The sequence below is a fragment of the Eptesicus fuscus genome, chromosome 7 (genome assembly GCF_027574615.1).
Source record: "Eptesicus fuscus isolate TK198812 chromosome 7, DD_ASM_mEF_20220401, whole genome shotgun sequence".
Classification (NCBI taxonomy): domain Eukaryota; kingdom Metazoa; phylum Chordata; class Mammalia; order Chiroptera; family Vespertilionidae; genus Eptesicus; species Eptesicus fuscus.
The window spans coordinates 80,552,608-80,624,696 of record NC_072479.1 but is presented as its reverse complement, the minus strand read 5'-3'; the positions used below and the strand labels follow the sequence as shown (position 1 = coordinate 80,624,696).

General features: G+C 38.5%; 1 protein-coding gene across 2 annotated transcripts; it reads right to left on the bottom strand.

The window, feature by feature from the left end:
• Positions 1-14,580: 14,580 nt before the first annotated feature.
• Positions 14,581-68,361, bottom strand: LMO3 (LIM domain only 3). 2 transcript variants are annotated; one of them, XM_054718501.1, is made up of 5 exons: positions 68,310-68,361; positions 64,410-64,623; positions 28,102-28,227; positions 17,389-17,485; positions 14,581-14,796 (listed from the first exon to the last, which is right to left on the bottom strand). In XM_054718501.1, the coding sequence occupies exons 1-5, from the start codon at positions 68,332-68,334 to the stop codon at positions 14,791-14,793; spliced, it is 468 nt and encodes a 155-aa protein (XP_054574476.1). In that variant the 5' UTR covers positions 68,335-68,361; the 3' UTR covers positions 14,581-14,790. The 2 variants fall into 2 exon arrangements, with proteins under 2 accessions (XP_054574476.1, XP_008138680.1); XM_008140458.3 differs by lacking the exon at positions 14,581-14,796 and having other exon boundaries at positions 17,380-17,485.
• Between the last annotated feature and the right edge of the window lie 3,728 nt (positions 68,362-72,089).

The following is a 72,089-nucleotide window of genomic DNA, read 5'->3' as shown; positions in this document are numbered from 1 at the left end:
CATAGGGGTTTGCAAAAGTAGGTTTACAGTTGTGAGTACTCGAATCACAGACGAGCATGTCTTTTTCCGTATGAACAATTGTAATACTACTTTGTCCACCCCTATGTATAGACTTCTATCTGTAGTTTCAGGCATCCATTGGGGAACTTGGAAAGTACCCCCCCGCCCCAGATAAGATGGGACTACTATATTTTTAAAGCTCCATAGATTTGGAGACTACTATCCTGCAGGGCCCTTCACTAGATTTTAAACTATAACTCCTCTATAGGCCAATTGCAGTTCCTTTAAACCATTAGATTAGAATCTCTCATGCATTGAAGTCTTTGCACATGCCTGGATTAATTTTCCTTCCTCTCCCTAATCCCCTGGAAGCACTTCTACTTACCTCTCACGACTCAGAATGTATGGCTCATAGGCTCCAAATTAGACACTCCTTCCTCTCCGCTCCTAGAGTGTCCTGTCCATACGCCAATGACATGACATTACTATGAAGCTGCTTTTCTCTTGCTCCCCCAATAGACTGTGAGCTCCTTGGGGATAAAGAGTATGTCTTGTATATCTCGAAGCCTTTGCATCTCTTCCCTCCTCTCCATGCTTCTGAATGTTTATCACACAGTGATTGCTGTTTAGAAAGTACTGAATGAATGTTCCCTGTGTTCCCGGAAGCAAGGGGAAGAAGAAAAAACATGGAAGGAAATATGCTTGAGATGATGCCTTAGAAAATAGTGAACTATTAAGTTAACTTTTCTATATAGCACCGGAATCTAGACAGAGTGATGCATAAGATTAGGTTAAAACTGTGGTCGGCAAACTGCGGCTCATGAGCCACATGCGGCTCTTTGGCCCCTTGAGTGTGGCTCTTCCACAAAATACCACGGCCGGGGCGAGTCTATTTTGAAGAAGTAGTGTTAGAAGAAGTGGTTTAAGTTTAAAAAATTTGGCTCTCAAAAGAAATTTCAATCGTTGTACTGTTCATATTTGGCTCTGTGGACTAATGAGTTTGCCGACCACTGGGTTAAAAGGTAGCTATTAAATGCAGACTTTTTATTTGAGCGACTCATGGTTGAACCAGATTTTTAGACCCACAACCAAATAAAATAAAATGAAAAGATTTCACTCATTTGTGTGTGTGTGTATTTAAATAGGGAAAACAAAATGAAGTGGGTCACTGTTTATTTCTCCAATTTAGATAATGGAAAAAAACCCCATTATGTACTATCACCATGTTTTCATAAAGAAACAGCTATTTGTATATCCCCCCAAATGTAAATATCAAGTTAAAGAAGTGTTCTGAGTAAATATGGTTATGCAAAAGATTGTCTTTGTTTTTCTTTTTCTCTTCAGACAGGACAAAAAGTTCATAGATCAGAAATGATATTCAGACAGGATTTGGGGATAGGCAGAAAGACTTTCAAAACTTCCTTTACATCCAAAGCAGGGATCTGACATTATCTCCTCTAGGTGAAATAACCTTGAATGGACTGACATTTGCACAATGGCTTTCTTTTTGATCTGTCTGTAGTTCTAATTACTTGAAAATACCTTTGCTATTTCCCTGCATCCTTCTGCCTATATTATTTTATGACAGTCTAATAAGAACTCAGCCTTCCCTACTGACCATATGTAAAATTAGATAAATTGTAATATTTTAATGGAAATGCTAACTTTATGTCGTAAAGCCAGGGTAGAGTTTTCGGGTTGTGTAAGATCAGATAGAAAAATAAGACACACACACTAGAATCTCTACCTTCTTGCTTCCCTTGTTAGAGGATATGGCTTCTCCTGTGATAGGAAGGAGCTGAGTTGGAAGGACAAGAGAGAAAACCATAATGTTGGTTCTCATAAAATCAGTGAAAATTTCAGAATTTTCTGAACCAGGTTAAGGATTTCAGCCAATAACATTGAAGTACCAATAACATTATTGAAGTACCAATAACATTTTTCAAGTTTCTGCAAGCATGTATACCAGTTAGGAGTTGCTTTTGGACTGCATGCAATAGAAACCTAACCACAGTGACAAGAGGTAATCAAACCACCTGAGATGTTCAGAGGTAGGCTTCATAGTTCAAGTTCAAGTCTGCTCAAATCTGCTCTGCTACAGTGGCTCCACAATTTCATCAGTGCCCAGGCTCCTTTAGGTTTGCCTTTTCACCCTCCTGATCATCTATGCTTGATAGTTGGTCCAGCACAGGCTCCCAGTTGCATTCCAAGCAGGAAGAAGGAAACAATAAAAAAGAAGTGGTCCCTATATCAGGAAAGCCAAAAGCTGCCCAGAAGTCTTCCATTGACTCTTTCTTATATCCCATCATCCAGAACTGTGTCCAATGGCCACCCTCCTATGCAAAAGAAATGGCGAAACGAACAATTTTGCTTTGGCACATCTCTGCCCCATAGGCTGTTAGTGAGAATGAAAGGAAAAAGGGATATTGAGTGGAAACTAGCAAGGTCTGCCACTCCAACCTATAGTGTTTATTACGTTTCATTTTTTCCTTAAAAGCCCAAAGAATTTCTGAAGTAGGAATATAACTCTGCACCTTCATGTGAAACATAGTGTTCCTTACATCCAGTGAGTCATCAGAGATAATACACTTCTTCTTATTCCCTCTTTTTTTCTAGGTTTGGTTGCCACATTAACTCAAATGAAGTATAATAATTTAGGGTAAAAATCCTCAAATTTCAGAGTCATATGTAACCCTTCTCCATTGCGCCCCTCACATTTAGTCAAATGTCATATATGGTAAAAATCACCACTTTTCTATTGTTTTCCCCTCCCTCTTTTTATTCCTCAGTGCTATGAAGGTGCTTAACTCTTTCTTTTTTTTTTTTCTAAAGACCTCTTGACTGAACTCTCAACATCCCCTCTGACCACTCCCTGGTCCACCCTGTACATTTTACTTTGAGTCAATCTTCTTGAACATTTTTATGCTATATATCTTTTCCAAATTGTTGGTTATTTTCTATGGCCTGTCAGCTAGGTGAGTCACCATAAAACTAACTGCTTGGTGAACTTAAATTAAGGGTGGTTCCTGTAAAAACACCACCCTTCAACATTTCCCAATGGTTCTTCAAGACTGAATGTATTTGTCTATTGGAAAGCCTATTTCAGGTGTCCAGACAGAATAAATCACTTCTTCCTCAATAAGGTTAGGAGTTATTTGCAAGTTCAGGGACTACTCAATATATTCTTCAGGGGACATGGCAGAGAACCTGACATGCACTAAGTACCCAATAAATGCTTATATGATTGACCATATGGATATAGTGATTATTGAGTTCCTCTGGCTGAATATCAGAAATGCAGGCTGCTCCAGTATAAATGCTAGGCACACATATGGTAACACACACACGCGCACACACACACACACACACACACACACACACACACACACACACACACGGCCTAGATCCCCAACTTCATTTCCTCTCTGAATTTCAACATTTTGCTTAGAAGAAATTTTCCAGTTTGCTTGTTAAATGCTCATCTGTAATTATTATCCTTTGCCCATATCTGCCTAATGGGACATAAATCATGCCTGATGCTCACCGAGGTTGATTACCATTATCATGGCAAACAACACTTAAGAGGTTCTTAGAGGATTTGGGATTAATACAAATAATAAAAGTAATAATATTGTGAACACCATATATTAGGCATTGTGCTAAGTACTTGACATAGATTGCTTCATTTAATCTATCTATCTATATAAAGAGGTAATATGCAAATTAGGCCAGGACTCTGTAATGGGTCACGACCAGACAGGAGGAGGTTGCATGCGCAGGTGAGGCCTGGAGCAGAGACAAAGACAGAGGCAGGGGGGCCTGCCCAAGCTGACGTGGCAGCTCAGGCGGCCCCAAAGTGGACACAGGCAGGGGGGCTGGGGGACGCTGTGATTCAGGTGCTGATCTGGCCTCCCGTGGCACCCATCCAGCCTGACTCCCGCGGCGGCCTGTGCTGTGCAAGTCAGGTGCAGGTCCCAGCCCCCCGCAGGGTGCCTCCTTGCATGGCGGGAGGCAGGGTGCCTCCTCGCTGGATTTCAATCACATGCTGGGCCTCTAGTATATTTATAAAAGCCTAAGCAACCGGTCGACCAGTAGCTATGATGCACACTGACCACCAGGGGGCAGACACTCAACACACAGGCATGGAAACATGGAACAGACTGATAAATCTCAGAGGGAAGGGGGTGGGGGGGTGGGAAGAAATTAACCAAAGATCTTATATGCATACTAGAGGCCTGGTGCATGGATTCATGCACCAGTGGGGTCCCTCAGCCTGGCCTGCAGGGATCAGGCCGAATCCGTGCACCAGGCCTCCAACATCCCCCAAAGGGGTCCCAGATTGCGAGAGGGCACAGGCCAGGCCGAGGGACCCCACTGGTGCACAAATCTGTGCACTGGGCCTCTAGTCTTCATTAAAATCCTATGGAGTAAGTATTATCACCTCTATTTTACAGGTGAGAAAACTGATATCAATGGAGCTAAGTATTTTCTTTGGATCACTGTATTCCTGATGGCAAAGCTGATGCTGTAACCACCACCTTCATGGTTTAAGTGTGGAAAGGGGTTAATTGGGATCAAGAAAATTGTGTTTTGAAATAAATAATAACCATGTTTACCTAAAAAGTAATCAAGGTGTGCATAAACCTGATGATAACAGTGTAGCAGAAATACACTCTTGTCAAATATCCTTGGTGAAGGGAGTGGTATACTCTTGTAGATATGGGTGGTTAGGTCAGGGTCTCAGTTCTTCAGTTATTCTTCAGTTTATTCATTCTCTTCTTTTTAGTGTCCAACTAATGTTGTCCAATACTGACACCCTCCTTCTCAATGATTTCTGTTACTGTTGCTTTTCTACTGTGTTGTTTGGGCTTGGCAATTTTCAGGTTGAATACCTTTTTCTGGATCAGCTCACCTTTTGCTCACCATATTGTGCTACACCCTGATTTTTTTCTCTAGCCCTTTATTATGGGCTGTCTAGGTTCTAAGATAGTGTCTTACAAAACAAACTTTTTGATTGATACTTACAGTAAGAATTATACTCACACACACACACTACTTGAAACATAACCTACTACTAAATCCATCTGTAATGCATTTGAGTTTATAAAAACTATGGGTTTATGATTGTACTTAAAAGGGAAAAAGTTAATGGAAAGTATACAGAATAGTTATAATACATAAAAGCTAAATAAGGTGCCAATAGGCAAAATATATAAAAAACTAATATCACTCAATAGCAAAAAAACAACAATATTGATCTGATTTTAAAATACGCAGAAGATCTGAATAGACACTTTTCCCAAAGAAGACATACTGATGGCCAACAGGTACATGAAAAGATGCTCAACATCATTAATAATCAGAGATTTTGCAAATAAAAACCACAATGAGATGTCACCTCATGCCTGTTAGAATGGCTGTTATCAAGACAACAAATACATGTTGGCAAAGATGTGGAGAAAAGGGAACCCTTGTGCCATGTTGGTGGGAATGCAAATAGGTGCAGCCACTATGGAAAGCAGCATGGAGGTTCCTCAAAAAAATAAAAATAGAATTATCTTATGGTTCAGCAATTCCACTTCTGGGTATATATCTGAAGAAAATAAAAACACTAACTTGAAAAGGTATATGCACTCCATGTTCATTGCAGCATTCTATCTAATAAAAAGGAAATATGCTAATTAACCTTCATGCTATTGCAAAGATGGCGGCTCCCACAGCCAATAAGGAGGGAATATGCTAATTGACTGCCCCACCCTCAAAGATGGCTGCACCCACAGCCAATAAGGAGGGAATATGCTAATTGACTGCCCCACCCTCAAAGATCGCGGCACCCACAGCCAATAAGGAGGGAATATGCTAATTGACTGCCACACCTTCAAAGATGGCAGCGCCCACAGCCACAAGATGGTGACGCGCAATCCCCTCAGCCCTGCCTGCCTCCAGAGTCCCCCACTCCCCTCAGTCCCCCAGCTGCCCAGGGCCGGCCCGAGGTGCAGGCAAGCCTTGGATGGCAGCTGCCCAGGGCTGCCTGAGGCTCAGGTAACCAGGGCCAGCCGAGGCTTGTGCTGCTGGCAGTGCAGCAGCAGAGATGTGATGAGGCATCACCTTCCCCTGATCACTGGGTTGCCTTTTGCCCCTGAGGGCTCCCGGACTTTGAGAGGGGACAGGCCAGGCTGAGGGACCACCCCATCCAGTGCATGAATTTTCATGCACCAGGCCTCTAGTCCTATCTAATAAAAGAGTAATATGCAAATTGACTGTGCCTCTGCTATACCCACAAGCCATGCCCAACAGCCAATCAGGAGAGAATATGCAAATTAACCCAACCAAGATGGCTGCGGGCAGGGAGAGAGCAGAAGGTTTGGGTTTCCCTGGCAATGGAGGAAGCCAAGCTTTCTGCCTGCCCTGGCTTGCCTTGGCCTCCGCTTAAGGCTACAAAGTTTCAATTATAGAAGATAAATCCCAACAAAAATGGCAGGAGCCATGGAGCTGGAGAGAGTAGGAGGCTTGAGTTGCCCCTGGTGATGGAGGAAGCCAAGTTTCTGCAGCCTTGGCCTGCCATGGCTCTGCTCAAGGCTACAAAGTTTCAATTATAGAAGATAAATAAATCCCAGATACCAGGGCCTCTGCTTGGGTCACTGGGGGGCATGGCCAGCTTGCAAACCACCACAGGCCCCTCGCCCAGGCCATCCCATGCCCCAAGGGAACCCCCACCCTGATCTGGGATGCCCTTCAGGGAAAACCAGCCGTCCCCCACCCATGCACCAGGCCTCTATCCTATTTAATCCTATCTAATAAAAGAGTAATAAAAGTAGAAATTGACCATCACTCCAACACACAAGATGGCTGCCCCCATGTGGTCAAAGATGACTGCCCCCATGTGGACACAAGGTGGCTGCCACAAGATGGCCAGCAGGGGAGGGCAGTTGGGAGGGACCAGGCCTACAAGGGAGGGCAGTTGGGGGTGATCAAGCTTGCAGGGGAGGGCAGTTAAGGGTGACCAGGCTGGCAGAAGAGGGAAGTTGGGGGTGACCAAGCCTGCACAGAAGGGCAGTTGGGGGGATCCTGGCCTGCAGGGGAGGGCAGTTGGGGGGGACCAGGTCTCCAGGGGAGGGCAGTTAGGGGTGACCAGGCCTGCAGGGGAGGGTAATTAGGGGCAAAAAGGCTGGCAGGGGAGCAGTTAGGCATCAATCAGGCTGGCAGCGGAGTGGTTAGGGGGTGATCAGGCTGGCAGGCAGAAGCAGTTAGGGGCAATCAGGAAGGCAGGCAAGCGAGCAGGTGGGAGCCAGCAGTCCTGGATTGTGAGAGGGATGTCTGACTGGTGGTTACAGCATCAGCTTTGCCATCGGCAGTCGGACATCCCTCAACGGGTCCCAGATTGGAGAGGGTGCAGGCTGGGCTGAGGGACATACTCCCCTGTGCACGAATTTCATGCACCGGGCCTCTAGTTATTTATAATAGCCAAGTTATGAAAACAACCTAAGTACCCATCGATGGATGAATGGGTATGCACATATAATGGAATATTATCTCTCTATAAAAAAGGAATGAAATATTGCCATTTGCAGCAACCTGGACACACTTTAGGGCAATATTCTAAGTTAAATAAGCCAGACAGAGAAAGATGAATATCTTATGATGTCTCTAACATGTGGAATTAAACAAATACAAAAAGCTAATAGATATAGAGAACAGATTGGTGGTTGTCAGAGGCAGTGAGTTGGGTGGGAGAAATATATGAAGAGGGTTAAAAGATAAAAACAAACAAAAACAAAAATACACAAACAAATATAATGGTATATGTGTTCTGTTTCTTCTACTGAATGTATACTTATTTATTCAGTGTCAATGTGTATTCGTCTCTTTTTCTAAGTAGAGAAGATTAAATGTGGATAATTGTAAGTCAAATTACACCAAGAACACAAAGTGCTAATCAACACAGGTGGTATTGCATTATAATCAGTTCAAAAGAGAGTCCAATAATATGTGCAAGAAAGAGGATTAGTTGAATGTCCTAATAGGAAATTTAAATATAGATTATGATTTCTTATTTCTTGGGAGATAAAAATCTCTAAATGAGCCTGTAGCTTATAATAAGATATTTAATGACACATATAAGCTTATAATAATCCTAACACATCAATTTGGGAAAAAACATTGAGTTATGGGAAATTATAAACTATATGAAAGACTTACACTTAAAATTATTCTTTTGACGTAACAAGAAAGAATGGTTATTAAATTATTGGCTAAATTCATGTGTGCTGACTCAAATTTCGGTAATTTTGGACACAGTAGCTTATTCTCCTGCCCCAACTGAGGTTCATATAATCAACAACACAAATCCTGCAACCTCTGCTAGTTGAGATAATGTTTTGCAATTTTTAAAAAGAATAGTTTATTGATTTTTAGAGAGAGAGGAAGGGAGAGAAACATCAATGTGAGAGTGCAGCATCAACTGGCTGCCTCATGCATGCCCCTTATTGGGGATCAAGCCTGCAACCAGGGCATGTGCCCGGATCAGGAATTGAACCAGCAACATCTTGATGCACAGGATAATGCCCAACCAACTGAGCAACACTGGCCAGGGCTATTTTCTATTTTCAACATGGAATTTACTATTAACATAAACTTTGAAAAATATGAAGCAAATATTAATTTTAATTAATAATTTTTGTTCCAGATTTTTTTCTCCTAAATAAGTTTGGACATCATAAAAATTTCTGTCTGATTTTAAAGTACCTGAAGCATATTAGATGGGATTCTATTGAAATGTTTAGAAAAATTTGACTGAGATCCTAATCAATGTTTAAATGGTTGGATCTGATTTATTAAACTTGTAAGTTTTGGTTTATTAGCTGTTTAAATGGTGTACAGATGGTTAGAGCAACGTCATTTATTAGAGTTATATATTTAATAAATTGAGCATTAAACAAAGAATAAATAGCAGTGCACCTTATATTTCAAGTACCAAAGTCTCTCAGGCAAAAAAATAAAATAAAAAAATAAAATAAAATAAAATAAAATAAAATAAAATAAAATAAAACAAATATAGTGCCTACTATTGGCTACACACATGATAAGTCCTCAATGATTTTTTTTTTTTTACCATAAAGTTACCTGGCTCTCCTTTATTCCCTATTTTCTCCCATATTTTATTTTTCTCCCATTGTTTCCCTCCTGTACCAATAACTGTCTCAGATATGGTCTCTGTGTCTTCTCCTAGCTCTTGCTACTACTCACACTAAATTGAGTATATCTAAGAAGAGTACAGGGATAATTGGTCAAAGATAACCTAGCAGCTCCACCAAACTTGGGCTGTGAAAAACGGGGTGTTGTTAGGGATATTTCAGTGAGTCATGCTGTAATTAACCTAAGCAATTATACAACTAAAATTTGTGTGTGTGTGTGTGTGGGGGTGGGGGGGGTGGTGGTTTGCACTATGCCTTCTAGGCTCAGGACCAACACATTGTTTAGGCAACCCATTTGACCACGTTCTTCAGTGATTATCGCCGTTCTAAGCTCATGTTTCCAGAAGTCTCTTGTGTGGTGGAAGTCCCCACTCCCACTTAATCTGGAATGATTTAGATTTAAAAAGCCCCCAATGTATGGAAGTAGCTATGGTGATGGCAGCAATCAGACAAAGCAGGGGAAGGAAGAATGTCGTGAAGATTTTTGTGTGTGGTAATATCAGAATGGAATGGATCAAATTTTGCTCTGGACTACCTTAAGCATAACTGCTTTGCCCACTATTGCTTTAGCCTGGTTTACCATGGTAATTCTGAGACTAAAATGTTCCTTAGCTACTTGGCAGCTGACCAGGACTCAGCATCTGAATGTAGCTCGTGTATTTTAGACCAATGAATGCAAAGCTTGACACAGATTGCTGTTCTCCCATTAAGTTTGTTTTCATATCATCTTATGGAAGTAAGTTATGAAATATCAAAGACGGGTGACATACTAATTTTCTTATCTTGACTTCTGAGACTAGTCTAGCCTTACACCACAGCATGCTCTTTCTCATACAGAAAACTGCAGCTTTCTGCTCTGAGTTCCTCTCATCTGTTCTGACTACCTCTTGTTCTTGACACTGCTGTTCATACTAGGGATCCTCTAATCTTGGTATTCTGACTTTGCAGGCTCAAATAAATCCCTTTGTGGTGTGGTAGAAAAAAAGAATTTCTAAGTAGATTGTATCTAGGAAATTATAATCATTCTCATTCACAATTTTCATCGTTAAAGATGACATTAATTCTAAAATATTTGGGGTTTTTGCTCATGCACAGGTAACTTCTAGTTCTTGGCCAGAAAATAATGACTGTAATAATAATAATAATAATGACAATCCTCTAACAGTGACCACACCCTAGAGCCAGAAAGCCTATGTTTAAATCTCAGGTCTACTATTTACTAACTGTATGACCTAGGGCCAGTTAGATAACCTCTCTGAGCTTTTATTTAAGATCTGTAAAATAGAGTAATAATACCTATGTTACAATGGTGCTGTGGAAATTGCATGGGCATGGGAAACTGCCTGATATATGGAAAGTGTTCAGTAAATGTTAACTATTATTAACAGCTATTGAAGATGGGACAGATGATAATGTTACATGCTACAAATGGACTGTTTTATTTTCGGTGATTTAAAGTCTTCTGTGGGGTTAAGAAAGATTTGGATGCTCTGTTGTCTGAATGTCTTTTGCTCCCATTTTTCTTTGTACTGTGCCCATTAAATTTGGTCCAGTTAACTGCAAACACGTTGGTAATAAAGCCAAAATATTCTGTAATCAGCTCTGCTATCTAAATTTCATGAGTATTCAGCTCAGAATACCGATTGTGTAAACAGTGCAATGAATTCTAACTCACTTTTGATTGCCATGATCTGAACCAAACACGAAACCTGGTTGATCCAAGATGATTTGGGCTTTGCAATTTTGTGCATTACGTGCTCTGCACACTCAAAACAGGAGTATCTTTGAATTTAACATATTTTCCTTTTCAGAAGACAAGAATTCTTTTAATTAAAAACATTTTTAAAATTTTCAGTATGTGTAATTGTTAACACCTGCTATGTGTTACCAGCAGATGTTTCTGACTTACCTAAGGGAACTGATATAATTATTCTATAAGCTTATTGGCATGGTATTTACCGAGATAGGAAACTTTCGCTGCTGATTTTGTATGCAGTATTTGGTGTTTCTTTTCATCTTTTCTCCAATTGCTGTTAATCCCTACATACCCTCCCCAGCCAGGCCCACCAAATAGTTACAAAAATGGTCATGCCCATTTCAGTGTTTGTGAAAAGTTACTGAAATTAAATTATGTGTATTCTGAAGCATTGCAAGTTTTATTAACTGTTTTAGCAGCTAATCCTTATAATGTTCAATATGGAAGTCTTACATGGTGATTATAAATGTAGAAGTGTAACAGGAAGTTAGACAGACAGGAGCAGGGCAAGGGCGATGGGTTGGATACCTAAGGTCACCAGGGCTGAAAGCCTCGGGTGCCTAGCAAAGGGCAAAACTGGGAAAACAAGGACCTGGCACCCACGTACCTTTCAAACCTTCCTTGGGGATTGGACCCCTGATCTTTCATATTGCTGGTCATACGGTTTGGCTCCCCTGACTTTTCCTCCCTAAAGATAACATCTAGGCCTCAGTTGTATTTCAGTTAAAAAAAAAGGGGGGGGGGATCAGCAAAACCAGACAAGTGACACTGGCTGCCTCAGAACCGGCTGCAATGACTAACGACCCCCTGGGACCCCTGCCCTGTTTCCGACCAATCAGTGGAGACCATGACCCTGAAAAAGCACAGCTGGGAAGCTGAAGAATATTTTATTGATAGCCTCCCCTGAGACCTTCCTTAAGATTCCCACCTGCAAGGGAGATAAATACCCTCAACAAAAGGTCCCCGTGCAAGCTCTCCCCCAGGGAGCATGCCTGTGCCATTCCTTTACCCCCTTTCTTCCCTTTAAGGGATCCCAGGAAACTTGCAACTAGGGGAGTAATGGGCAGCATCAGCTCATCCAGGGTTAACCTTCTGAACCTCTCTCTAAGGCCCCCTTTCTCTGACTTCCCAGCGAGCCAAAGCTGCCCACCTAGGCTCTCCTGTGGCTTCTCCTAAGCCCTTCCTTGTCTCACTGTCCTGGGTGTGCATTTGCTGTGGTCAATAAATTCTTGCTTGCTTTGCTGCACTTTGTCTCTTAATTGAAACCTTTCCTTCAAGAAGGCAAGAGCCGAAGTCTCATAGTCTGGCTGGTAGCAGAAGTATACCATTTGGATAGATAATACCCTTTTAATAACTTGGCTTCTAGTGAAGCTATTGTAAAAAGGAGAGTTTCCTTTAATTTTCTGACCATTTCTAAGGTCTTACACGCAGTCGACTTCCAGAATTCTTCCCTTATGAAACTAATCACACAATTACCTACAGGCATGTGTTAAATATGACACTGGTTTCAGCCAAATAATGGGCCAATTGCAAACAATGAAGAAAGAGAGGCAGCTCCATTTATAACCGCTGTTTCAACAGCGCTCTTTTGTAATCAGAGTGATCTGAGGGTGACTCATTAATTAATTGATGTTCTTTTTTATTATGTGCTATTGAGTTAATGAGTAATTTGTGTGAGATAATTCTCCAAACACATTGATTACCTGAGATATTTTCTGGGCCTTTCAGAGCAATGACAAGCTGAATAGGTAGAAGATCGTATTTGCTTTTGTGTGCTCATTATTAGTAGGTTTGAGATGAGTACAAATCAGTACAAAGACACCTTAAAGTCACCTGAGGTTCCAAGTATCCTAAGTCTGCCCAACAGGAGGTTGAGTGCTCTGGGCTAGGCCTGTCACATAGTAGGTTCTCAATAAATGCTCCTTGAATTCATGGCTCTATTAAAGGTTGGCTTTCTATTACCTTCAATGGCATTAAAATCACATTTAAGAAATACCTATAACTAGAGGCCTGGTGCATGAATTTGTGCACCAGTGGGGTCCCTTGGCCTGGCCTGTGGGATCAGGCAGAAACTGGCTCTCTGATATCCTCGAGGGGTCCCGGATTGCGAGAGGGCACAGGCCAGGCTAAGGGACCCCACTGGTGCACAATCGGGGATGGGGAGTGACGCAGGAGGTTGGCCAGCTGGGGAGGGACCATAGGAGACTCCAGGGCGTGTCTGGCCCATCTCGCACAGTCCTGATTGGCCAGACCCCAGAAGCAAGCTAACCTACAGTCGGAGCATCTGCCCCCCTGATGGTCAGTGCACATCATAGAGACTGGTTGACCAGTCAAACTGCCTACGCCCTGGTGGTTAGTGCACATCATAGCGAGCTGTTAGGCAGCCTTAGCATCTTATTAGCATATTATGCTTTGATTGGTTGAGTAGCCAACCTGACCACCGGACACTTAGCATATTAAGCTTTTATTATATAGGACTAGAAGCCTGGTGCATGAAAATTCATGCACTGGAGGGGGTGTCCCTCAGCCTGGCCTGCCCCCCTCACAGTCCGGAAGCCCTCAGGGGTGGGAGGTGACCCGGCGATCAGGGGAAGGCGACACCCCCATCACATCTCTGCTGCGGCCACTGCTGGCAGTGCAAGCCTCAGCTGGCCTTGGTTACCTGAGCCTTGGGCGGCCCTGGGCGGCTGGGCAGCCACCATCTGAGGCTTGCCTGTGCTTTGGGCCAGCCCTGGACGGCTGGGGGGCTGAGGGTGGATCCAGCCGCACCACACACCTGCCACCCCCCTGGCGGAGCTGAAAAGACTGGGGGACACTGGTGGGGCTGAGGGGACTGGGCCCCACCATCTTGTGGCTGTGGGTGCCGCCACCTTTGTCACGATGTGGTGGTCAATTTGCATATTCCCTCTTTATTAGATAGCGTGGTGTTTTTAAGAAAAAGTAATCATCAAAAGGCTTTTGCTAAAACTGTATTCTGTGCTAATGGCCTATTACAATAAACATGCAGATTGTATTTGCAACTTACTGAAGTGAACACTGAGCATGTTGAGACTATATCACTTGTATGAAATTATTTGACTATTCTGAGGGTGTTTGCCTAAAAGGATAGTTAAAAGGAAGCCATTTGTATATGGTAGGTTTGACTACAGATAAAACCTTCAGCACCCAGTTTCAGGTAAGGCATACCATCTCGTCCCTGAAAATGTAGGATTGAGTTTTTTGCTTTAATTCATCGTACAGAAAAGAGAGATTTTAAAATTTATTCTGCCAACACAGTTGCTTTCAGAAAGATCACTTAAAATTTGTATGTATGTTCAAAATTATACCCAGTAATTGCTACCTTCATTTTGACAGCTTTATTTTCCCCACAAAAGTAAATAGCAGTAAACTACCTAGCTCAGAGATCTTAAATATACAATTTGGAGAAAGCATTTGAGCTACTTTGTTTATGCTTATGATTTACCCTTTAAAAGCCAATGTCCTTACATCTTTTTTTCCTTTTTCATGCACTTAATGCATGCTTTCTAGATGTCATCTAGATTTTTGCCAATTAAGAGCAATCAAATAGTGTCATACCCCTTTTATTAAAAACATAAATCCAAATATAAAAAATGAATGAAAGAATCCAGCAGATATTTATTAAGCAAGATGAAAGTGACATTACAAACACAGGTCAGCTTTTAAACTCAGCCAGCATTCTGGTGAACTGGAGGTTCCTGGTCCTTCATCAGAGGCAGCCTATGCATGATGCACATTAGGAAGGGAGCTCTCCCTGCTTGAGAAATCAAAGCTCCATTGGAGGTGTCCTACTGGAGGCATCGGATAACAAGCTACGTGACATCAGGGCTACACAACACAAAGAGGAAAGTTGACAACAATTCAGGGACTTGGAATAGTCAAGACAATTAGCTTAATACTTCAGGTCAAAAATGCTACTCTTTATGGGCAATTAGTTACAAAAGGGCCTATTTCTGTCTTGTTTCACAAATTCATAGGGATTAACGATAATCTAAGGAGATTAAGGCCTTAATCTTTAATCCAGGTGAGTAATTTCCTTCGTAGGAAAAGCATAAGAATTAATTCCCAAAGGATTATGCAAAATAAAAGGCAGTAAAAAAAACGTGGTTTGGTCTTTGGGTCCGAAGGACAGTTGAACAGTTTGTTCCCAGTTTACAGGTATTTTGACATATTGATCTTAGCATATGCAAAAACAGTTAAATATTTAGAAGATCATTTGAAAAAGATACTGGCAATTAAAATTGTACATCCACATGAATGTCAAGCAACTCTTAAAGGGGGCTATTTGGGCTGCAGTGTTATGAAAACCATTTCTCACTATTTCCCCTGCAACCATTTGTTGTTCTGTTTTGTTTCGGTGTTTTTAGTTTTGGCTATGCAAGTCTTTTCATGAAACAAATGTAAGGCTCAAAGGCTAAAATAATAGTTATGTTCTGGGCCTCAAATAGCTATTTTTAAAATCTTATTTTCTGGGTGTATCTTAAATTTGGGGGACATGTGACTTGAACACTCTTAACCATGAAGCATTTGTAAAAATACATATCATTCACTTTTCACAGAATCATTTCCTTAAAAATGAGAGGCAATATCCAGATTTACATGCATGTCTATAATAAAGCTTTGTTTTTAAAACAACTCAAACCCACACCAGCATTATTTGCAGCTTAATATTTTGGCCCCAAACCAAGAACTCAGGTATCACACTTAATTTTCATCTGCAATACATATATTGGCAGGACAAAATATGTATGTAAATAACACTGGGAAATATTGTTTCCTATACAAGTGATCAAGAAAAAAGTAAAGAAAAAAATAAAAACCACAGCACTAAATTTGCTCTAGTAAAAATAGGCTTCATTTGTGCCTGCATGGGATTAAATTGTTAACATGTAGTTTTATTACTAGGGAACAGAAGCAAAGAAGCAAAATGTGAGCAATCCGGAAGAGGGTGTTATAGACTCATTTTTAATTTCTTAAATTATAATCTAAATAATCAGTCTCCATAATTTCTGTTTCTAGAACATTTTCTTCTTTATCAGCTATCATGTAGGTAAGGGAATAACATTTCACCTTTAAAAAATGGAATGACAGATTTCATTTTAAGTGTGATGTATACTGAGTGGGTAGTTACAGAAAGCAAGAGTAAGACACATCAAACTTTAAAGTGTTCACTTTTAAACATTAAAATAAGTGGCATGTAATACAGAAAAATATATAATCACCAGTTCTCAGCTTTTTATCAATCCCTTTGTTTCTCTTCTTCTAGAAGATTCTATGAGCACTATGTTGCCCGATCAAAAGTAACCTCACTACTCAAATATCATCATAGCGTCAATGTGCATTATCATGATTTCAGTAGATTCACACTCAAATCCTTTTAGTGCCAGAAATTTATCAGGCCATAAGTTATTAAACACTCAGCTTTTATGGAGCGATCTGGGCTAAATTTGTATAAGAAATTTAATCATTTTAAGTTACCTTATAATTGTGTTAATACTTTCTTAAAGTAACCCTTTGGAAAAAATTTACATGATACCCAAAGGCACTAGTTCACATAAGGGGTGAATGGCTGAAAAAAACAAACAGCAAAACCATAATATAGGTAAAGAGCGCGCGTGTGCGCGCACACATACACACACACACACAGAGAAGATATTAAAAGGATAACTGTTAAGCTTTAAAGTTATTCTAAAAGTGGCACTTTTCACGTTGGTATAAAATGAAAGTGCTTTAAGATGAAATTTTTATGCATTTTTTAAAGCTGATCTTAACCCCCTGAAAATAGGGGGTTATAAAGAGAACACTGATAGACTAAATCATGGTGGCAATCATAGTGAATGTTGCTTAAAATGCTTTGTGTGTGTCTTTATTTTTTTAGTTTTTTAATGTTGCTAGACTTGCTTTATCTATATGTGTATCATTAGTGAGATTTGCTCTTCAATTTTTTACTAGAAAGTTACAGCTCATTTAAAATAGCTGGTAGATACAGAAAGCATAAATATACAGTAAGTTTAAACACTGATTGTACTAAATGCAACAATACAAAGAAGCAAACAGAACACAAATGGTAACACAATAAAACTGTATTACATTTGTGCTTCAAATATTACAATACATTATATACAATAGTCCAAAATAAACATCTCATGCCAAGTGACACAAAAAGGAATAGCAAGCAAAAAACCCAGCAATATGTACATTATGTTTTTTCTTTAATAATAAACATTCAACTCTGAACTGGGGCAATATCACTACATACAGATGCAGTCCCCCTTTTATTTCATATATCCATCCTGCTTTCCTATATCTACGCTATTCAGTAGGTTCCCGTGTCAATTCTTATATACATGTGGAGCAAAAAAGATAAAAGAATGTAGTGCTTTGTGTTCTTAATAGGGTGATGTTGATAGATCAGCGAACCTGGGGTGCGTAACCTTCTTTCATTAAACCTTCCTCGTAGTCCGTCTGGCAAAGGATCATGTTATTCTTGAGGAAAAATTTGTCTCCAACACAAAATCTGAAAATATTTTAAAAAAATAAAATGTGTTAAGACCATTTCACTCAGACCTATAGATTTGAAGATTTATTTTCCTAATAATAATTTCACATGGTAATTCCCTGAAATAGAAAGCTTGGCTGCGAAAGTTCCCTTTATTGTCAGCAACTAAAGCATTGTACACGAACTTTGAAATCCTACCTTTACATATAAAAATCACAGGAACATTGAGGAAAATATATAGGAAAGCAAAGGTGATTTTTTATTTATTTTGCCGCATTAGAAAGAAAGTGGAACTGATCTATAACATGGAACTGATCATTAAAACAAGAAGGAATGATGATATTTCACTGTAGTGGTTATGAAAGATTTCATGATTGGCCACTTATCCACTTTACATAAAAAATAAGTAAAGGCATTAAAATGAATCAAACAATTAGAAAATAGCCCATTTTAAAGCTTTCCGTTTAAAACTTCCTTTTACTCTTTGTTATAAAAATGTGATTAAATTCTAGTAATTAGGAAGTGGTCATTCTGAAGTGAAAGTTGTTTTAGCACCAGACTCTGATGTTGGGCCATATTCCTTTATTTATAGCAAGTTTATCAACTATAAAATAGTAAATGTCATTTCTTGGAGCACTTTCAATTAAACCAAAGGGCATAACCTGAACAAACTTCTTAATATTGATGTGATACATAAACTAGTGCCCAGGAGCTAATTATTATTTTATGCAATAAAACAAAATAAGTGCTCTTTTTGTGTAATTTCCCCACGGTGACACTTTGGATACAATTAAGGTCAGAAATAAATGCTTGTGCAGTTTCTGGTACATTTAACAATAAAGTAACTCTGGGGAGATCTGTATATATTTTTAATTGTAACAATTTAACCTTCAAACAGCAGTGTCTGGTAGAGTTGACCCAGTGAAACTACTTGTAATTATACAAGTTGACCTCACTGACCTTTGATAGTGGTCTCTCTTTATCAGATAGTCTATTTCGAAGGATGTTCAAGCAGAAATCTTAGTGGATAGATTAAACTGTGTACTGAAAGCCACCCTTTAATGTTTTGTGAAGTTGAGAGTTTAAATGAGGAGCAGTTGGACTGATTTACATTTGCAAAGATTGGAATGCTAGACAAACAGTGAACCTATTTATTTTCCAACTGGGTAGCTTTGGAAATTTATCCTTATTCTAGCTTAAGTAGATAGAGGGGAAAATGGTGTAATAAAAAAAAGTAGATTGAAAAGAATTAGCTTTCCTCTTAAAGAAGATTGGTCTGTTTATTTGTGGAATTTACTTTTTTTTTCACCCAGGATTACTGCCTGCTGATGATGTTGATTGAAAATACAGAGCATGTGCTGATCTTGAAATCCTGGAGTTGTGTGTGGTCAAGACTATTGGATGCAATGAACAGTCAAGTTTGGATTTTGAGTACATCTTCTTTTTATTGGCTGCACACTGTAAACTTTAAATGTTGTGTTTAAAAAGTGGTGTTGGAATAGACCAGTTTTTGCAGATTATTTTGAGGACTAAGACATGTTGAAGAAAAGGACAGGCCTAACAGTCAGTTTAAATATTTAACTTTTGCCTGGCCATTGTGGCTCAGTGCTTGAGCATCAACCTATGAACCAGGAGGTCACGGTTCAGTTCCTGGCTAGGGCACATGCCTGGGTTTCAGGCTCAATCCCCAGTGTGGAACGTACAGGATGCAGCCAATCAATGATTCTCTCATCACTGATGTCTCTATCTTTCTCTCTCCCTCTCTTTGCCTCTCTGAAATCAATAAAAATATATTTTAAAAAATACTTAACTTTTTTGAGATTATATAAAATAGCATGAATAATATATGTGATTACTGTTCAAAAATTTTCAATTTATGTTAATATTGCAATTAATTTGAACTAAGAAGCCTATAATAAAATATCAAAAGTAAATAAATTCAGTAAAACACTCATGCTCCAGCTGATATTACTGAGGTTTTTTTTTTCCTAAAAAAACATCTAAATTGGAAATAACTCTTTCAACTCCATATTGTCTACAATTTTGCTTTAATTTTTAAACATAACTTTTAACAATCACCTTAATTCTATTCACTATTAAATAAAAACGTGTTTTTTTGTCATGTCCTATCATGTCATTTTTACCTTCAGAGGCCTGGAAATTTAGATAATTTTTATTTGTAGGTTCATAAACTCTGATTAATCAGAGTGAGAAAAAAAAAGATATAAAGTACATTCCATACTTTTCCTGAGGGTAAGATTAAACAGCTACATCACTGGATTGTAGGGATGTTATAATAAGAAATATATGAAAGGAAGAGAAGCATATTGTAAGGAATAGGGCTCAAATCTCAACTTTCCATTTAAGATATTAAGATGAAACTTCAGTTTTTCTTATCTCTAATATCAGTCACTTTTGCAAGTTTATGATAAAGAGTAGAAATGGAATATGTAAAGCTTTACTTCAATGGCTGAAATGTCGGTAAGTATAATAGCCACCTTTCATAAAGTACTTACCAGGTAATAACACAAAGCATGTACACAGGTGATCACATTATTCCTTTCATGCAACCTAGATTACAGATATTACCATTGACTTTTAAAACCGGAGGCTTCCTCCCAGAATTTTAAGACCTGCCCATGGTTTCATAGGTAGGATGCATGTGGTACATGAAGGAAAGGAACCAGGCTTCTTTGGGTTCAAGACCTGTGCTTTTACCTGGAGGCAGTAAAGCATGAGGCTACAAAGTTATCTAGATTTTTTTGTGTGTGTGTGTTATAATTATTCCTTTTCATAATTTTTTTTAAAAAGGCCTGCCTACCATTTGATGAGATGGTAAGATACATGGAATTCATCTGAAATATTTCTACCTGAATATTTAGTTACTAAAGTATTATCAACTGGATAAAGTACATTTTATGTGCATTTCAATTTAGACTTAAAGGTCGGGATGAAACGAAGCATGGGTGAGGAATGTCACAATTATACACATAACTCAAACAAAAAAACAGCCTGGAAAGCTATGGTTAAAGGCAAATTATGGTTGGGATGCAATTAAAATTGGCATCCTCCTTTAAAATGTTTCAAATATAAGCATGAAGAAATTAAAGAAACAGCAATGCAGATATTAGACACTTAACAAAATGATCTATAACTTTGATTTTTTGTATGGCAGGCTAATTTCCAATGCTATATAACTCGCTCCTTAAGAGATGTAGCACTTAAAGAAAAAATATTTTAAAAGCAGCGATGGCCAGAGAACATTGCTAGTATATTAATAGGTAGGGCTAAAATTCCTGAAAGCAAACTGAAAGTAATCATCATTACTTGTGCTATAGGCAGTTCAGTTAATATTTCCTTTATTTAGAAAAATATGTCAAGATGCCTAAAAAGATTTTTTTTAAACCATCTAATCGTGATGTTTTGGAATTAACAACAAATTTAATTTCCAGATTTTTTGAAGTGATTCTACTTGAAATCATGTGGTCTTATACAGTTGAAAAGTATAGGAAATAAGTTTGGTTAATAAATCATCTGTATAAAATATGGGCTTAGAGTAGTTTGGAGCAGGTTATCAAAAGCCTCTGCTCAGAAGCCTCCATATGTAACATACTTCCTAAGAAATGAAAATGTTAACTTAGTCACCTTATTTCCCTGAAATTAGTGATGGTCAATTACAACTAATTTCCATTTCACAACACTTTAAAAAGAGGCGGATTCAACACATATATCCAATGTCTTTACTTTCCCATGGAGCATCCTCAGGTGTTAGATACTTGCCTTGTTTGCAGTAAGAGGTGCAGGTATATACTCACTGTCCCATCACGATAGAATTGTGCACAAATTTACCGTCTTTTCCCAACGACAGCCCCGTTGTCATTACACACTTCATTCGTAACAATCTTTTCTGCACCATGTTACACTACATGCACCCTGAGTTCTGCTAGAAATTGTCCAAAGTCTACCTTACTATAACACAACTGTATCTGATCACATTTCTATCCACGTAGCCAGACAATAAAATACCCTTCTTGCAACAGCCCTCATAAGGGCTCTGAGTCCACAGACTGCCAAGGTTCAGATCTTGGGTCTACCATTTTCTAATCGTGTAACCTTGAATTAGTTACTTAAGTTGTTTGTACTTCAGTTTCCTCGTCTGTGAAATGAGATCAATGATGCTACCTACTTAGGGGTTATTTTGAGTTTTAAATGAGTTAGTACATGTAAAACAGACTCCATGGATGGAGGGCAGGTTGACAGCAGTCGGGAGGGGTGGGGCTGGGTAGGGGTATGTGGAGGGGTTGAACAAAAAAGAAAAAAGAGAGAAAAAACTCATAGACACTGGACAAAAGTGTGGTGATTGCCAGGGGGATGGGGAGAGGGAAGAGGTAGGTGAAGGTATAGGGGGGATAAATGTAGATGGCAGGCGACTGACTTGGGGTGGTGAACACACAATATAGTACACAGATGATTGTGTTGTGGAATTGTGCACCTGAAACCTGTATAATTTTGTTAACCAGTGTCACCCCAATAAATCTAATAAAAATAATATAATAAGCATCTTATTATAATGTTTGATACATTGAATCAGTCCCATTCAAAAGTTATCTATTAATAGCAAAGGCAATAATAAAATGTCTGAATAATGCAATATAATGATAAAAAACCAGGCTCAGCCTGTGTAATCACAGGGATAGGCATTTAAATCTTAGTTGCACTAATTTTAAACCATGTAAAGACACAGACTACATTCACACTTCTGGTAGTTACTTAACACCTCTGAAAATAAGTTCCCACATCTATAAAGTAGGAAAAAAAAGTGCTTTCATTATTATTTGCCAATGATCATCTTTTCATCTTTGCTTAGAATGTTACCTAGCCAGGGATAGGAACGTAAATGCTGAACATTCTTCAGTTTCCACTCCTTCCATCAATGTTCCCTGATCAGGGAGCATCGTGCTTTCCCAGAGCACTTACTTATTAGTGTGTCATTCATTTGCTTTGGCATTTCACATTTTCTTGTAAGTGTGTAATAGGTTCCCCAACCTGGACAGTAGTGCTGAGGTAAAATGACATGAGTTTTATTCCTTTTGATCCCTGTGAAATACTACCATAAATTGTACTATCGCTTGGGGTGGGTGGTCAATAAATATTGGTTAAGATGGATTTGTTCCAGGATCAAATAGCTTTCAATCACAAAGGTATTTTAAGATGCAGTGATTTAAATTGGTATTCATTTCAATGTTCAGTCACTGACTTTCTACCTTTACAATTTCATCTCCTGCTCCTTATTCCATTCCTCACTACCATCCCTACCAAATTCCTGGCCTCATCTCTGAGCACACTGAGCTACTTTTCATTTCCCAAACATATTAGATTAGTGACCTGGTGCACGGATTCGTGCACATTGAAAGGAAATTAATTAGAAGGTGGCCGGCGGGGCGGGGAGGGACTGGGCAGGTAGGGCGGGACACGCCCTGGAGCCAACCTCCCATGGTCCCTCCCCAGTGTCTGCGGAGTGAGTGGGGACCCTCCGGCAGGTGGGGACTCTCGGCCTGGCCTGCGGGGATTGGGCCGAAACTGGCTCTTTGACATCCCTTGAGGGATCCTGGAGTGCGAGAGGGCACTCTGCAAAGTTGCTGTCGTACAGGGTGTGGAACGCAAATGCAAGTGTGCAGTAAACCAGATTCTGGGCCAACAGTGCTCCAGGAACAACATAACCCACGGCCAAAGGTGGAATCGCGCGGCCCTGGGAGGAATCGGGCTCCCTCCTCTCTGGTTTTGGGGTGTGTCACCCGAGAACCGTAGCTGCCAAGTCACTGCAGCTTGGCAGCTCCTGCATTGAGTGTCTGCCTCCTGGTGGTCAGTGCACATCATAGCTACCAGTCGGACGGACACTTAGCATATTAGCCATATATATATATATATATATATATATATATATATATATATATATATATATGTGTGTGTGTGTGTGTGTGTGTGTGTGTGTGTGTGTGTGTGTGTGTGTGTGTTCTCACAGCGCCATGCCTTTCATGCTGCTCCATCTGTCTGGGAATTCCATTTCCTCACTACTTCCTGGCTTCCTCATCTCCCCCACCCCCGACCAGACACACTTCCTATATCCCAACTAGTCTAGGGGGAGTCTTTCATGAAACCCAGCACATCAGCCTGTGATGCTGCCCTAAGACTCCCAGCATGGACCTCTTGTCCATTGGGATGGATCTGTGTCCCATCAATTTCACTCTCCCGTGAGTCCCTGATGTCCCCTCTAGTCCCTAGCTCTGAATACCTTTGAGAGAGAAACTAAATTGTACTCCCCTCTGTTCTTACAGAGCCAAGCACAAAGCTTTTATCCTTTAATAGAAGAAAATGAAATGTTATACAAGTCTACATATTTGAGTCCATTCCATTACAAGCAAGCATGTCGTTTCCTTTTCTTATAAAACCATCATTTAGTTTTACAGAATTTTCTAAGGGGAGGGGGATTATTCACATTTAAGAGATTAACTATTACACAGAATTTTCCAGTTCTGAACGAGACTCGAGTTATTATACAAGATACCCGAAAGAACCTTCCTCGGATTTCCTTTAGAAAATAGAGAAGCTTTTAGATGTTTAATTCAGAACTCTATGTTTTTAGCCAGAGCCTTCTAAAAAGGGCAGAGAAGGTATATACTGTTCAAGGGAAACCCATCCTGAACGTTTATTATTGCCAATAGTTTTTAAACATTCAGAAACATTACGCTATTCATAGTACTTTGATTGAAAAGTTAGATGGAATGACTGCTAAATAAAATTCATAAACACGTCTGATACGATGTCAGTTGTCAATAAAGTTTGCTTAAGGGAAAGTGCCTATAAATTACCTTTATGCCTTAGGTTTCACTTGGAAAAGGAACAATACTATGACAAAGACTCGGCTACTGAAAGGATAGGCTCATGTGGCATATGGCTTTATTAAAGAGGATTTCCTAAGGAAATGTCAAAGTAAAAGCAGAATCTCTCCTATGTTGCAAGCCTTCTGGATTGAGAGTAACAAAATTTGTCTGCTTTGCTTGGCTGATGAAGATGAGCTGACTTCCTGCATTAAAGAAGTTTGTCTTGTTGGGGCTGAAGTGACAAGACAGTAAGTAAGTGCTAATTGTGCAGAACCGGAACTATGCAGTCCCATTGTGGCATGTAATAAATGAAGCGAACACAGAAATATATGAGGTGCTTTAATAATGATATTAGAGTAGTATTTTGCAGCAATAAGAAGGTGAACAGTTTTAGAGTCAAAATTTAGGAGTGTTTGTCTTACTTGACTGAGTTCTACTGAGGAGACAGACTTAATTGTGAGTGCAACTGTGTATTTCAATGGTGAAATAAAATAAAATACGATTTGTAAATAGCATTAACAACCTACAATTACTTTGCATCATAATAGAATTTAGCCTGGGTTTAGCGCTTGAATGATGTTTTAATTTTCTGTGTAGAACATGAATAAAACCGGTAAGCCTGCCCTAATAGAAAAATGGACAAAGGGCATAAACAGGCAGTCTCCTAAAAGAAGAAATAGCAAAGCGGCACTAGTAAGCAAATGAATGCTAATTAAAATTATAATGAGATGCCATATTTCTATACATCTGATGATTTATTATATGAAGCTATATCCATAAAACTGAACACAAGAAAATTTAAAACACCTTAAAGGGAACTTTAAAATTTTTAAAAATATGTTTTTTATTGGTTTTTAGAGAGAGAGGAAGAGAGAATGGCCCCTACTGGCGATGGAGCCCACAACCCTGGCATGTACCCTGACCAGGAATCAAACCTGTGACCTTTTGGTGCATGGGATTTTACTCAACCAAGTGAGCCACACCGGCCAGGGCTTAAAAGAATTTTTAAAGACAGGTACAAAGGCACACTATATTACATAAAAAGGCCAAATATTAAATATTAGGGTTATTTGCTGTTACTTTCCTTTAATCTGCTCAAATGTGCCTATAATATAAGGTATATGCTATATATCACTTGTCATATATGCATAAAATTGTACAGCTGGCTACACACCAAAATATTAAAATATTTTCTCTTAAAATAGTGAGCTATGAGATGATATTCTTTATCCCTTTGTATTCTCTAAGTTTTCTACTATGAATACATAACCATTTATAAGTAGAAAAGCAGTAAATGTTATGATTGCATGATGACAACTGTATTATTAGTGGGTGGTATCAGTGGATCAATGTAACAAGTAAACAGAAGTATTTTAAATTTACTACTAATACACATGTGTGTACATGTACGCACACATGTACACATGTCTACTTTTTTACTGTGTCTGTATTGATGTGTGGATATTTGTGTTTCTTTATTCATATCCTTACATACAATAAACAACATGTGCATTTGACAATTTATCTTTGGTTAAATGTCACTGTAGACCGAATAAACTATGTTGAGTCCAGGCATTTGTTGTGAAGACTCAGGATGTTGTGAGATGACTTATTCAATTATTTCCTGTTCAAATTATATACAGCAAGGTATGTATACTGAGTCACATTCTGAATATCTATTTAGCAAGAGATATCATTGACATATATACCTGTTCAAAATATATTTCATTGATTTCAGAGAGGAAGGGAGAGGGAGGGAGAGAAACATCAATGATGAGAAAGAATCATTGGTTGGCTGCCTCCTGAATGCCCCTCACTAGCGATGGAGCCTGCAACCCGGGCATGTGCCCTGAGCAGGAATCGAATCGTGACCTCCTAGTTCATAGGTCGACACTCAACCACTAAGCCATGCCGGCCGAGCTTGAGCTATATATCTTGTGTAAAAACCAAGTTAGTGAAATATTATTTGGTAAAAGTAAGTTATAAATATCAAGGTAAAAGAACTAGTTTTTGAGAACCTATTGTTTTATTTCCTAATTTCTAATTTCTAATTCTAATTTCTAAGAACCTATTCCCAGTATTTATATAAATTATTTGATTTTATTTTCAAAATCTGTAAGACAAGCATTACTGTCTTTATTTTAAGGGTGTGAAAACAAAATCAGAGAGGTTAACATTCCCAAGGTCACAAGCTGATTCATGGTGGGGCTGGAATTTGAATCCAGTTCTCACTGTAACATCATATTCTTTCTACTGCTCTGTAGGGCCTCATAAGAAGGTGCTGCATTGAACAGTAAAACAGCAAATTGCAATAACTGAATACTGGGCACAACTAATATTTTCTGATTACATACTTTGTCCAGGTGTTTTCACACTCGCATGGGATTTATTTCCATTAAAACCATCAAGTGTACTAATTTTTGAAATACATTGTTAATGATGTGTGCATTTTAATATTCTAATATCCTTTGCATTTGTCACATAAAATAGGTACCGGTAGTATATAGTTCCCAGTGGAAATAAAAGTTATAACTTTCAATAAAGAAAAACGGGATGAAGTCATAAGCCTTTCAGATGAAAGAATTCTCTGCAATTGACTAATCCAGCTCCCTTGTGTTATTAATGAGAAAACTGAGGTCCTGAGAGCTAATATTGGTTTATGGTCAGACATATTATTAGGGGCAAAGTTCAGACCAGAATTAGGTTTTTAGATATACTGTGCAACACTCTATTCTTCAATGCTGCCTCTCCAATGCTGATAATTGTTTAATTATTAGCTATCTCTGGCCTTGTTCACAAAGAGACTTGAAGCAACTTAGAAAGTACATATAAAACAAGGTTAAAATTCAAGATAAGAAATCAAGCCCGGCTGGTGTGTCTCAGTGGTTGAGCATCGACCTATGAACCAGGAGGTCCAGGTTCGATTCCCGGTCAGGGCACATGCCTAGGTTGTGGGCTAGATCCCCAGTGTGGGGTCTGCAGGAGATAGCTGATCAATGATTCTCATCATTGATGTTTCTCTCTCTCTCTATCTCTCTCTCTCTCTCTCTCTCTCTCTCTCATTCCCCTTTCCTCTCTGAAATCAATAAAAATATTAAAAAACAGAAATCAAGAGGTAAGGCAACTATAAATATGAACAACAAGAAAAATACTACCTGCCACAAATCCCTATTTGCCTCAGTGAAAATGTGTTTTCTCACAGAAGTAGTATGAAAAAGTAAAGATATTTTAAACGTACTTTTTATTTTTTATTGATTTCAGAGAGGAAGGTAGAGGGAGAGACAGAAACATCAATGATAAGAGAGAATCAATGATGAGAGAGAATCATTGGTTGGCTGCCTCTTCCATGTCCCCTACTGGGGATTGAACCCGCAAGCTGGGCATGTGCCCTTGATTGGAATCAAACCTGGGGCCCTTCAGTCCACAAGCCAGCACTCTATCCACAGGCTAGGGTTTAAAGAAAAACAACAAGGAAGAGAATGAATAATAAGAAGACTAAAAGTTTACAGAACTGATTTCATTTCCTATCAAGCCCTGTTATGTGATGGGTTTCTTTTACGTAGAAATGCAGTTTTGAGACCTTCCTCCTCAGTGGTTCATTTCTGGCACTGAATGAACATTTGCAAAAAATAAAAAAATGCGGAGTGTAATTGCTTTAAATAAAGTGCACTGATATCATTCCCATCTGTTAAATAAATAGCCAGAAAAGAGACTTTCACCGTTTTTTTAGGAGACAAAATGAAATCTGAGTACCTCTGATTGCAAAGCTGACATGCAAAGCAGTCCAGGTGGTAAACATTGTCCTTGGCACGCATCACCATCTCGAAGGCAGGGATGAGCTTACTGCAGGCAGCGCAGTTTCCCGTCACGCCGAAGAGCCTAGAACAATAAACATTTTTTTCTTCTTCAAACTCTTACAGGAAAATCGGAGACGGTGACTAGAGAAGACGCTAATACACTTTGCAAAGCTGTTGATACACAATGCCGTATGATGTACTCAAGCGAGTTTTATCCTAGGTATATACATAAATATTCTTTGGCGATACATACTCAGTTGACCTTTCCTGATGAAAATCACATCTTGTTTGAGAAGCAAAGGAAAAGACAAATACATTGGGAAGCTTACACACGCGCGGGAGTCAACAGGGGTGACTTCATAGCTAAAGTCTACTTGTTAGAATCCGGAGTAAATATAAAAGCAATGTAACTTTCATCTTAATGCCACACATTAAACATCTTACTTGGAAAAAAAAAGACCCATTTGAATGGCTCCCTATTTTTGTCACCCAGTTGCTAAATGGTTTGCCGTTATTATTAAAGGGCCATTTATGAACAAGCCATTTAAGTAGTCAAAAATCATTACAGGCGCACGCACCTTATGGCCCTATACTATAGTTATAGCTATGATTATGTTATTCAGGTAGCACATTAAAGTAAATGAGGCTATAAACTACACAGAGCTAGATCAGAAGTGGAAACATAATATACTGTAAGAAACCACTGGAATTGTCTGGGGGGGAAAAAGGTATTTTTTTTAAAAAAATCCTATTTGCTGTAGATTCCGGTAAATAGTTATTGTAATGACCTAAAATATAGTACAATATAAAATGTCTCCTCAGTTTCCTAATGGGAGAAAATAAAATATTTTATCCATTTTTACTGGCAATATTTAAACCAAGTCTCTTTAAAATTGTTAATGGTGGTAAAGAGTTATTACAAATACTATTCTGTGCATAGTAGTTAATGCACTTTTTAACTAGGAAGCAAAGTAGATGAAAAACACCACATCTGCCAGTTTCCTTTTTTTTCTCCAGCATCAGGCTGACAGGAGAAAAATATAATGGCTCTCATGGGAAAGACCAAATTAAAAGCAGTTCTAAACTAATGAATTCAAAGGTGCTATGGAGAAAACTCATTTTAGTTATAAAAATGTACTTTAAAGAATCTTAGCCTTTCGTTTTATTGAATTTAAGGATTACGCACAAATGTGCTGAAGTTTCTCTTATTACTTTCTATATACTCCGAAGATATGCTCCTTTGCTTAGGGCATGCATGTTCATTTTCAAGTGTATAACTATTTCCTCTTAGCAGGCTAATGATGATTGTTGGAAAGAGTTATGAGAACGGCTTCGAAGTGTCTGGCCAAACTCGTAATCAACGTTCAAGCTTATGTTTTTGTTAGATTGTCTCTTGAAGAACTTAAGCGCCTTGAGGGTAGAAACTATAAATGCTTTTCATCATCTGTACACTCGATAAAACGTAAGCAAGGTTCATATTCAAGAAGACTAAATTAAAGATGGTCGCATGCTTCTTTTCCCTGAAAAAAAGAAATCTTTAAAGCGTTTCAATATGCTTATTTTAAGGAATACAACTCTAATAACCTTTGTGCTCTCAATCCCTATTTTGGGAAATAAATTTTTTTTAAAAAAGAATGTCATTGAAAATGTAATACCTTGCATCTCCTACTGGCAATCATTAAAAATGAAACCATCGCAAACTAAAGCTTTCATCCTATTCTTTTGTCAGCAGATTTCTTCGTTCATTCCAACATTTCACATTCACTTTTCGTGTACTTCCTGTGATCTGTTCAGGAGGCACATCACTTACATGAGCATTTGTTTCTTCTTTCTTTCTTCTTTTAATTTTTTTTTTTTGAGAAATAAGGAAATCTTAAAAAGTTCTTTATTCCACGAATATAGATGCACTTGTGGATATAAAATGCGATTGGTCTGAGAGAAAGCAGTGTTCAAGGATGACTCCGTTTGCTCATACCTAATAAACATACACACACAATGCCATTTTGAAATTCTGGACATAGTTTCCCCCAATTTCAATTGCTCTCGCTAGCTGAGCATTTATCAGCTACCTGATTAGAATTTGTTTCCACACAAACCATTGATCATCAGCCTATTACTAGGCAAATGACAGTTAATTACCCACTACATTAACCACTGGGACCTGAGACCTGCTTCTGCTGCCATCAGTCAACATGATAAATGTGGCAAGTTCAGTAATGCATGGCCAGCCCTGAGCTGCCTGCTATACTGTGAACAACCCTCAATCTCACTTCCAGGCCCAGGAAAATCTATGGCAATCTGCATAATTACAAGCTCCGGGTTAATAACAGACAAATGATTTGTTGCATCTAAACAAAGTCCTTGGAATGGTCCCGGTCTCCGGTGGCTGCCCGTACAGCGGGCTGCCACGAGTGTACTTTCCACCACAACGTGCACAAAACAGTCCTCCGACGTTACCGCCTTTCAGTTTGTTGCCCTCCGATTTATGGATTCTGCATATGTGATTTTTAATCATTAAAGGACTCTTGAAGCAATATTATCTTAATTATTCTCTGCTGTAACCAGGGAATTAGGCTTCAGATAAAATTTTCTTCTTCCACGCACCCTCCCTGCCTCGCTGGAGGCTCCATCAGTTTCCATCTACACCTGGACTCTGAAATCCTAATGATGAATTATTGCCCCTTTTCCTAAGAGGGCGAACCTTACAAGGGAACGTTTTACTGAACTGTCAGCTCACAGACTGAGTGCGGAGATGCGGAAATCTGATCTAATTTACTGCAAAACGATGCATTTGTTAGACTTTTTCCTCACTATGGTCCAAGGATCAAGAGATCACCCTGTAGCCACATTCATGGTCTCCCTTTTTCTCAGTCGGACAAGATTCTCTGAGAGGGGAAACAAAGTCCCATTTTACAACATGGGCTTTTCAAAATATAGAATGTGATCCCTTGGTTTTCCAACGTGACATTTGGGCTCAGGCAAAAAGAATTTTCACATAAATCAATTAAGCTTAAGACATTCATTCCTAAGATTTCTGCAGATACGTCTAGGAAATATTCAAGAAGAGTCTTTAAATTATCTAATTCATTTAGACTATTCATAATCCTGGAAATTCTTGTAACCCTTTCCTCCCCACCCCTCACACCCAGACTCATTTAATAGGGTGTCAGTACTGATCCACTCTCCTGTTTAAGGTAGAGATCTCGCTAATCTCTCCTTTATAAGGTTTATACAATCTAGTCCTCACATAAAAGAAGGGCCTAAGTGCATTCAGTAAGTAGTACACTGAGACAAAGATTTACTTTGAAAAGGAATCATTTTGAAATGTTGACCTGAATAATCACAGAGTTCCAGCTCATAAATTTATGGGAAAGAAAAAAAAATAAGGTTATTGATCCATTTTGCTCATTTTAAGATGTCTTATAGGTTATTAAAGCATGGCAGGGGTTAATTTGTCCATTTATGGGCTACAACATTTCCTACCATCAATGCTCATAACAGGCTCTACGCTATATGACCTTTGTCTTGTTCTGACACACTACCAAAAGTAGACTTACAATATGAAAGGTGACAACCACCATCTACACAATATCAATGCGTAGGAATCCCAAAGGAGGTTTCTGTCGCTTTTGCATTCCATTTTTTGCTGCTATTGCCTGGTATTGACAATCTAAACACAGACACGAAGATAAAAACCAAACAGACAACTTTCAACGGACAAGAACTCAGCCTATCTGTGTGCCGCATAACACGTCCTACACTGCAGTGAACATGAATAGAGAAACATTAAATACTTTTTTGTGTATGGGTGGCATAGCAAAAACTATGACAACACACATTTATATTTTTAAAGGTTCCCAGAAAATTTTTGCATTTTTACTAACTGTTCAACAGCTTTCGCAACATAGTCATAAATCAGGTGAATTCTGCATGGGTTCGTATACATCCATTACTAAAGTTCCTGGGGGCGGGGACAGAGAAAAACTCAAGACATATAATCATTTAACATAGCAATAATAAATATGGTTTACTACAGGCATGGGGAGTAGGAACGAGTGTTCATTGTATTAGTGTCTTTTATTTCACAGCACCAGATGTTTCTATAGATTTTTTTACCAGGTCGGTGGCTCAAGTCACTAAATCAAATTCCCCCTAGCCAATGAAAAGCATAGTGTTTGACTCAAATTAATTTATTATTTTGGGGGGAAATGCATAAATAAATACCATTGCAGTAAGCCTTAATTCTGAACAAAGATCAAATATTCTCTTCTAGTAGTCGGACAATTCTCAGCAACTTGAAAATACATGAATTTAACAGTAAATATATATTTTTAATATTGAGGATAAGATGGTTTAATCATCATCCTATGTAAAAAACTCTTTCTGCAGAAAAACTAGAGATGAACAGAGAAAGGAAAGTTTCTTTTCTAAATAAATGAAATTGTAATCAACTGAAAAGATCTTTAACTTTTGACTGTTGGATGGTGAAGTTTTATTGAATATGTTATGTGGGAAGGAATAGAACATTTTCACAGACTGAGAAGGGCAATTGCTTTTTTGTTATTACAAGTATATTTCTCATCTCCTTTCCTATTTCATTTTTTAAACTAAGGAACGTAGTGATAGAAAATAAAAACACTTTAAAGATTCAATACTTTTGTTTAAAATGTAAAAAGCTCAATGGTTATAAGGCTGAAGAGAGATAAACCTATTGTTCCCTCTCTGTTGGGTCTTAGCATGTGTTCCACTGTCACAGAGATGAAGATATTGTGGGAGTTAAAAGAAAAAAGGAAACACTGAACACAAAAAATAGATAAAAAATGTTTAACATTTTAAAAATGTTACACAGTGACTTAGCACTTATTTTTAGTATACATTTGTGCACAATGATTATTCTGAATGTTTCTAAAGTTAAGCTTAAGCCAATTAAAAAAGTGTTGACCATGTTTTAAAGAAACTAAGTACATCTGTTTAAAGAAAACTTAGATATTATTTCTTTCATAATTAAGTACTCTTATTCTCTGAAATTAACTCTAATTTAGCTCATTACATTCAGCCTTCACATATTTTATATTAACATATAAATCATACTAAACAGAAACATATAAGCCATTTGCTAAAAGTAAAGTTTAGCATGCACATGTATAATATATATTTGTATTTCCTCTATAAGCATGGTTGTATATATACATATGTGTGTATTCTCTCTCTCTGTAAGATATAAGGTTATATATATATATATACACACATATATATATATATGTGTGGTTATATATATATACTAGAGGCCCGATGCATGAAACTCATGCAAGAGTAGGCCTTTGTAGCCCCGCTATCTCGTCCCTCGCAGCCCCAGCTTCGTCTGCAAGGTCGCCCAGATGGTTGTTCTACTGTTTGGCCGTTCGGTCGATTTGCATATTACGTTTCTATTATTATAGACTAGTGGCCCAGTGCACAAAAATGTGTGCACAAGGGGGGGTATCCCTCAGCCTGGCCTGCACCCCCTCCAATCGGGACCCCTCGGGGGACATCCCTCTCGCAACCTGGGACCACTGGCTCTAAACCACTCACCTGCCTGCCTGCTTGATCACACCTAACCACTCAGCCTGTTGGCCTGCTTGCCCCAAACCCCCCCCCCCCCCCGGCCTTCTCTCCCCCAACTGCCCCCCCTGCTGGCCTACTCACCCCCAACTGCCCCCCCCCTGCCAGCCTGATTGCCCCCAACTACCCTCCCCTCCTGGCCTGATCGCCTCTAACCGCCTCTGCCTCGGCCTCGCCACCATGGCTTTGTCTGGAAGGACATCTGGAAGGTCTCCCGGAATGTCTCCTGGTCTAATTAGCATATTACCCTTTTATTAGTATAGATAGTATAAGATATATATTAGAAGTCTAGACAGCTGGATGGGTGACTCTGGCCCGGATGACTGAGGCTTCATGTTTGTTGCAGTATTTTAAGTGTCCTCGGAATGTGTCCCTCTTCTATGTTCAGACAAAACTCTACTCTTCTTGAATTGGACTGAATAGTCCTTGGCTGCATGAGGCTGGGTGGTCAAACCCAAACTAGAGGGCTAATTCTTAAGTATTTATCTGCCAACCACCAGTAGAACTTCGTGAGTATCAGGTCATGATCCAACCCATTTAAACAACAACATGGTTGGGATAATAAAATTATAGGCAAAAAGTCAACAGTGAACAGGAAGGGAGACAACTTAATTTTGTTTTCTGGAATTCTTGAGATCTATACTTAGTATTACCAGTACATTGGGAACAATAGAAAAATTAAAAAGGAATGCTAAAGGTGAAGAAAGGTGTTTGTCACCTATCTCTCTGGGTCTTGCATTTCAGGCAAAGAAAAGACGAGGGAAACACTCTAAAAAAGACCTCATGCCCCATTAAAACTATACTTGACTTACAGGAACATCATTCCAGACGAACTAGGTCACGTTCCATGAATGCTTGGTTAGGAGTTCCTGCCCTAAACAATCACAGTCTACTCCAACTTGGGGACTATGATTCAAAATAGGTTGTTTTAGACCTGAGATGGTCCAGGGAAGCAAAACAGCAATGCCCTCCATATGGTGAATTTCAGACCTTACGTTTCACCACAGAGCTGGTTCCTTCCCCACCTCCAATCACCTCAGAAGCCAAGCTTACTACCCTTTCACTCGCTGTCTGTGGCTGTGCTGACCAATATGGTAACCACTAACCACATGTGGCTACAGATCACTTGACATGTGGCCAGTTGGTATCAACATATGTTCTAAGTGTGATATATACATCCAGTTTCAAAGCTTAGCACTGAAGAGTAAAATATTTCATGAACAGTTTAAAAATATTAATTATATATTGAAATGATAATCTTTTGAATCTATTTGGTTAAAGAAAATAGGTTTTCAAAATCTCACCTTTAAAAAACTTTCCTCTTAATGTAGGGGCTGCTAGAAAAATTAAAATTAATATGTGAAGCACATTCTATTTCTATTGAGCAGTGCTGGCCTAAAGCCTCAAGTTTCCTTGTAGCCCTAGATATACAAGGCTTATCACAGTTAAACAAGTGGAGATATAGAATTTTCTAATTGACATCCATACTAGAAATCTATTTTCCAGTGTTCTATGCCCACAGATTGAAAAAACAACAAAGGCCAGAGATATTTTATTCTAACTTAAAAGTCTGTATGCTAATGATGTGAATCAGTACAGTACATCCATGATCTGAAATGGATGACAATGTCCAACCTATTTTCCAGTGTTAGGCTTACTCAGTGTTAGCCCCTTTCTAAACTTACCATGTTCTGATCTATGAAGGCCGTAACAGAATAATAGATAAAGAAAAATAGGCTGACCTTTAGGCTGCTTGACCCCTGTCCTAGCTCTTTCGTGAAGAGCAGGAAATACACCATTGTCTACATACAGAAGCTTAGACCATTACTTAGTATTGGAGCGAGCATGAGGAACTAACCCTCTTTTCCAGATCCGGTTCCTTTCTCACTAGCACAGTTCTCAGGATAGCCTGTACACATGGGGCAAGGAGGGGCTGCCCTGGACAGAAGTCTCTGGGTTAATGACCTGACAGAGGGAGGTTTCCTTAGAAGCATCATCTCTCTCTCCATGCCCGCCTCAGATAAAAGTTGCAAACAGTGTTTAAATATTGTACTTTCACTTTCAACAAATAACTATCAGTTCTTCCTCAGGCCCATTTTTCCAAAGCCTTATGAACAGGTGTTACTTCTATTTATGATCAGCACTGCAACCTAGTGGGAGAAGCAATTTGGGAAAAAGTAAAATTGAATGTTTTTCCTTCAACATTTGATGAGGATAATACTTCTGAACAAATATGGCAATTGTACCAACATTTCATAAAATCTTGGAACGGAAAAGAATCTTTTGTAGCTCGAATAAAAGAAACGTGTTGAGCTTGTTACAATATTTAAAAAAAACAGATTTTTCAAATTTTTACATACAGTTATGGAAAGGTCTAGAGCAGTGGTCGGCAAACTCATTAGTCAACAGAACCAAATATCAACAGTACAACGATTGAAATTTCTTTTGAGAGCCAAATTTTTTAAACTTAAACTATATAGGTAGGTACATTGTTATTAACTTAATTAGGGTACTCCTTCAATCACACTGTACGTGCGCGCCCGCCCATGGTATTTTGTGGAAGAGCCACACTCAAGGGGCCAAAGAGCCGCATGTGGCTCGCGAGCCGCGGTTTGCCGACCACTGGTCCAGAGCAGTGGTGGGCAAACTGCGGCTCGTGAGCCACAGCCGTGGTTTGCCGCTCTGTTGACTAATGAGTTTGCCGACCACGGGTCAAGAGGAATAAGAGGTAGAAAGAAAGAAAGAAAGAGTAAAACAAAGGAACTGAAATAGAAAAAGATTTTTTTTAAAATAAGTGGATATTTCATCTAGTCACTATGGCATCTCTGCTGATTTTAAGATATTAATGAAGGGGAGGACAAATCAGTCACAGATTTTATGTGAGCATAAAAATCTGACTATTTTTAAAATATATTTTTATTGATTTCAGAGAGGAAGGGAGAGGAAGAGAGAGATAGAAACATCAATGATCAGAGAGAATCATTGATTGACTGCTTCCTGCATGCCCCCTACTGGGGATTGAGCCTGCAACCCAGGCATGTGTCCTTGATGGGAATTGAACCCGGGACTCTCTATCCACTGAGCCAAACCAGCTAGGGCAAAATCTGACTATTTTTATAGATATTGTGGCAATTTAGTTACTATATAACTCGCCCTTGATATCAGCGAGGAAGTTGTTGGTAGATCAAAATAAATTAGGCACTGGTTTTAACTAAGTACAATAAATGCTAATGGGAATATGATACATCTAATTTTATAATAAAAGCTTTTAAAATTCTTTTAAAGTGAGAATCTATTCTATCATGAATTTCAAAAAACTTTATCTACTTAAAATTGTACAGGTCTTTCAAGGTGGAAACTTTTTAAGTACGTAATATTTTCCTAAAAATCACATTGAAGTCTTTTGATATCTTTACAGATTCTTAGAGGCCCATAATTACCTTCTCTATTATACTTCTTCTTCACACATTTCTTTGCATACACTAGATGTAAAGTTGAACAAGAAAGTGGAGAGGTATGTATCTTATTTGACAATATTATTTTTTACCCATCTCATAACTAATGAACTTGAAGTACTGAGATGCTTCAAGAAGAAAAACAGAAAAGAAAAAAAATAATTTCTACAGGAAGGTGATAAAGGTCATGTTGCAAACAGTTATTTGTGAATTAATCATGGGAAATATCTTTTCTTTGATCTTTTTCCATGAAGCCCACCTGTTTCCACATGTCAGTTTCACCATTTCCAAGTGCCACTCATTCATTCATCAGGCACGAACCAAGACTCACTAGAGCTCCACCGGCAACACGGACTCACCGATGAGGGTGTGATCGGAACTGCAATGCAGAACTTTCTCTGATACAAAATGTATCTTTCATATTCAGAAATTACGAGTTAGTGACAGTAATTATGTGATTATTTATACAAAGTAAACAAATAATTTACCTAGAATAGGTAAGGCATTTCCTTTCCCCAGATACTAGCCAGTAAAAGTTCAAACAAACACTTCTTCTGGGATTAATTAGTATGTTTTACTTCAAAGCAAAAGAACTTTGTAGGAGAATAGTGACAAACTATATAAGGACCTATTATCTACAATTTAGGTTTAAATTTTGTGACAAATTATATAAGGACCTATTATCTACAATTTAGGTTTAAATTTTATTTAAATCTTTTGCCTTACTTCTCTGAAGAAGCAGCCTAATTACAATAAGTTATTTTTAGGATTGGGGATATCATATCGTTTATTTTGTAAATTAAATTTACCAAAGAAAAAAGAGGTATAAAAGAGGTATAAAATGTTATCCTTGTTTTTAACTAAGGATATTATGTTATGGAGGTGCCCAAGTGTTCCCTAGTTCCAAATTCCATTAACATAATCATCAAAGATTCCTGGAATACATCTTATTTGTTCTCTTTCTTAAAAGTACTTTCTACAAAGCAAATTATACATCTGACATCTTTTGCTCCTTTGGGATTTTAATGGACAATTATTATTAAATCCTTATAAGAAAGTATTCACAAAACTACCATTTTAAAATATCATATGTGGGTGAACTATCTGCAATGAGGGTACTCATATATCAGTTTTCCCAGGACAATCCTGTACATATTCCTGTGGCCCCGTCTGATTATTAGAAGTGCTTTCTTTATCAAGTGTCCTCCTGGGTTAGATAGATAGATAGAAAACTATATGGCAACTCTAGTAATAGCCAAAGATCAATTAGAATTCAGAGATTTCAAAGTTTCTGTTCTTTAATCCTTTTTTGACCCAAATAAGTAGACTGAACTAAATACCCTTTAAGGGCTTTTGCATAATTTTAAAATTCTGCGATTCTTCATTCTAGTCGAAGTGTAACTGGATGACTCAGGTAAAAGCTAATTCAGATCATCTGACTTTTAGTTGTCAGACTGAATTTATAACATTCTCTCAAAACCGAGTTAAAAGGGAAGTATAGACCTTTTCAACATGGGTTAGCATTTATATATATTCAATATATATACTCATTGAATTTTTAATTTGAAAATCCTTTAAAGGATTTTTGAATTGGCTTAAAGTAGGATGTAAAATAATTACCAAAATAAAGCCAGGAAAGTAATTATTTATAGGATTAGATGAGTTCCTTTTTGGAATAAAGAAAAAAACAAAAGAAGACTCAAAAGGGCAAAAGAGTTTTGTGGAAGGAAGCGGAATAATTCATTAGTATTAATTTGTCCAAGTTTAATGCTTTCTATAATAAATTAGTCTAACACTCAACAAAGTATTATGGAGGAGAAACATTAAGGTCACATTTTTGTGTTGTAAAAATATACAAAAAGTTACAATCAAACCTATAGATTATATTTTTGTATATACACATAGAATATCATTCATAAACATAGATGATGTTTCGGAATAGTGTTTAATGCACTTTCTTTAGTAAAATGCTATTTCCATAGCACTGAGTTTAAGTAAAGACTTAGTTTTCAGAATGTGTATGGATTTTCTTTATAAAGGAGAGCTACTGAAATATTTCCTTTGTTGTGTCACCTTAAGGACTTATTTGAAGTACTTCTTAGAAATTGCTATGCCACAGTGTCCAGAATTTTAACTATTCTTTAACACTTTGAAAACTGGATGTCAAAACCTTTTAATAAGTAGAGGATGTACTGAGATGTGTAATATCAATATGTAGCTAACTTCCAATTTATAAATACATTGAATTCAGTTATCTTAGAACAATACATATGTTATTAACCATATGAAGCTCTGCTCAGTGTCAATAAAATAAATATTTTTCAAAAGAAATATAGGCAACCAACTTTGGGAAAACCTGTCGGGATATATGCTGAAATAATTTACTCTAAAAATATTACATTAAGGCAGAATCCTCTAAAATATTTGATACTATTTCATTCATCTAATTTTCTAACAGTGAGATAATGCCAAGTGGATATGAAAATAAGTTATCAAAAACAGGAAATTACAAATATAAGCCTATAATTATTGCAGGTAGAGATATTTTCTAAGTAATTAGTACAATTCTCAAAATACTTTTCTGCGTTTATTTTCCTACCCAGATACATTTTATAAAGAACTTATGCTTAAATCCCTGGACATGTTAATTTCTTTATTAAAATTGGGAATAAGCCATTTAGTCGAATCATAGATACGCATAAACCCATATTAATTAAAGCTATTTCAATTTTTGTTCACATATGCCCATCACATAAACCTCACATGAACACATATTACTCACATAAATATTAATTGGGGTTTAGAAGGAAAATATTGAATAAGGCACAAACAATTAACGATTAGTAAACAAAGTCAGACATAGCAGAAATAAAGATTTGGAGCTCAGGCATTTTGAATGTAGATAAATGAGATATTGGGATCACTTGGAATCTGGTATTTCCTGTTAACCAGAGGCCCTGAAAGACAACTTAAAAGATATTTGAACATCAGCGGGCGCGTCTCTCTAGGTGCTTGTGTGTCCACATGGATAAATACAGTACTAACCTACTAGTTATCTCTTTTTACTCTCAGCCTGTCAAAAAAAAACCCTGTCAGCTGCAAAGGCGATAAGGGGGGCAGTTTAAAAAAGATACTGGAGCCTTAAGCTCCTTAATGTGCCAAGAATCAATCCCATGAAAGCAAACAACTTGAAACAGGGTGATGCGTATGGAGGAGCGCTCTCCGGCTCCTTCCCTCCCTGCTCCAGCCAAGCTCGCTGTTCAAGTTTCCTCACCCTAATGACCCCTGAAGCAGCCCTGAGGGATTGCAAAACAAGGCCGTTACACAAGGCAGCCTGCTAATTGAGAAGTTGATCGGGGGTAGAGAAATCCTGCTTTCCCATGTTAAGTGTCCAAATCAAGCATGACTAGATTGACGTCGCCAAATCACCGTCTGGAGGCCCCTCCACGCCAGGAGCAGCAGGGCTTTTCACACCTGATAGGCCCTCACTCCATCTCCATCAAGTCACATTAGGAAAGGAATGTATTCCGAACCGAGCCCTTGCCCCTGAGAAGCCTTACTCCACTGCCTAATTGCTGCTGCTCGGCTTCCCCCACCCCCGTCACAAACCTGGCCGCGTGGTGGACCTGCAGCTCGCCTGTCCCCTTTGGAAAACCAGCCACCCCCCAAGCCCACTCTGCCAAAGCACCGAACCCCAGGATGAGCTAGAGGAAGACAGTGGGGTTAGCCCTTGTGTATGACCTATCTCCAGGACAGTGATTTAAATTACAGAACCCTTGCAAAGGTTTGCAAACAGTGGCTCTTTAAAGCTTTGTTCCTTGCTTTTTCTTCTTCTTCTTCTTTTTTTTTTTTGGAAGTTGCAGATTCAGGATCAATGAAAACGCCTGAAAACAGATAGTGATGTAGACACCCCCCGCTGTGTGGAAGAGAGGAGAGACCTGCTTTTGAACTCGGAGGCCCCAGTCACGGATTTGCTGCTCTCCAACCTAAACTCTCCTGTGACAGATGGCATCAGAGATATTTCCGACAGCCCGGACTGGCAGGCTGGTCTTACTGGGTGCTCTTTCCTACAATCTATTTCTGATGGGTTCAAAGCACTTCACCAACTCTGTGGTTTTTTTTGGGGGGGACAAGAAGGGAGGGAATTAGGAAGTTCCCTTCTTATTCCTACCACTTTTTAATGCTAAATCTCAGTTTTCTTAATGAAATCATGGAATTAATTCCTTTCTGTCCTCTATTAACTTCAGGGCACATAGAGAAATAAATAGCTTATTTCCAACTGCAAAGATTTATTTATGTATTTACCGGCCATTAGGGAAAAAAATTCTTACAGAAATTTATAATAGAAAAATTAACTTTGTCATACTAATTCGGAGGTGACAGGTGGCAGCCATTGTATTGGTGGGGAAACTGAGGCACAGAGGTAGCAGAAACTCACCTCACATCTAATAGCCAATTAGTAGCACTGATGGAAACCTAGCCATCTATTCTTCCTGATACCCAGACTGGTACTCCCTCACCCCATAATGGAACTCCTTTCTTGCTCTCAACCCAAGTGTGATAGATAAGATAGTATGATAAACGGGTAATGAAGAGAAAGAAAGAAACAAACAAAAAAAACATACAAGGGAAAGAGGTATTTTCTAACCTAACAAAAGATGACAGGGCAATCCATACTACTCTAACCCAACACTGGCTTCCAAGTTATAATCTAAACCCAACATTATAATGTCTGTCCCGTTTTCATAAAAAGCCCAGCATTTTCTTTTGGAGCTTAACACTGAGAAACAAACTCACAAGACAAAAACAAAAAACAAAAAACGGAAGCTTTACTTATATTAGAAAACATAAGCATAAGATCAATTTCCACATACTAAAGGTGATTCTGTCTACAAAGCATTTTTAATGGAAAAAAAAACAACTAAAAGTCTAAGTCCTCGCTGATAATTATACCTCAGCAAGTTACATCGGTTAAAAGATTTTCCTGTGCTCGCATTTTAAAGAAACATTTCAAATCAATATCAATATGAAATCTGGTCAATTATGGAAGGGCTCAGCGAATGAGGGCTAATGTTTATTTAGCCCTGCCTCTGGACTTGACACTGTTTTAAGCATTTTTCACAGGTTACCTCATTAATCCTCATGACAAGCAAATAAGGCAGGTGGCAGGTGATCCCCCCATTTTATGGATGAGGAAAATGAGGCATTCAGACTGATGTAACATGCCCAGATAGTTAATCAGAGAGCTGAACCCCACGGATTCCCCCTTTACCTCAACACAACAGAGGCAATTCATTCCTCCCATGTCTTAAGGATCGCTCTTTCTTCACTTACCTCTAGGAAGGGTTTATGATTAAGGCTAACATGTTTCCCTAGAACTTCCACTCACTGGGCCTTTATGGGACAAGTCTAGTTCTTCTTCCACATAACATCATTCTTTTCTGCAGACTACATACCCCACCCTCACCCCTCATGGTCAATGTTAAAATGGATGTCTCCACAATCTACAAGTCCCTCAAACCAAAGGTTTCAGATTCATCTGTGACTGGTTCTCCTCTCCTGAAACCCCCAAAGCCAAACTTGCTAGTTCTCTCTCAAATGTCATATCATTTTTTTCTTTCTTTTGGGTGACCTCCCTTTAGCATGCATCATTTCTTCCTTGGGCTCAGACTATGACCTCCTAGCTGTAACATCTTTTCCACCAGCTTGGTCTGCCCTGTTCTTCACTTTCCACTCAGCAGCCAGTTACCCTTCCATAACACAGACCCATTTGTTGCTTCTGCCTGTAACCCTCTATAGCTCCTCACTGCATGAAGGCCATGAAAGGGCCAACCTGTATGACCTGATTTCCTCTCTGTCTTCTCTCCTCCCTGAACTCACCATGTACTTTCATGCCTGCTTGCTTATCATTCCTACTAAATTTATTCTTCCTGGACAACTAGTACTCCTTTTCTACATTCAGTGTCACTGGATCTAAGAAGTCCCTCTGATTTCCCTGGTACAAAATGAATAACACCCTCCTTTGGATATTTAAGCAACTGTTTTCATATACTATGCGAACTTTACAGCATCTGTACCATCTTATGTCCCTCTGTTTATCTCTTGCTCAATAGCAGGCTCCCTGATAGCATGCCCTCTCCTTTACTCACTGCCTAGCGCATGTATCATGTGCTTTGAAATTACTGAATTACAGAGCAGAGTCATTACTGAAAATTAGTACTCTTTCCTTGCCAACTAATTAGATTTTATATAGGCATTTTACTTATACCGACTAGATTAATATTAACTCGTTTTGAAATCTATATATAATGGATATAACATCTGCAGGTGAAAGTCAAAAATAGAGATGATCAGACCACCCTCCTCATGTCCTTTCCTGAACTATATCTTATAGAAATAACCCACTAATGGCAAGGCTACCGAGTAAAGCTACACCAGGACCATGTGAGACAACATCAACTACCTGTGGGAACTCAGAACAAATTAGATCTATCTTTGATGATATTCCAGATGGTATTAGGTGGAAATCCATCCAAACTGTAATTAGTAGCTGCAGAAAACTTGCTAACTGGTATCATCTCTACCCATTATATCTGGTAATATTAGTAAGAAAAAGCACCAGTCAAAATATTATATATCTAACTTAGGCAAGCAGCTCCAAAAGTGTGCCAACATTCAGGCTGAATATTGTGCCGAATCACACCCCCTTCTTATTCTCAAAATAGTCCTGGAACTTCTTTCCAGCTTCTAGGACCATCTCTTACTGCAATTCGTCCATGATGCTCAGTTATTAAAAATCGCATTTTCCAAATCCCCTGACAATTATTCTGTTGTTTCTATTACATGGGCTGTCGCTTGATTACAACCATTTCAGCTTGCAAAATATTTCATTCTACCCCATTCCCTCCTCCTGCCTTCAAGTCAGTATTTATTGAGCTCCTACTCCCTGTCAGGTTTTCTGCTAGATGCTGTAAAACAAATATGACACTTCCCTACCCTCAACAGGTTTGCAGTCTAGTAGTGGAGAGATAGACAAGTAGGCATAACAACAACAACAAAATTAGATTGTTTCCTCATAACAGACCGGTCTGCACACACTGGAAGAGGACTTTTCTTCAAAGCTCTAATTTCCTCGTGTCATTCATTTGTTCAATGACTTACAATGACTCTCTCTTACCCACATAATAATACACATTCTGCCCAGGATGGCTCTCTGGACCAATTCTACAGGACTACAGTTCTCGCTTGTAATTAGGGTTCCCATATTTAAGATTCCAAAATGTTGCATGGGGCATATTTCTACTTGAAAAAAAAGGATCTATTACTTATATGAAATTTAAATTAAACTGTGGATCCTTACTTCAACTGGCAACTCTATGCTTAATTTGACCAGCCCATTTGCCTCCTAGCTCAATTTAAAATAGACATCAGAGCTTGGGTAGGCAGCTTCTTCCATGTCAAATGTGTTATCGCCTCATCTCTCATGCCAATCCCATCCTCTCCCAGGCAACACAGAGTGTATTTTCCTTTGACCTCTTATCATTTCATTAAACTTAGAAAATATTAAGTAATAACCTAAAGTGACAGTACTGTAAATTTTCTCAAATTCAATGGAAGAATTGGGAGATTACAAGAAGAATCTCCTTTTTTTTTTCCCCCCTTCTAAAGGACATATAAACTACTCAAGTTTGAGATATACTATTTTTACTTAGTTCAGTTGAACAATATAAATTCAAAATAACCTCCCACCTCTTCAATGTTAAATGGGCTGGGGGAAGAGGAGAGGAGTCTGGACAAAAAGGACTGGGGGTTGGGAATAAAGTTGTGTTCTCTTTGGTGAAAAACCATCTCAACCTGGCCCAGGCTCAGATCTGACTCAAAATTCCAAAGCACTACAGTAATTCACTAAAATAATATATTCAAAAAGAAATCATTCATAGCTCTAGACTTAATAAAGTCTCATTTGAAATAAAAAGCAAAAAAAAAAAGAAGTCCTTTATTCCAACAAAATATATTGCATTGTTAAGGTCTAGTATATTACATTTATACACACTCTTGACAGAATATATCACTGCAAATAGGTGACCTTTTCCAACCCAAACACTCTCTAGAGCCCAGTTTTTAAAAAAGGCATTGATTACAAAGGTCATAAACTTCCATAGGGATTTTTTTTAAAAGAACAAAATGTCCTTTCTAGGATATATATATATATCTTTACATACACATTATTAATGTATTTAGAGGAAGCCTTATGAAATGTTTTGGCTGTTTTCCAATAGGCTTAAGAAACACCAAAGAACAAAGAATGGTCTAAATCTCTCTATTCATTAGAAAAAATATATTAGCAGAAAAATAATGAGCATGATTCACGGGAGCTGTTTGGTGAGCTTCAGAACAGAATTAAAATGTAAGGTATCTGATGCCACTGAGGAGAAACAAGTTTCCTGGTAGGTACCTCATACCCTCCCTGGTGTACATTTAATTGACGGGCATTTCAGCAATGGTATGCCAGTAGCTTGGAACGGTAACACAGGTGTGTGGTAAGCGAATAGTTCCCTTGCTTCTTCTTGGCAGCATGATGGCACACTATGACTATGGTCACCACACACAAAAGTGCAGGCAGTCAGAATAGGTTTTGGAGGCACACGCTCTGGATTTGAAACCATCCTCAACCACTTGCATCTTGGCAACTTATTGGCTAAACAAATTAATCATCCTGTGCCTCAGGGTAGTTGTCGCTAAAATGAGTACATTTTCCCCAAAGGGTAAATTAGTTTACATCTGTAAAGCACTTAGTACAGTTCCAGGCTCAGGGAAAACACCTTAAACGTAGTACTCAAACATAAGATACACAAGGGCAAAGGTTTTTATCTGTATTTTTCACTGTGCCAGTCCCTATCTCTGGACCAGTATCTAGAATAGAGTAAATCCTCAAGAAGTATTTGTCCTCATGTGAGTGACTTCATTTCAATGTTAGAACCATCCTTCATAATTAACCAGCTCTGTCCTCAGTCCAATTGAAATTGTTCTATATTTACCTAGTATGTGTGAACAAAAAAAATAGAGGACAATCTTTTCAGCAGTTCTCCTTTAAAAAGGTTTCTTCATAGGCATGCTGGACTCTTTTCCTCTCAATTCTACTGAGTCATTTTTTTTTGGCATAGAGTAAAACTACAATTCTATTTATCTAGCTACTCTGCCAACTGTTCTTATTAATTCTTGAGTTTTTCTAATTATCTGCAAAGAAACTAATTTTATTTTTAATATTTATACTGATTCTTAATTTTCTTATCCTGTTACATTAGCTAGAAGAACCTTTAAGACAACATTGAATACAAGTGACAATAGTCCTGCTTTTAATGGAAATGGCTCTGTCGATATTTAACTGTTTTATATATTTGCTGCTCAGTTTCAGTAAATTTTCTTAATCATATTTAACTAGCTTCCTCTTATTTCTCCTTATCTGGAAGTTTTGCAATGGCTGCTGAATTTTATTAACTGCCCATACATTTTTAAATGTTATCAAAACCTTTTAAGTTTTTATATCTGTATTCATAAATAAAATTAGTTTCTATATATTTTATATTATCTTTATCAGATTAAGGGACTATATTAGAGTTATGTTAATTTTATATGTGTTTAAAGACATTTTGAGTTTGAGTTTCCTATGTGCCATTCACCTACAGATGCTAAGGAAGTTGCTAGATATACATGGCTTAAGCTTGGAGGAGAGTAAAGCACTGCAGGTAGAGATTTGAGGGCCATCACAATATGAGCAGCAACTAAGACCATGACGACAAATAATATTCCCCCTAGAGAAAAGAAGTACACCTCAATAAGATCAGTGTTCTTTTAAGTATCTGATGGGGAGGAGACACCCAGAAAAGAATCTAAATCTAATCATAGCATCCAAGATAGTAGGAAGGGATTAGAAAAGAGTAACCAACATTTAAAAGAGAAAATAAACTATATAATCCCTGGTAAAAGGTCCATTGGTTTTAACAATTAGATACCAGGGAGAGAAATTTCAGTAGACTGGTTAGTGATCGAAGCCAGATCATAAGTGGACAAGAAGCAAATGAGGCTGAGGAAGTATGGATGAGGATATAAGGATAGATTATTCTTAAAAAAAAAATTGAGCAACAAAGGACTTAAATAATACCAACATATATTTGAGGGATAAAGATTATTTTTAGGATAGGAAGTCTTGCACATATTCATATGTTGAGGGTCAAGAGTTTATAAAAAAGGAGATAATAAAATACCAAAGGAAAAGAAGATACCTCATGAAAATCCACAGAGTATTGAAGGGAATGGAGCTAAGTATATAGAATCAGCCTTAAAAGGAACAAAGATGAGATGAAAGAAGTTAAAGATAAATGGAAAAGTAGATGCAATGTCAATAGTGTTAAGAGGCTGGTTTAATCAAACATGATGCCTTCAGTTTTGATGGAGGCAGCAAGGGCATCTGCTGAGAAAAGGAGTCAGAACAACTACCCAAAGAACAGGCCGCAAGGAGAGCTATAAATGTTTGGTAGAGCTGTTGAAGGTCATGGGTAAGAATGGTAACCAAGTACAAATAACTGGCTCAGCCCTTGAGGCCCAGTGAGGGAGAAACAAATTATTTGTAGGAGCATCAATCGTTATTTTATTTGCTTGTTTCCAGCAATATTCAAGGAGCAGAACAGAGGGAGTGGTATACCAATGCCAACTGGCCAGATTGCAGCCTTGGTGAGCACTGAGACAGGAGGATAGATGTGGGTGAGGGGATGGAAGGGGGGCTCTAATGATCAACAGGTGGCTTCATGCTGGTCAGGGAAGGACAGCATCCTGATATATTTGACCAAATTAGGAGAAAAAGACATAATGGAAGGCTGAGTGTCTGAAATTAAAGAGCAGTTGTCATGCAAGCTAGACAGATCGGTATGACAAAGTTTACGATTCCTGAGATGGAATATTTTTCTTTAAGGACCAGGATCTGTATGTGATTTTGGGGATAGAGGACTGACATTCAGGACAGTTAAGGAGGTTCAACAAGGTAGGGCTAGGTTTTAGATGGGTCAGCTATAAGCCTTTTAAAATCTCCAAGAACTGTAGCAAAGAGAAAAGACAGGAATGAGAAAGGGTATAAGGTAGTGTAACTAGACTGTATGAGTTTCACTGGAGGATACATTTTTATTAATGAGTGAAGGTGGCCGTGTGAATCCCAGAGAATGCCAGCTTCTCCTCTTGGCTTCCTTGGATGTGGAATTTACAAGAGTAAAGTAATGCAATGCCACTGTTGACAGCTTAAAGGAAACCTCCTCCTTAAAGAAGAGACAGACTTGAAAGCAACGAATGAAACTCAGTTAAGAAAATGTTTTGATGGAAAAAAGCATCTTTGCAAAAGATTGTGGACACAGGAAAGATTATTGACAATGACATGAGGGGTTCCAGAGGACCCAGTGGAAAAAATACCTTTATAATTATTCAAAGTGTGTGTATATTTGGGGACACCCTATATTTTATATATATAACATCTAGACTAGAGAATTAATTTCATCATATCCTCCCCTTCCCAAATTCCTTTCAATCAGCTATCTGAACATGTCTCATGTGCTCCCATGTCTATTTATTCTCCATTATTGTTCACTCATTCCAACTATTTAAACTGTCTCATTTCAAAAGTTTCAAAAGTCATCCTCAGATGAAATAAATGGCTTCAGATAGCATCTATATATATAAAAGCCTAAGTGACCGTCTGGCCGGAAGCTATGACATGCACTGACCACCAGAGGGCAGACGCTCAATGCAGGAGCTGCCGAGCTGAGGTGACTTGGCAGCTGTGATTCTTGGGTGACACACCCGGAACCAGAGAGGAGGGAGCCCGATTCCGGGGAGCATCACCCGAGAACTGCCCTCTCGCAATCCAGGACTCCTTGGGGGATGTTGGAGAGCTGGTTTTGGCCGATCCCCGCAGGTCAGGCTGAGGGACCCCACCGGTGCACGAATCTGTGCACTGGGCCTCTAGTAATAAATAAAAATATGGGTAAAAGCCTGGATAATACTGTATATTAATATACCATGCTGTTGTTAGAAAAGAAAGTAAAATTTGATTTGAGCTCCTTAGGAGACAAAGAAGAAAAAATGTAAACAAATATATGATTCAAAGTCCTGAGAAAAACACCATTTAATTGTTTAGAGTCTCAGAAACTTTTCTTATGCTAACATCTGGAGGAAATTTCAATAGTGAGTCTGTTTAAACAAAGTTCACAACAGCATCCCCAAGACACTGAATTTTTTTTTTTTTTTTTTGTAATTCTTCAACACAAGCTAATAGTAAAACCCTGATGTATAATTCTTTGAAAATTTTTGAGGAGCCAAAACAATAGGCCTCAAGGTCAAGTGCATAGCTCTCTGGAGTGACCCTGGATAAATTTAAAACTCTCAGAAGAAATAACTTAACATCCAGGTTTTCATAACCCACCATAAATGCTCTTTCCTTTAGATAACTTTTTTAAAAATAAGCATTGAAAAGCAGCATTTTAAGTTGTACTCTCTGGTAAGAACACAGACTGAAGAGATACCATGGTATGATAAAGCCCACATATGAATTTAGCAATGTGACTAAAACCTGAGCACGAATAGAGAGCCACCACATGGCTGTGGCAAGGAGAGCTGAGGACCACATCTTCCTCAGCAAACATTTCTGGGTTTGCTCCAACACACAGCTGAGCCACAGAGGCCCTGGACAATGTGTCTGGACCGATTTCACAATATGCATTATCTTCCATGTTCATAGAAAAAAAAATCTGTTGCATAATATTGTCAGATTCAGGTCAACTGAATCCTAGAAGACATCTACGAAGACCCAGTATTTCATCTTTGGACATCCTTTCTTGGCTGGACCAAATGCCTCCCAAGGCTCATCCTGGGGTATGGAAATAAGACTATACCATCTGGGTAGAAACCGTAAGATGCAATCTTTTGATTCTCCATAGCAGTAGACATTTTTTTTTCCTATTTCTCTGATACCCGAGTTAAGCTCCTTGAAGCCCAGATTATTTATTGTATTACTTTTATAACCTTTCTCCCAAAGGAACATGTAATCCATACACAGTTGGTATCAAATATTATTGGATGGCAGATTTGTTTGTAAAATGGTAAAATTAGATAATACATCTCATCTAAATTCATGGAATTTTCTCTCCTAATAATAGAGCCATGTGATAGCTTAAAAACACATGCTTTATCATCATTCAGTAGCAGTTTATTCATTAGAACACGCTGTACTCTTCTGAAATCCAATATATCTCATCTCATCTCCCATTTGGTTATTTTCCTTCTCAAAAGGCCTTGTTACAAATCCAATGCATTTAACTACCAAACTATGCCCATAAAAGTACTTGGACAATAGCTTACATTTTAAATTGTAGTAATTGTGGGTGCTGCTGACCTGTCAATCTCAAATATATTTATAAGTTACACACGCAAAAACGAAATGAACAAAGTGGTTCAGATTAACCAGCTCTGACTACACCTTTTAAGAAAAATCACTGGGTGTGCCTAGAAGCGGACGCTAACAATTTGTGACGCACTGCAGTGTTACAGCTTTCTAAATGGTAAGTAACTGTTTAAAAATTCCGAAGCGTTCTTAAAATGTTTCGCTTAAACATTTCAGCAATAAAATCTTATTGAACTGTTGCTTTCATTAATTTTCTACAGACTAGAGAGCAAGGAATTCTAGTTAGATTTTTTTTTTTCTTTTTACTTTGCCTACCACTAGCAAATAAACTGTGCCTCTTTTTTAAATAAACCCCTGGCCTTGAGTTTGGGGCCCTTAATAGTAGCCTACATGGTTGGCTGCCCTTGGTGTTAAATTTTCTTAAATTGTATTTCTGTCAGTGTATCATTTTTTTAAGCAATGGACCCTATAATAGCAAGCACTGGTCTGTCAGGAGTGCATTTTAACAGCACGACACAAGTATTTTTCACTCCAGGAGACAAACAATGATATGTATTACATGCGGTAAACACTGCCTTTGGTACATAGGGTTCTTTCTCTTTTAGCATTTATCTGTCTAAAATCTCACAGTGTCCTGAATAGGGGGCGGTGGGGGAGGGAGGACTCTACCTCATATTAATATTGCCGGTGGCTATAGTAGAGCATTAGAAAGAGTCCACGTGCATTGCCACATTTTTCAGAAAGAAAACCTTGATTTTTATATTAAATGACTAGAGCCTGGCATACTAGCCCATGTCCAGAAAGGCCTTTTCTTTTAAACAACTATCACATCTCTCTTTTACAACTCTTTTCCCCAGTATTGGTCTTTCCCCCCGTTTTATTCGCAAGTATCACTACCAAATAACTGTCAAGTAAGCTTATGAAGGCTATTAAGAAATAATATCACTATCCATATTGGGGGTACACAAACCCCAGACATGCTTATACAGTTCCTCGCATTTCTAGTTCTTGTTCTTTTGTGTCTTACCCTCTTCAACTTTTTTTCTAATTTTAAAAAATGTTCAATGAAATATTCATGATTGATAAATATATATTTAAATTAAAGGTGCATACTTAACTCTTAGGAATAAAGGTATATAATGAAAATGTTTAGAGAACACTGTGAAAAAGAATGATCAGTTAAAAGATAACTGGCATTCAGTTGTCCTTGTCACCTGAGGAAAAAGGTACAAAAATCACAACCATAAAGGAAACCTTGAGCAAGCTGAAATTTTACATATAATTCCACCCTATGGGATATTAAGCATAACGCTTTACAAGGCCATAGAACTTACACATGCTAAAATGTGGAGAGTATGGGCCTATATTTCAGAAAACTACCAGCTCAGTTGGAAAGAAAATGGCATGTTCAGTAATTCCTCAAATGATTCAGATTAACCTTAATGTATGTAAAAAAATACTATAACCTTAACTTAATAACCATTCCCGATCACAATCATCTCCACCGTTAATTTTTTTTTTCCTATATGGCTTCAGGTACGCATGCTACTTAGGCATTTCTTCATCTATCTTCTTTGTAGATGAGAAGTTGGTGCAGATCTTATTATAGTAGTAGCCTTTCATAGTCTTGATTATTTATCATTCTTAAACCTCATCTTAATCTGTTTCATTTTATCCTCATGTTTAATTTTCAAACTATCTTATTTTCATAACTCAGTGATATTCTTCATTCACAACACAGAAGCTCACACTGCAGTGTTAGCCAGTGTGTTCAATTCTGTGCCTAGGGTGTTTCACTGACACGCCCCGACAATTCTATGAGTGGGTCTATGACTCCTATTTACAGACAAGTAAACTGAGGCTTAGAGAGGCCGGGGAACTTGCTTAGGAATAAATGGTTGAGATGTAGCAGAATTGGGTAGACTTTAACTCTGGACTCTTCACCATTATGACAGTCCACATACCTCTAAAACCTAGGGGTTAGATCGAACCTCACCTAGTTTTGGAGAACTGGTGTGACTGTTTTTGTTTTTTTTTTCCTTTATACAAAGTGATATTCAGAGAAGGTAAAAACCAGCAGATGAGTGCATCCTATTAGTAATCTCTGGCTAATTAGCCATTAATGATAGTTGGTGGAAGTAGGGCAACACCCATGTGGTGGAATAATGAGAAACACACAGTGAAATCATAAAAAATGCACTGTATGTGCTCAAATAAAGGTAGAATAAGCTTGTGACTAAGGATCACAGCAAGAAAAAACACACACAAAAAAAACTGCGCTGTGATGAAAATGAAAGTCTCTTTTACTGTTCAGCAGATAAATCCTCAAAGGAAAATAAAAAATATATAGTTGTAAAAATTTTTCAATCTCCTCAAAATGCAAGTGAAGTCCAATTAATAGAGAAGACAAAGCATTTAGCAGTTTTAGTCAAATGAGCATGTGACCTCTGTTCCAAAGATAATGGCTAGTTTAATAACTACCATTGACAAGATTACATAAAAACCAAGCAAACGATCAGCTCAAGGTCAAGCAACATTTCCTTAAAATCAGGATTAAATTGAACTACTTTGGAAGGTGAGAATCACAAAATGGTTAGGAATACAGGTCTTCAACTCAACCAGGACAAAATGGCAGTTCCAGCAGATGCCCTGTCTGCCTATAAGCGTAGGAGAGCTGCTGGAAAAGGTAACAGAAAGAAGCACACAGATGTGCAGGGTGACAGCAGGAATTAAGATTTGGAAAGCCACGTAGCCACCACCTCCTGGATTCCGGAAAAAGTATGTTTCCCACTCCCTTGTGTATGGAGTCTAGATGGCCACCATGTGGAATGCTCACCCTTTCATATGAGGCTGCTTCCCAAGGCTCAAGGCACATTGACCCAGCAACTCTGCCTACACCCAAGATACATCTCAGCCCCTTTTATAAATACAGGCTCAAGTACTTTAATTTGTATTTAAAGTTTTATTGAACAGTTTTCATTTTTAAAAGTAAAGACAGTTTGTACATACAAATCCCACTCTTAAAAGCAGGAATGCATGTTCATCTTTTAGTTCTGAAGATTAATGCTTCGCACTTCTTGATGTGAAACTAAAATTAGTGAGCTAGGGTTAGGTTAGGGGTGAGAAACAGAAGTATAAAGAGAACACTTATGTAAGTAACATTTGTCTCATCGCATCAAGGACGTGATTAAATAAATTGTTTTAAACAGCAGTATGTCTTTGATGCATTTTTTCCTCCCCACTAAATGCTGGATTTGGAAACATTTATGATAAAGCAAATATTTTAAATGTTTTGTACTGGAAAATAATTTAAATAAAACTCAGCTTGACTTAAAAAATAATGGAAAAATTCACCCTTCAGACCTCGAATAACTGATGTTTCCACTTCAAGAGTAGAAAATTGTCAGCTTTATAAAAATCCCCATCTTTGCAATTTTTATTACCTACATATTCTAAAAATATCAATTACATTGTGATCAGGATAGAGTTTAAGGAAATCTTTGGTCTAGCTATTACTCTGATTCATGATGTGTTGACAGCCTTAGCTCAAACTATGGGTATTCCTTTGTATTTCACATTGAAATATTGTATGTAAAAACAGTCCTTTATCCGTTTGAGCAGATGTATGTAGGTGTGTCTACCTAAACTCAAACATACAACTATATGGTCACCTATGAATTAGCAACAGACAGCCAAATGATCGAATCCTGAGGTGTATTTGGGATTCACGCTTTATAACTATAAACCAAAGAGCGTTCATGGGGCCAAATAAAAAGGCATTAAGAAAACACTACCAGTAAATAATAAATGAAAAATAATTCCATTAAATTTTGCATGAGTTCTGTAATCCCAAAGGAAATTCAGTCCATAATAGCTTAATTGAATAAACTTCACAACGTTCTCAAATGGAAGTAGTCATTCCTAGTATCCCCAAAGAATTGGTTCCAGGACCCCTGTGTATACCAAAATCCACAGATGCTCAAGTCTCTTAAAATGACGTCGAACAATGCAAACAGTAGGCCCTTGCACCCACAAATTCCCAACCACCATGGACTGAAAATACTGTTCTTAATCCTTAACTGGTTAAATCCACAGATGCAAAATCAGCAGATATGAAGGGCCGGCTGTATTACCACGTCCTTAGAGGACATTTAGAAAAGTTTAGGGACATTCTGGCTTGTAAAAGCAACAGGGGGGTACCCTAGGACCACGCAGTGGCTGCTCTCATTCACTCTAACCACATTAGCATTCTTGATGTTCCTCAGACACATCAGACAAGCTCCTATCCCAGGGCTTTGTACTGACTGTTCCCTGTGCCCAGATTGTCCTTCCTAGACAACCTCAGGGCTAGCTCCTTCACGTTCTTCAGGTCTTTACGCAAGTTACCATCTCAACAAGGCTGTCCCTGTGGACCCTATTTAGTTTTCAAATCCTTCTCTTTCCATTCCTGCCTTTTCCTCTCTCTCCCCCTCTTTCTCTCTCTCCCTCTCCTCCCTCCCCCCCTCTCTCTCACTCTCTCTCTCACTTACACACACATGCATGTACAAATACACACACATCAGTACAAATTCTGCAAACCTCTTATACTGCTCTGTTTTTTCCTGTAGTGTTTATCATCTCCTAATGTACTCAGTAATTATTTTGTTGATAATCTGCTTCCCTTAACTAGAATATAAGCTCTAATGGGGAGGATGTATTTCTGTGTTTTATTCAGTGCAGTATCCAGGGCTTTGCTAGCTGACTAAATGCTTCCATTTTTAAGCTGTTACAGAGATAGCAAAACATGTGAGCATAAATATAAACACCAAATAGTACTCACTCATCAAGGACGCGCTGCGCAAGGAAGGGATTCTTGTCGCTTAGAGTATATAGAATAATATTTTTTGAATGGGAAAATGGGGCCCAAGGATGCTAAGCACTTTGCAAGGGATGTTAATTGTACCGCTGTTGGTAGTTTAGCAATATCTGTGATAAGAGACGAAACAATGCAAACAGTGTGGAAGTTACAGAGCTAAGTCTATCTTACTCTGAATCTAAAATATAACTATAAAGCTTGAAGTTCAGCCTTTATAATAGGACTACTGGCTTACAAAAAGGAATTTTACAGAGCTTAAGTTTTACTTATTACCTATGATCTCCATTCTTAAATTATTTTTTCTAATATCTCTTGATTATAACCTTTTCTCATTCTCTAAATTAGTTCCATGGGACATAATCAGACTAACGCTCTTTATATATATTTTTCCTAGTTATTTCAAAGCAATTTTGACTACATCAGTTGTAGAAAATAGGCCAAATAACTTGTCTTTAAATTCCTCCCAAATTTCCCAGACTGACTCCCTTATTCTTTACATAGTAAAATATTAATATCTTCACATGTATATATTATATAAAATCAATTAGAAATATAATATTCTACACTCATTATTCATAGGAATAAAGCATTGGCACTCAAGTATTTGTTAATTGACTAAATGGTTTCATTTTTAAACTGTTAGAGAGATAGCTAAACATGTGATCATAAATACAAACACCAAGAATACCCACTCATCGAGGACATGCTGGGGAAGGAAGGGATTCTTATAGTTCAGAACATTTCTCATTTTCCCTAATAAATGGTCACAGAAAATACTAGTTTATAAATTTCAAGGCAATTCAATAATTTATAATTTCTTTGTATCATCCAAAGCACAAATGATCCATCCCTCAGTGACGATTTACATGCAATACTTACAGACTTTAAAATTACGTTCATAGAATAGTGGAACTTCTCACCTGGAAAATACAAATCAACCTGCCCATTGAAACTAATACTCATATTTAGTGTTCGAAGTTATGCTTGCTTTTTCCATTCGTCTCTCCCCTCGCTTCCCCCAACCACCCAAGCAAAGGAACAAGTACTGATCACTCATCTTATGCAGTCTAACATGAACTGTTGGTCAGAATATATTTTTATTGAGCAGTTGATAAACACAAAATAATCATCATGCTCGATGCCATCAGGTATTTTAAAGTGTAACAGTTTTGACTCTGCTGTTTTTGGGGAATTGGGAGCAATCTATCAAAGGACATTACTTAAGGGATTTCAAAATCTTTCAAAAATGAGAAAAAGAATACAATAATTTCAAAAATCGTATGCATCTCTGTTAGAATTGCTATAAGAGAAATGGTATTGTTCTAAAAGTTTTAGAAAATCAGAATAAACTAGCAAAGTTGAAAATTTGTTATTTTCCCTTGAAGTTGCCTGTTGGGATCTGATGGCATAAATGAGATGGGAATTTATTTTTGTTCCGTGATGATAAGATTACTATTAAATGTTAGCATTAGCACATTTTATGAAGTTCCATGCCTCCTTACTAGTCCTTGTCATATGTGATATTTTTGTTTACTAAAATGGTTTTTCTGCTTTTATTAATAGGATGGGTTTAATGTCGACGATGCGTTACTGCATTAGGAATAACAATTTTACTTAAATATGGCTTTGGTATACTCCTCTGCAAATAATCTTTGAATTCCTAAGAGTCTTTTATTTTCCCAGTAGCACAGTTGGAGAGTTTTTAATATTAAATTGAATCATAACAACACATGCTGGTTAGAGTCTAACTTAATATATTCAACTTAATGTTAATTTCCCAACTTCAAATCAGTAATCTGACTATTCCAAGATGATTATTTATCTCAAGAGTAATTTTTCTTGAAACTAGTGAAGTCCACAGCTAGAGCTTTTTGCATTTACACAAAACTAACACTATGGAGGAAAAGAATTCGGCAAAAGACTTAGAATCTTTACATAACTACAAAATAATATTGTTGAGGAGAGAAAGGCCTATCAGGAAGTTTTGATAACACAGGGCAGAAAAGCAAAAATGGCATAGTGAACACACAGGTGACTGATGTGTGTAGTCTGTTAATATAATAAATATGTTTGATGAATATAATAAAGGAGTAGGCTTGGGTTTTAAATCCTTTAGAGAAAAGTTATCCATAAATATCAATGATAAGGGCCAAGAAAACCTTAATAAGCCAAAAAAATTGTTTTAAAGTAAGAAATGAAAATCTAACTGCCAAAATACATTTCTTATAAATACCCTGAAAAGGGAAGTTTATGGATGATCATGAAACAAAGTATGTAACGATGATAGAAAGAGAAATAGAACAGACAGTATCAAACTCCATAGAAGCTGAGAAAAACAGAATGGGGTGATGAACATCACAGGGGATTAAATTTAAGCATTCTGTAGTATTATAAAACTTGTCTGCCTCTTGGACTGGTGAACACCTGTAAAAACAAGTCAGTGTTATAGTTTACTAAGAAATTAGCTGGCATAAAGTATCTGGATTTTACAAGTTTCAAAGCCTACAAACTACAGTGATCTGATAAAAGTCAATTATGACTAAAGTTAATATTTATTCTAAGGTTACATAGATTCTAATATCTGTTTTGCAGCTTGCACATATACACCTACAACACTTTAAATGCGTAACAAGGGGAGATTACACATGTCACTTATTCAAACCAATTTAGAAAATCAAAACAAAAGGAAAAAAACTTTAAAAAAAAGACATGGCTGCTTTAAATGCTGTTTTAAAATATATCTGGTCAGTTGAATACAGCAATGCTGTTTTACTTTTATTTCCCTTGTTTTCAAGACCTTGTCCTGCATTTACAATTTATATATTTTAACATTTATTGATAAATGTGAGAAACGTTAGGTAATCTTTTCTAAAGATAGAACGAGGTTGCGGGTAATGACTTTGAATAATAGGAGACATTCTCGTAGGAAATGGAAAATATTTTCAAGCCAAACACCAAAATAAGATTTCAATGCCTCACAGTGTAATGAAGGAAAACATAATAGTCATTTAGGTTGGCTCAGTTCTTCTTTTAGGCTATATAACTTTTATGTGAGGCAGAAAACTGAACTAACATAATACATTTCTACAAGGCACGGATTCATCAAAACCATTTCCAAAATTACTCCTTTCAGCATATTTTAAAAATGAGATTCCTTAATAAATTATGTGTATGCAGTCAAAACACAGCATTAAAATTTATTATTAGTCACTTAATGGAAGTTAATGGTGAATTTATAAATGAAGTGCTGGCTTACTTTGATATACTTTAAGAGCAACCAAAAATAGATATTCTTTTCCAGAGTTCTATGTATTTATAAAGTGCAAAATAAGCAATTTTAGCAATTCTCAAATGTAGGTCTTCCAGATGCATTTAATCCTAAGTATACTTGTAGAAACAGAATATTTTTCTGCTAAGTCAGGTATGTCTAACTTATCCATCTTGTGTGTAAAAACTATCCTGACTGAAGTATTCCATGCTTTATAAAAAGATAAAAAACGGTAAAGATATAGAAATAGTGTGGAGTATTTTTGTATTTTCAACAGTCTTGTCTGGGGAGGGGGTGGCTTTGTTAGTGAAAATACCTAAAGTCTGTCAAACAAAAAGCCACAAAACTAAAATAACTAGATTAAATAATCGCTCGCTGAAAATGGATGACTCATAGATTTAAAGACAGAATGTTATTGGAGACAAATTTAGAAATAATAAATTCTCTCTGTAGATGAAATATTTTTTTCAAGTTTATTGAAAAGCAGTTGACGCTGAGGAAGTCTGGTGTGAATCCACTAATTTTTTTCTAAAGTGAGGGGCTCCCTCCAAAAGTATTTTACAAAACAAAATTATCACTCCTGATTTGTAATGGTCCATGAACGGTACAGAGTCTAAATTATTTAAAATATAATTTAATAATGCTTTACGATAACAAACAGAAAAATGGACTTAAAATGACAACTTTTTTGAAGCTATAAATAAAGATAATTTGCAAGGAATTTAACAGTGTTTTTTTTTAACAGACCATAGAGTCTAATACATTCTCATATGTCAAAATATTTCATAATACTAAGATTAGCTTAGACATTTAAATATGGTAAAAGTTATGACTATAATAAAGTGTTAGAAAACCTTCAATGAAGCTTGTAGAGAAGAAAAAGGTTATTTGGGAGAAGTTCTATTCCATATAAAAGCTTAAAGATTCAGAATTTAAAATAAAAGTTATTTTTCAAATAACAATAATTCACTGCTTTCCGAGGAAGATATTTTCAACTGCCTAATACTAAAAACATAACAATGAAGCAAAAAAAAGAGAACACTTTATTCAACATTTAAAAATTGTGAAGTAACTTGTCAGATAAAATAATATTAACAACATATTCATGTTTTCTTTTAAAGCCTTAATTATGTACTAATATTAATCGAACCTTATGTAAAAATTTAGAGGCACCAGGTTTGATCTGTGTGAAATAAAGCGATAGCTAGATTAATGTTTTATGCAGCCATTGCTTTTAATGTTCTATTTTAAAGTTACTATATCATTATATTAAAGCATTAATTTGTAGTAAGCACAGCAACTTCAAACCGTTTTTGTTAATTGGCAACTCTGATGGAGCACAAAGCATCATTCTTTCTCAGTAGTTTCATTTTAAAGAGATCATCCTCACATATAAAAGTAGAAAATTGCATTAAAATTTATATAAGACATTTTCAGCTTCTCATATAGGAAGAGCTGTAAGTAGTTTCTATGGCATACAGCACAGCCAAGAGCTTTGAGTACATTCTCTGGTAAGACACTTTTTATAGAGGAACAAGATATAGCCTATGTGGACTTAATGCTTAAAATATACCACAAGTAAGAAGTTTTAAGCTTAACAGAAATCACACCAAAAATTACCCCAAAACTTGAGTGATAGATTCTGATATCCTTTGCTGCCTCCAAGTTGAAAAATATTTTGCTATCTCTCCTGGTTCTGAATTCTTATCACTTGCCACAAAATCTTAATTCTAAAACTCTGGTTATACATTAACTACTTCATTCACATTTTCCAAACTGAAATAAAGATGATAGTGTGGCAGTGATTAGAGTCCTATAAATACCATTACTAAATCTTTGCTAATTTTTATACAGCAATTGTTAGTCTACTTTAGGCAGTCTATTGATTTTAAGCTCTAGTTCAAAGTACAAAGATGCTTCCATTCTAAATAGTCATAAGTTCATCTCTTAATAATATAAAATTCTAAATGTATTGGATACATTTTTAACAGATACCTTTCTACATCTTGACATATAAAGATTGATGGACAGATTGACTTCATAGTTTAAGTCAGAGAGTGTGTTAATAGAGGAAGTTTTTGAATGTCAATCCTTCTGTTCCTTTAGATAATGAATGAAAGCAGAGGACAGTCCTACAAACTGTCAAATTCTTTCATCAAATCCATGCATTTTATATCCTAAAGAAGAATAAAATACATTAAACCAGCCCTGTTATGGAAAGTGAACTGTTCAGATTCGAAACTCAGCACATAAACTGTAAAATATTTTCTTTTTCTTAAATATATTAATTGTGCCACAAAGGAGAAAAAAATCTGAGAGGAATCAAATTTATCACAATCATAGTTTTGATAACTCATAAGAAAATACCTTATGATTTAAATTTGTGTATTCATTACTTAAAGAACTTGTAAAAACAGGTCATCACTATCATTGCTCCAAGCAATGCAATATAAAACATTAGAACTTCAGGAATCATTGTTCAGAATTAAAAATTTTTGGTTTTGGTTGTGTGTGTGTTTTTTTTTTTTCTCAAAGAAGTTATTAGGAAATTAAATACAATTGTCAAAAATAGGTCACTCTTTTATATTCTTTAGACCAGGATAATGCCTATAATAAATAATTTATTAGTGCAGGTAAACAATTTTTTAAATAATTTTCTATATTCTTATTTAGATGCCCAGTAACTTAGACAGAGAAATACAGACCTGTAAGTTTTTTATGGCCTGTTTGATGCTTCAAAGAAATTATGTAATATCCTAAGACCAACAACAAAACTAAGCCATTTTAATAGGATTTAAATGGTTAAGCACTGGTTATGGAAAATACAGATAGGAAATATGCAGAACCAGGAGGGAAATAGCCACAGAATACTACTTGTTCACTGGTCATATTGCAGATTTTGTATAATTGTTAAAAGATTACATAGTAATAATTTTAAGTACATCTCCCTTTTTTAGTTCGTTATTTCATCTATTACCTAAAAGTATGCCTTTCACACAGCAGGCATTCAATGAACATTTTGGATGACTATTTATACACATTCAAAGAAATTAATTTGTAAATAATATTAGCTTGATTGTATTTGCCCATCTCACATACAGAATCAGACTATTTTAATGTGCCAGAGACATATGCTGTTGAACATCCACACAATATCACTGAGCTACATGCTTTCCACATAAAACTAAATACCACATCTGTGGCATAATCTATAATACATAACGCAGTGTTTTTACTCACATACCAATTTCTGATTTCACTTCTACAATTTTCAAGTGTTGATGAATTACTAGCTGCCAAAGAAGTCACGTTATATAAAACAAACCTTCAGTTTAAATAAGGGATAAGCTTGCTGTTAACAACTTAGTTTGAAATATTAACAACCTTTAGGCTGTTAACATAACAACTAGCCATTAATGTGGTAATGACCAATTTAAGAGGAAATTGTACCCTGAGAAATGAATATATTGGCAATCAGGATCAGGTTTTATATCTGAGAGAGTATGAATGTCTAAAAATAAGTTAACAAGCATTAAAAGTTTAAGACTACCAGAAATTAACTAAACATTATATTACAAAGGGCAACAATATGGACTCATCTGAAAATTTTCTTCAACAAAAGACGTACTTGAGATATCAAAGCAATTGAACATCATATTTTATTACCATAAGGACGAATAAGTCCAAGGTTACTTTCTCCCTCACTATTATATTGACAACTGCAAAATGGCTTCACTAAAGACTCAGGGATTTCATTGGCAAATTTATATTTTTGACTTAAAAATTCTAGGTATTTTCAAAGATTTTCTTTAAATTTAACTTAATTCAGTCTTTACTATGTATTAGGACGCCTTAAGCTTGCCAGACTCTATAAAACTACGTGTTTTGTAATTGTTGCTACATAAATCCACTGGAGACACTGCAGTTGTAAACAAAAGTAAAAGTCAAAAAGATTCAAAAACTCATGACTTATTGGTTAGTAATGATAAAACGAAACTAGGAAGCAATGTTAAGTCATTAAAAACAAAATAAATGCTCTATGTAGAAATGAGGCTCTAATTCACAGTGAGCAGAGGGCAAATTTTTATTTCAAAAAGAAAAGTTCAATGACTGCAGTTCTAAGAGAATTCATGCAGTAAGTTGATTCTGGTTACTAGTACCACCACAATGAAGGAAACCCTGGTATAGTCACTTCCCGCCCTAGCCGGCTTGGCTCAGCGGATAGAGGATAGAGCGTTGGCCTGCAAACTGAAGGGTCCCAGGTTCGATTCCAGTCAAGGGCACATGCCCAGGTTGTGGGCTCAATCCCCAGTGGGGGACTTGCAGGAGACAGCCGGTCCATGATTCTCTCTCATCATGGATGTTTCTATCTCTCCCTCTTCCTTCCTCTCTGAAATCAATTAAAACATATTTTTTTAAAAAAGAGTCACTCCCACTGTTGGCACCTTGCATGTATTTTGAGCAAGATAACACAGAGAAGGAGTAACAAGTGGTCATAGTCTGGAGGCTGTCAGATGAGGCAGTCCTAAGAAGGGAAAGACTAGAATTTCAAAAACAGCACTGCATTCACCCTCTCGTAACTATTATTCAGCAAACAGTAATTTTTTATATATCCAAGATTAAATCGGACTGAAAAATAACTGAATTCTATAGCAAGAAGCACTAAATTTCCTAGAAAGTACCTCTCCAAATAACTAAGATGGTTAAGGAGTTACCACCGATTGATAAATTTGTGTCATAAGGGGGAACAATTAAAAATAAGTCTCTTAATGTTAGACTAGGAACACGGCTAATCATATCAAATAGGAAAACCCAAATGATGCCATATATCATTTCTCTAATTTGATTGATCCTACTTTATTAATATAAGTAATGTGCAGCCGAATCAAGTCATAAAGTTCCCTGGAAAGCAAAATAATCTTTCCTTAAATAGAAGTCCATGTGTTGAGTACTAAACGCTGGGAAACAAGTTTAGTCAGCGCCATGGCTTCATAAGCAAGAACATCTGTCGGGTCCTGAAACTGTCCAGATGTTTTCAGTGAGGACAGTGGCTGTCATTTCCCCACAAGGGTGGCAATGGTTACTTTGTTAATTTCCATACAGCTACTGGCCAGTCTGAGGCTGTTCACGCCCAGTGATACCTTGCGATGACCACTTGGCATGGCGTGGCGGGGAGGGGGGGAAGATGTATTCACACTTCGGGAAAGTTTTCAAAATTGGTTAATAAATATACCAATAAATACCAGTTGAGAATTTCAAACAGATTTTCCTCTGACAATTCGGAAACAGAAAGATGGCTGCATATTTTGTGTTCTGCTCGGCCCACCTTGTCACTTACGGTCTAATAAAAAAAAAAAAGCATATGCTGATTTCTACCGAATACGTCCTTGACGTGAACATGACAAAACAGGAGCAACCAGGCAAGCCAAATCGAAACCCTTTAGATAGTGTGTTTTGTTGGCCACTGCTTAAGCAATAATTTGCTTCAACAGGCACCTGGCAACATTTTGAAGGTGGATAGGTCAACATCTTTCAGGACTATAGGCTGGTAGGAAGGAAAGGAATCAAACCAAAACACACACTTGCAAAAGTGCTTTAAAAAGGAATCCAGTCATCACTGGTGTGCAAGGGTCATTCCTACCTCAGATAGTCTCTGCGACAAAGGATGAGATTGGCTTTCGTGTACAGGGTGGAGCCCACTTCTCCCAATCGACAGTCGCAGCAGGCACACTTCAGGCAGTCCTCATGCCAGTATTTGTCCAGGGCCTTTAGAAGATACCGGTCCTTGATCTTTCGGTTGCAGCCAGCACAACCTTTCGGTTTGGTGTCTGGCTGGACTGAGAGCATTTGTATACCTAAAAGGAGACAAAAACCGAAGAGAGAGCTGGGACGACAAGACAGAGCCAGAGGATGTCAGAAGACCGCAATCAAGGTAAATATTTCAGAGTGCCTCGTTTAAGGAGTGTGAGACTCTCCCTTTTTAGGACTGTCCTAAAATCAAACTACATTCTGGACACAGGAAAGATGCTTGTAGTTAAGTACACAATACAGTCACCCCAAAAGTTCACCAATCCTGTATTACTTGTTTGCATCCAAATACTTCCTTCTGTGCCCTTGATATTTCAAAGTATTCATTATGTTAAAAAAAAGTATACTCTCAAGCATCATTCGGTGCCTGCATTAATGGCAGATTACCTAACTATATACTACCACATACTCTTATATAAAACTGAAGTATAGGATTACATAATTTATTACCATTTACATGCACTTATTTATAGAAGAAGAAAACAACAGAAGGCAGAGTCTGAATATACATATGATATATATATGTATATATATATAATTACACATATATAGATAAATGTGATATGTACAGTGCATATATTATATAATGCTATCCTAGACATAGGGACATTTCTATATTTTCAAAATATATTTCCATCACAAACAAGGAGTCTAGCTGGGTTTTACAACTTGACCAAAATTTGAAAAAATATTCGCCTGAGTTTCTTCTTTCCTAACACCCAGCTTTAAAAACAACAACCCTGGACTAACTATTCAGAGCTTCGTATTTATTAAATAACTCACTTTAAGCACTGTCAAGTATCACAGGCATCCACCAATTCCAAAGTCCCTCATTTTACAAATTAGGATACGGAGGCCTAAGAGAGGTTAAGGTACTGGCTCAAAGCTGAACAACAGTTAAACACTATACTTGGTGGCCTTCCCACAGTCTAGCAATGCCATTGCTCTATCCTGCTTCCTCTCCTAGACAGAAAGTTCTAAACTTGGACACGGAAGGGTACAAAACACCCAATGTGTATGCACTTTTGAAACAGTGTCAAGAAAAGAAATGCCAAGCTCTAGTCTTGAACATTTTCTGTGTGCTCGCTCCTCCTCCAAAAGAGTTAAAAACCTTCTCCCGTTTCCTCTGATGCCTCGCGATGAAGACTTCGCCTCTATTACCTTCACTATCTTTTTCTTTATTTAATCACACCAATAAGAAACATCAAGGCACAGTCTCCACACAGATGGATAACTTTCCTAGCTACAAATATGACATGAGCTGCACATGATACTGTTAGGATGTTGAACTTCCATTAGAAAATAACTTCTCTGGTTAGAGGACTAGAGCAGGCAATGGCACGGAAGAAAGCGGCGTGGCTGTTCTTTCTGCGTGATATGCATAGCTGTGGTCTCCGGAGCTGCAAACTGGCAGCTGGCTTTGAACAGAAGAGCAGGTGGTATTCCTATAGGCTGCTTCCTGCCCCTTTTCTTTGAAGGAGCTGAGGGGCTGGTGTAGATGAATCCTAACCCTTGCTAGCTCTGCTAAATCTCACTCTCTAGAACTTCTAACAAATGAAGTTTCTTTGATCAGAACTAGTTACTGTCTTCTAGCAAGGTTCCACAAGGATTCAATCCCATTAATTATAGTACAGATCTCACCCTGCCGCCTCTTAATCATGCACCTAAGGGGAGGGAGAAATTTTGATTTACTAAGTGATACTCTGGATTTCATTATTGAAAACATCTAGAGATATATTATGAGTGGCTATTCTCATTATCCAGTTTCTAAGGCAATTATTTTTTTTTTTATATCACAAAGCTACATTTATTTTGTAAAAATCCTTCTTAGCTGTAGCTAAGCTGTATTTCTGAGTTGTGTTACTACCATCAACCCTGGAAGGTCAGCTCTCTTTATTCAACTCTCTTTATTCAAAATGCTTTGCAACCAAGACAGGGAATACCAACATTTGGCACAGGCAACACTACCCTGCTTGTCTTCACAAAATGTTTTTGTTGTGTTGACATTTTAATTTAGCACTCAGAGGCCAATTAATATTTGAAACTCTTGCATTCTGTTTGGCCTTGGGCGGAAAAGGAGTTTGATATTTTTACATCCGTCCCGGACCCTTCCTTTAGAGAACATCCTCACACTTCTCTTGAAAGGGTAATCTTTTCAATGCCATGCAACTTTACCAGCTGTAGGAAAAGAACTATTTAGCAGTCACCACTTTGCCACGAACCTAAAAGGCATCAAGCAGTCAGCAACCTCCCCTCGCTATCCAGAGAACAGGTCTGGGTAGAGTTACACGCTTGGAGCTGAGAAACACTGCACAAGTTGCTCTGAGCACATCAGCACTCATAACTAGTTTAAGATTGGCATGTAAATTGTTCTGAGGGAAATTCTTATTGCCTCTGAGACCCTGCCATTCTGAGTTATTTGACAGTTTAAGGGAAATCATAATTTTTAAAAAAAGACATAAATAATAGCCTGTGCAGTGTGGTGTGCAGAAATAAGTAGAACCATTTCATTTAAACTCTGGTGAGCTTTTAATTGCCCGGATTGCATTGTGAGGCGGCCTAACGGTTGATTGCCTCCATTATGTTCCCTTGTTCTGTGCCATTCATCCGAGCAGTCTCAGCTTCAGTAGTTAACACAACAAAGTAACCACAACTCCACAACACACAGGGGTTTAAAAAAAATAATCATAATAAAAGATTTGCAGCACTTAGACACAGTCTTTTATATTTTTGGACTAACTACACATACTGAATGGGAAACATTTTGTCCCCGTCGGAAGATTCACAGGGAACAATTTGGGAGAAGGAATTGTTAGAGGGAATACATAAAGGGGGTTGGCAGAGATGAGGTGCCTCGGGAAGATGCTAAAATGGGAATGCGGGTTCTGCAGCTGGGAGCAGTGACACAGATTAAAAGAATTTGGCCAACACAGCCATTCGATTGCCAAGAGGTACCAAACAAAAGATTTTCTCTCTTCCTGCCCATCTTCATCCTCTCCCAGCCCCCAGTCCCGACTGGAGAACTGGATTGGGCCTAAAAGCTTGTTTCTCTCTGTTCACTGGCCCAGAGCATCCCTACAGGCTGCAGCCCCCTAAGGGACAACAATGCAAATAGATGTCCCCAGATCTCAGGCACTGGAGCTGCTTAACTCTGTTCTGCCCCTTCAACTCGCAACCCACCCACCCCCCCCTCCCCATCTTTCCCCCACCCCTCCCCTTTTTGAGCAATGGAGCTGGGAACCAATTTGATTCCCTTTTTCTCCAATGCAGCTGCAAGGCTCAGAGATACTGACATTTTTCCACTCTTATCAGTTTAATTACAGTTACCATGGCAGCAAAGTGCTAGTGCTTGGCAAAGGCCAACAAGAGATTTGCAAGACTGAGTTCAATTTTGATGCAGCTCACATGCAAAATAAAAAAAAAAAAAAAAAATAAGAAACATACATACACTCTAACAAAGAATCCCCCTTGCGGGAGTTATGCTCCAGCCTTTTGTGGTTGTGTCTTTGCACCCACCCAGGGATGGTTTGCAAAGAATGGAGCAGTTATTTGTTGCACCCCGCCAGATTAATTGGTTTAAGCGGCCGTCTTTCAAAGCAAGTTACAACAATAATATTTTGGATCTTTTAGAAAGACACAAAAGCAGCGGAAGAGCAGGGAGGCTTTCGGAGCCAGCCAAGAGCGCCCGAGCGCCCCGGCAAAGCGCATCATCCCTGGTAGACTGTAACCTTACCAAAACTTTTCTCCTTTTTCTGCATGAGTTGGTCTAGGCGTGCCTGAGTTGCGGAGGCTTCGCATGGAGCCCCGAGCCCAAAGACAGACGCGGAGAGGGGGCTCCTTCGTCGGCCCGCGCGTGGACCCGGTGCGCGCAGCCCGCACCGCCGGAGGACCGACTATTGTGCAGCCACTTTGGGAGCGGGTCTGCGTGGCGGCGGCGGGTGGGGGAAGGGACGAGGGCGGCCAGACGAGACGCGGCGCCCACGGCGAGCCCCCTCGCCGAGTGGCAGTGTGCAGAACGATGGCGAATGACAAAGCCACATGCTTCCCTAACTCTGCCCATAATCCCGAAATCCCAGCGGCCCCTTTTAGCTGCGTGGTAACAAATGGGTTTGATTAAACTGTCACATGCAGCGTTAGCATAGCATATCATGTTCAATATGAAAAAGATCATAAATCTGAGTTGTATTTCATAACAGCTATCTGGGAAGTGCCCCCCCCTCCCCTCCCCTATCCCCCCCCCTCCGTCCCCCACCCCGGGAAAATGTGCTGCATCGGTTTGAATCCGGACCTATGAGGACCTAGGCACCCGGTGCCACGGTCTCTCTCACTCTTCTGGCCACTGGTCCCCGACCACCCCCTCCTTCCCACTGAGCCACTTTCCCACCTCGTCGGAACCACGCTGTGTTACGGGCAGGGCGGGGAGAGGCAGACGTGTCCACGGGAACCCAAAGGTGGTTATTTCAACTCTTGGGGGGAGGGGGGTGTGGGGGGTTCACGAATTCCAGCAAGTAAGGAGAAGAGGGCTCCCGAACCCATCTGGGACCCCATTCCTCGCCTCACCGGCCGGACCAGAGCGAACGTGTCCTACCGCCCACCTCCCCCTGCCCCTCTGCCTCCCCCCCCCCCCCCGGGAGCCGGGGGTGTGGAAATGCTGCACGCAATTCGGCGTGAACTTTGACTATTAGCCACTCGAGTCGTACTTGGAACCATTCCGCGCCGCAGCCGCTCTCCCTCCTCTCCGTCCACCTCGTCCGCGTGCATGCCGCGTCTCATCATAAAAATAATGAAGCCTCACATGATTTAAGCAAAACCGCCTCCGCCGAGCCGCAGCCCGAGCAAAAGTTGCAGTGCGGGAGCCGGGCTGCAGCTCCAGTTTATGCCTCATTAGGAGGCTCGGGGAAGGAGGGAAAAAAAATAAAAAAAATACCCACATCCGCACACGCGCGCGCGCACCCGCAGACAGACCACACACACACACACACCGCAAATAAGCCGCCGCGCGTGTGTACACAGTTGCTGCACTTACCTTCTCAATTAAGCGATACAGGGGGAGGCGGTTCAGAAAGCACAGTGGCTGCTTTGTAGCGCTTCTCCTTGGGAAAGGTCAAAAAGAAGCATTGTTTGAAAAAAAAAAAAAGAGGGGGGGGAGGGAATCTATCTTTTTTTTTTTTTTTAAGTTTAAAATAATGAGGTCCTCAAGGATCCGCCAAGTAATGGTGTGTTGATCGCATCTGAGCCACAGGTGTCCTCCTTTTAGGCAGCTGCAGTCCGAGGCTGTCTCTCTCCCCGTCCGGGCTCCAGACAACTTACCCCAGCAGCACGCAGGGAGCCGCGCGGAAGGCAGCCAGGGCTCCTCCGCGGCGAAATGCAATCCCTTCCCAGCCAGACCGAAGGCAGCCCCCGGGAAAAGGTCACTCCGTGATTACGGAGCCGGCGGAGCCCGGGCAGCGCCTGTCAAGACCACAGAGAAGCAGCTCCCTTCCGATTTAAGACTATTTACCTCTCGCCCCCACCCCTCCCCTCTCCTCTCCGCTCCGTCCCCTCTCTCCCTCCCTCCCTCCCTCGCTGGCTCCCTCGCTGGCTCGCTCGCTCGCTCGCTCTCCCGTGCCTGTTCTGCAGCTCAGTCAAGTACAGCCGCCCCTCGGAAAGTGCAGAGCAGCCGCCAGACAGATCGGGCTTTGTTGCTAATTTCCCAGGGTGAAAATTTACAAGCCTGCGAGGGCCGTCCGCGCGCAACCGCAGGCATATGCTGCTCGCAAACGCTGGGGACGACCCCGCGCACAAAAAGTCACCTCGGCGGGAGTCGACTCGGGGAAAGGACCCTGCCTCCTGGACCCGTCCAAGAGGGAAGTCCTGCGAAGGAGCGCCCAGGAAAAGAGCGGGGTTCTCCTAAAATCACCCGGGCGTGTTGGAGTTGGGGAGGTGGACACATTTAAAGCAAGCTACCCTAAAGCCATTTCTGGAAGCCGCCGAGGACGGGAATGAAAATAAAAGCCAGGGGATCCAACGGCTACCAGAATGCACTGGGAAAGCATGCGCCCCTCCCCGTGCATCAGGGTCTGGGGGTGGCTGCAGTTGCCCGGGTCTCTGACTTCCTTTAATGAACTCTCCAAAGTCGCTGCCCCGCAGGCAGGTCTGCCACACGAGGGGATCCGGCAGCTGACACACTCCGCTTCCTCCCTTACGCCAATGGCCCAAGAGCCAAGCTGAACTTGTTCCCACTGACCAACACTCACCCCTCCCGCCCCCCATGCAAACACTTCCTGCAACTACTTGAATTTCTTACAATTTAAAATGTACATCCCGGGATGAAAAACACCCATAAACATGTTTTCATGACTAACTTGGCCAAAGAGCCATGGAGGGTCTTCATAAGCTTGTTATAGAGGCCTGGCCAGATTTTTTTTTTTCTTCTTCTTCTTGATGTAGGTCCCATTCTCCCCAACCTTTTCTCAGCTTAACTTTACATCTGTAAAGGCCATTAGGAGCTTTAAAGTATCTTATTCTTTTTTTTTTTTTTTTTTTTTTAGTTTTCAAAATGGAAAGTCATCATGTCTTTTTGGCCACTATCTTAGCATCCTCCCCAGATTCTCTAAAGGCCGGTCAAAGGTCAAGCTTAAAAATAGTCCAGATTTGAATGACCCTGGCTGAAATGTTTTAAAGGCCAGGAAAGATGCATTTGTTGAACTCCAAAAAAACTTTCTTTTATTCTCAGCACCATCAGTTTTAACCTAGTTCTAGTTGTAAAAATAAATAAATAAATAAATAAATAAATAAAGACAGCCCCTCCCCATGAATACTTAGGCTAAATTATGCTTCTCTTCATATAGAATAATGGTACAACATTGATAACTCATTTTTTATCCCTCCTCTTTTTTTTTTATAAGCCCATAATAATATAGTATGTAGTTTGCTTTCCTCTCCCTTTAAAAGGCAACAAAACTCAGAACTAACCTGAAAAATAACGAAAGTCACAGACGGCAGATTAATGAGAACCCCTTCAGATGATTTGTTCTGTACATAGGCTGATTTCTTAAGTTTGGCTTTTCTGGCCCGTGTAAGCAGGCACACATGCACCTCACCCATCCACACAGCTCCCGCTGCTGCACCCTACCTCTCTGCTCCAGCCACTCTGAAACACCCCAGTGTGTGTGCATGTGTGTGTGTGTGAGTGTGCCTCATGCGCTCTCTCTCAGCCAATGCACTGAGAAGAAGAAGAAAAGAGGGAGGGAGGGAGAAGTATGTGTGGGGAAAGGGAGAAATAAAATCAAAACAAATGGTACAGCTAATGAGGACAATTAAATTAATTATGTTCAAGGAGATGAGATTTTTTTTTTCCCTCCAACTGTATGATCTGTTACCCCTCGCTGGCAACTGCTGCTCTGTAATTCATGGCAACTGATTAGTGCATCTATGCAAATCTTTGTTTAAATCATTCAACTAATTAAATGATGGGATTATTCCTCTGCCTACGGTGACATCATTCGCAGTAATTAGTACTCTATTTGGACTG

Excerpts from the sequence above, each read along its gene's own strand:
- LMO3 (XM_008140458.3), bottom strand. The coding sequence starts at position 68,334 with ATGCAGAAAAAGGAGAAAAGTTTTG. Across the intron at positions 64,624-68,309 it reads GAAAAAGGAGAAAAGTTTTG|GTATACAAATGCTCTCAGTC; the intron begins GTAAGGTTACAG and ends GTCTCCTTTTAG. Across the intron at positions 17,486-28,101 it reads TGTCAGCTTTGCAATCAGAG|ATTTTGTGTTGGAGACAAAT; the intron begins GTACTCAGATTT and ends AAATATTTTCAG.